General features: G+C 39.7%; 2 protein-coding genes across 3 annotated transcripts; one reads left to right on the top strand and one right to left on the bottom strand.

The window, feature by feature from the left end:
* Window positions 1-17,211: 17,211 nt before the first annotated feature.
* On the bottom strand, window positions 17,212-17,769 carry LOC138907141 (uncharacterized). The gene has a single exon (XM_070197408.1). It carries the CDS (start codon window positions 17,767-17,769, stop codon window positions 17,212-17,214), a length of 558 nt encoding a protein of 185 aa, XP_070053509.1.
* A 37,038-nt stretch (window positions 17,770-54,807) lies between these two features.
* Window positions 54,808-70,000, top strand: LOC104099658 (uncharacterized). Of its 2 annotated transcripts, none has more exons than XM_009606714.4 (17): window positions 54,808-55,097; window positions 55,271-55,313; window positions 56,600-56,721; window positions 57,274-57,381; window positions 57,567-57,711; window positions 57,791-57,882; window positions 58,660-58,753; window positions 58,867-59,401; window positions 62,236-62,378; window positions 62,583-62,914; window positions 63,751-63,918; window positions 67,363-67,653; window positions 67,750-68,166; window positions 68,261-68,305; window positions 68,390-68,475; window positions 69,309-69,399; window positions 69,612-70,000. In XM_009606714.4, exons 1-17 carry the CDS (start codon window positions 54,918-54,920, stop codon window positions 69,690-69,692), a joined length of 2,973 nt encoding a protein of 990 aa, XP_009605009.1. In that variant the 5' UTR covers window positions 54,808-54,917; the 3' UTR covers window positions 69,693-70,000. The 2 variants fall into 2 exon arrangements, with proteins under 2 accessions (XP_009605009.1, XP_070043422.1); XM_070187321.1 differs by having other exon boundaries at window positions 62,221-62,378.
* Window positions 70,001-72,089: the final 2,089 nt, after the last annotated feature.

Genomic DNA, 72,089 nt, shown 5'->3' with positions numbered 1-72,089 from the left:
TTTTTATGGATCAAAGTAGGGATGATTCATAGAAGGAGACGACTTAGCCGTGTTTTTAAGATTATGGGCGACTAATACTATATTTGCAGCGAAAAGGACAACCTTGGAGTTTCCTTGGAGTTTTTCAAAAGAAAATTTGTCTGATGTGAGTGTTTGAATAAACAGTTGTGAATTAGCACTTTCATTTCTCTCTCTCCTTTTCTTTTTTTCATTTTGGTCTAGCACTTTTATTTTCGTCTACACCCATGTGGTCCGGCCCTTCACCGGATCCCGCACATATCGAGAGATTAGTGCACCGAAATGCCTTTTCGTCTAGCACTTTCATTTCATACTTGGCATTTAGGGTACATCGATCTGTGCTGCAACGCGTTTGATTCTTGAAAGTGCTAGTCTATTCAAAATGAAAAGCCTAAATTTGCTCGTTAGCTTCTATAGTGTAAAAATACTTTAATTTTATATATTGATTATATATAAAGAATTATAAATTATTTATTCTGAAAATCGGATATAATTGAATTTGTACGTAGTTCTAAGGGTATGTGGTATAACTTGATACAAATCATAAAGAAAAACAGAAATATCCAATCTTGACTATAAAAACGAAAGAAAAAAACGATTGAAAAGAGGAAAATGAATGAATCAGATAAGATAAAGTAAGAGAGCTCAAAGAATTGATCTTTTAATATAAGAAATAGTCTTTTGTTACAATGTGTGAATGTCCTCCCACAGAAACAACAATCATTCCATTTATAGTGAAGGGATCCTACTTTAGATATAATAAAAAATACATAGTGGGGAACCCATGAGGAATTAGCTTTTCCCTAATTCCTGCCACGATTCTCTCCCTTAGTGCGGTTACAACGGCTCTTGTCTGTGAGCTCGATATTGACTCGACCTCGGTATTGACTCGAGCACTCGATCTTGACTCGAGCTCGATTCTGACACGGAGTCTGGTATTGATTCGGGATCGGTCGGTTTATGCATCTTAGGCTCGATAATTTTGCTTCGCACTGTAGTTCGATTTGGATACGAGCTCGATAATGATACCGAGCTTGTCATTGATCGGTCCTAGAACTCGAAGCTTGATGACCTGACTTCGAACCTCAACCTGAAGACGCCCTTCGATCAAAGTATTATTATTTCGACTAGTCCGTACAACGGACTGATCGGTTTTGACCGTATACAGATAGTCCCCTCGTTTCTCGGGAAGAATGTAACGAGAAACGATTAGATATATACTGACGTGTGCATCGAGTCCGATCGTGACGTACACGATAGTTGTCCCGTCGGTTCAGTTTACCGAGGTATTTAATATGTGTCAGACAGTGGTCGGCCATTACCAATATTGAACCGTCGCTGCTCAGCCTATAAATATCCCCCCCTTTTCACCATTAATCACTTTTACATCTTCTAATCAAAATTTTCTAATGATTTTCTCATACCTTCTGAATTAAGCATGAAATCTCCCTTCTGTGGTTTTTACTGCAAAATTTTTCTTTGAAACACCACGTCTTCTTAATTTCCTTCTTCTAAATTCAAAAATGGTGAAAACATCAAAATTCGTCCCTCAAAAAGAAGAGGCTTTTTCTTCATAGCCCACCGCCGATAAAACGCCGGTGAAGCCACGACCTGAGGAGTTTGTTCGCGGAATGTGTCTTCTCACCTCCGATTTCAAGGTTGATAAAGGCTCGTTGGTTCCCGGTCGGTGTGAGCTGGTATTGAGGTATTTGTGCTCGATAACAAAAAATCAACTTGCACAGTTAAAGACAAATTGCAACTGGGATAACAAGGAAGTGGTAATTTCGGCTCCCGATGAAGATATTACCACTCACGTGTAAGGGTTCCTTAGTGTGTATACTTATCCTTTTACGTTAGGACCTTTCGACCATGTTATCATCGATTTTTGTCGTCAATACCGAATAACTCTAGGTCAGATTCATCCTTCATTTTGGCAGATCATTATCCTGATCCTTTTCTTTGCAAACAAGATCGAGGGGATGCCTTTCACCCTCGATCATCTTATTAGATTGTATAGTCCCCACCTCTTTCGAGGTGGATTAATAAAATTCAACGCCGGGCTACCAAGGTACTGTTCTCGAGCATAGATGAGGATAATGATCGAGGTTAAATGAGCAGGTTCATTTGAGTGAAGACTTCGGACCTGATCCCAGCCGAAAAGATGTCATTCCCCGAAGAATGCAACATGAAACGTAAGTGTAATTCTGCTGCTTATTCCCTATCGCCTTGTCTCTTTGTTTCTTTCTTGTTGATATCTTTTTTGTGATGCAGTGGTTCCTTGGATGCCTGGTGCCGTTCCCGACCTTAAGAGCTGGGTACGGGCCCTGGCTTCGACCTTTACATATGCCGAACGTTCATGGCGTGATTTGGCAAAGGGCCGATGGGAGGCCAAAAATCATAGTAAGCCTATTTCTCATGTTTTGAGAGTTCGAATGAAATATTTTCCACATATTCAACTGATTTTCTTGTGTGTAGGCCTGGGAAGAGATGCGGTTTTGAGGCCTTTGTTAGGCGAGGAAGAAGTCTCGGCCCCGATTTCTAAACCGGCGAAGGGAAATAAGAGAAAAAGGGCCTCTACTTATGAAGATCCAAAACCGAAGGCAAGATCGGCTCGTAAATCGAGAAAGAATACCATCCCTTTGACCTTAGAATCGGTTCAGCGTCTAAGGGATGAAGATGAGGAAGAAAAAGACGATGGGTCCGTACCGATGCTCCACAGGCAGCTGAATCGATGGCGGTTTATAAGGCTCCGCCTCGAACTGAGGATATATCGAAGAAAGATTCGGGCAGAGTCCCCGAGTCGTTGGAGATCGAAGATGCTTCCCATCAAAGCCAACAGATGGGGGATATGTCCGAAAGGGCTGTCCCCAAATCTTTTCGAACCGAAGAGAGCGCCCCAAGTGACTCACTTGGGGCAGTAGCAATCGAAGACTCGCCCACCTTTCATGCTTTTTTCAAAGGGTGTGATTCGGTAAGCCCAAACTTTGGGGGCCCTCGAACTAGACAGGCCTCATGAGGTAAGCCTTAAAGTATTTTGTTGGTATTATCTCTTATGTCTGTTTTTCTTTTCTTACTTCGTTTTTTCTTTCTTCGTGGGCCGTGACAGCTCATCGAGAAGCACGTTCTCGATCCCGAGCTGAGCTGCGTCGATACGAGGCCGACCTCCAACGAGTCACGAAGGAGAGAAATGCCTTGAAACTCCTCTTAGGGCAAAGGGGAGAGGAAATCAAGGACCTTCGAGCTGAGTTGGCCAAAGCTCACCAAGATCAGACCGATCTGTCCGAGCAGGTAATGATACTATTAAAAATAAATGGGCTCGATACTGGAACGATGGCTAATCTTTCGGTCTCACAGTTGCAGCAGAAGCTTGAGATGACCGGGAAACTCCGTGAGGAGGTAGATGTGATAAAGGCGGAGTCCTTGAAATGGAAAGGAAATATGGACCGTTTCGCTGCAGAGAAAGAGGCTGCTCGAGCCCAATTATCATCGGCTGAAAGTCAACTTCAAAGTTTGAAGGAGAAAATCTTGGTTCAAGCAAGGAAAACAGAGGAGCTCGAGGCTCGGTTGGCTTCTGAACTTGCCAAGGCTGAAAAGACAAAGGCTGATGCATACGCATTTGTGGTTGTTTATCGGGCCGATGCCGAAGCCGCTCAGTCACATGCGAGAGAGGTAGCCGAGACCGCTCGAACTCGAGCACATTGGATTGCCAATTTTTCATATGCCAATCTCGGAGGGAAACCCTCGGGGTAGGGCTCGTAAGTGGGCCGGTCCCGGGCCTAAACGGGCCAAGTGGGCCGGTCCAAACGGTCCCGGTCCCGGTCCGGTCCCATATTAAACGGGCCAAACGGGCCCGAGCCTAAATCGAGCTTTTTGTAGGGACCGGCCCGGGACTGTTTGGTCCTGGGCTAAACGGTCCCGGCCCACGGGCTAAGTGGGCTAAGTGGGCCCAACATATTATTTTTTTAAAAAAAATAATTAAATAGATATTAGAAATAAAAGGATGTTAAAAAAAATATCTAAGACAATGCTTTGTAAATTTTATTATAGAATTGTGATCTAAATTTTAATATTCAATATTTAATATCGAATATATATAGTATATATATATATATATATATATATATATATATATATATATATATATATATAAGCTATATTCGATAAGCTATATATACATCTTATATACTGTCACACCTCCTTTTTCTAGGGAGAATATGGTGCCAAAGGAAAGAAAGGGAGTTTTTCCAATTAAAGTGACATTAATCAAAATGGGATTATTTATTCAATTTTCAGAGTCGCCACTTGGGATAATTATATGGTGTCCCAAGTCACCGATTTACATTAAATCCCAAATCGAGGAAATTTGATTCTGTTTTAAAGTCCGCGAAAAAAAACAACTAGAAGACCGAGTAAGGAATTCTATTAACTAGAGAGAAGGTGTTAGGCATTCCCTGGTTCCGTAGTTTTAGCACGGTCGCTTTTAATCATACCTGGCTTAGTTTGTTTGTTTAATTACGTACTTTTAGAACCTACGTGCATTTTACCTTTTATCGCTTTTAATTACTTGATTATTTGTAATTATTGAATTATCTTGAAACGAATTACGCGTACGTGTATTCGTTTTGTTTGGTGTGTCATGAATCATGTCACGCGTACGTGTACATAATTAATAACACTTTATTATTTTTAAGATTGTTTTGTCAAAGTTGCGCGAACGCTTACTTTGCCTCTAATTTGAAAAAATCGTAACTATGTCACACGAACGTGTACATAATTACCATAATTGATTAGTTAACATGCGCCTAAAGCATATTAGCGTATTCAGAGTATTCCATTTATTTATTTATTTTTAAAATATTTTATTACTATTATTATTTCTTTTACCTATTGGAACGAGTCTTGAATTAGTTCATCGCTCATCTCGTTCCTTATAAATATTGTTTACCACTCCAATTATTTATTCCTTGAAATAGCTAATTCGAATATCATTTTAACACTAATACATGAGCTTTCAAACAAATGCATAAATTAATTACCTAAGAATCTGTAACGAGACTAATGAAAATATTAGACATGCATCTTTACTTAAAAGAATAAAAGAAGAAGTAAAAGAAAAATGGGCAACCTACTATTTTGTGCAGCCAATTTATTATAAAATCTTAAGATACAACGATTTAATATATATGAATATATGTACTGATTCTAACATATTTACAAAGAAACAAGGCTAGGCAACCTGAACAATGGACTGAACCACGGAATAAACTTTTAACAATCATATTTCTTTATCCAAAACGAACCAAATTCTAAGGTGTCAAAAAGATCTAAACAATGTTAATGAGAGAGTCAGAAGCACATTTCATACGTAATAACAAAACTAAAAAAAGAATTAGAAGAGTTCCTTTTCTTAAAATATTTCAAACAATGCAGAATTCATTTAATCTCTGAATCACTTTTCAAAATGCAAAACTAGAACCTTAAAATAAGTAAAAGATGAGTAGATCATATAGAAGAGAACCTGTAGAGCAGAGCTTCTTCACTATATAAGAGAGGAGCCTCTAAAATAATTTTACAATGACGTAAATCCAAGCGACAAGCAGCAGCGAGAGGAGATAGGAATATCCCGATCAAGACTAAAATCTTAGAGCGAAAACGGAACCCGAACGATAAACCCAAAGTCGATTGAAATTTAAAATTCTATTTAAACTCCATATTTTCTCCTTAGAAAATCTTTTAAATGAAAGGATGCAATTTCTTCTTTGTTCAAGAAAAACAAAACCTGATCCCCCTTATTTTTTTCTCTCGTTCTTTTCTTTTAGATAGCAGTAAAGTTTTTTTTCCTCCTTTTTTTTTTCCTAATCTAAATGTATGCCTTATATAGAGAATGTGTAATAGCGTGTGTGTTGATGGAGAATAAGAGTGGGAAGGTGGGGGAGCATGTGTGTGTGACGGAAATGGGGATATGGGGTTGGGACGTGAGAGATGTGAGTGAAAATGGGAAAGGAAGTGACGGAGGAGTCATGGATGAGTTGCAAAAGTTTTGAAATTAAATTTGTTACAAACTCTTTTAAAACATCACGTGAGTAGTGGCTGCTTCTTCTTCTTCCTTTTTATACAAGGAAAGGTTCTATAGCTTGTTTATTAAAATTCTAATTAAAAGAAATCATATATTTTTTGTAAATTTTTATTTTCTCTTTACAAATAAAATATGTTCTATAAGTGTGTGTGTGTATATATATATATATATATATATATATATATATATATATATATATATATATATATATATAGATTAGGCCTAAAGAAAATATTTACACTAAAATAGTATATAATTTGGGTGTGGTCAAAAGTTAGTTGTTCACAGCATGCCCCTCTTTGCTTGGAAACATGAAGAGTTTTCAGGCAAAGAAATGAACAAGGTGACTGATTTTTGACCTCACTATTATTTAAAAAGGGAATATGCGACCGAGCCTTGATTTTAAGCAGCCTACATATCTCGGGTTATAAGGGAATCAGGTCACGTGTAGTTTAAGTAGAAGAAGAGCGATGGAGTATGCTTAGATGGAGAGTCGATTGAGGTTCCGTCGAGGTTCCGATTCGCGGTTCCTACTATTACATCAAAATGAAAAGAAAATTACATACGCTTGAAATCTAAGAGTTACAAAATTCCTATCTAAATGCCATCTGGAGTCTTGTCTTGATTCTTGACTTGCTTCTCCCATTGGCTTTAGACTGAAGCTTGATGCTCTCGATGCAACAGACTATAAAATATTCTCGCAAGCTTGTTTCTTGATCAGATGATGAGAAAATGGATCTTGAGACACTATGTCTTCGCATGTATTATGCCAAAGCTGGTTGTGGCTGGTATTGAAATCAAATGTTCCACTTTCTCTGGCAAGAGATGGAATCTTATTTTTGCACATCCAATCCGTGCTTTGCAGAAAAACCTACAAGTCATCATAAACAAACAAAACAAACAAAAAGTTTCTGCTCCAGTTTGCACTAGGAAATTTTTGTGAGTTATTGAAAATATATAAAACTATCTTCGCTATTGCACAATAAAGGATTGAAAAAGACACGAGTTTTTTTTATTTTTTTTGAATAATATGGGATGTCGTACCCTATGTTAACACGAAGGAAGGCGACCAGGGGATGTAGTAACCTGTGTTGACAATAAGATGAGGCTCGTGGCACTCTAGGATGCTACTAGGGAATGTCGTACCCTATGTTGGCAATAAAATGAGGCTGGGGCACTCTGAAATGCTACTAGGGAATGTCATACGCTATGTTGGCAATAAAAATGTAACCAGGGGATGTAGTACCCTGTGTTTGGCAATAAGATGAGGCTCGTGGCTCTCTGAGACGCTACTAGGAAATGTCGTACCCTATGTTGGCACTAAAATGCAACCAGGGGATGTAGTACCCTGTGTTTGGCAACAAGATGAGGCCCGTGGCTCCCTGAGATGCAACTAGGGAATGTCGTACTCTATGTTGGCAGAAAGTAATGCAGCCAGGGGATGTAGTACCATGTGTTGTCAATAAGATGAGGCTCGTGGCTCTCTGAGATGCTACTAGGGAATGGCATACCCTATGTTGGCACTAAAATGCAACCAGGGGATGTAGTACCCTGTGTTTGGCAACAAGATGAGGCCCGTGGCTCCCTGAGATGCAACTAGGGAATGTCGTACCCTATGTTGGCAGAAGGTAATGCAATCAGGGGATGTAGTACCCTGTGTTGGTGATAAGATGAGGCTCGTGGCACTCTGGAATGCTACTGGGGAATGTCGTACCCTACGTAGGCAAAACATAATGCGACCAGGGGGTGTAGTACCCTATGTTAGAAATAAAATGAGGCTCGTGGCACTCTGGTATGCTACTAAGGAATGGCGTACCCTATGTAGGCAATAAATAATGCAACCAGGGAATGTAGTACCCTGTGTTGAAGATAGGGTATTGGTTCCTTAAAATTAAACTAAAAATAACATGATTATATGTATATTGGAAGAAAAACAAGGATTTTGAGAACTTCACTTGGTGGGGTTCGTCCCTTCATGAATTGTTTCCTAAAACTGTTCAGTTCCTGTTTTGAACAAAGAAAGATTCGTTAGTTTTAAAATGATGGTCAGTTTGTGGCCTTGATTTCTTGGGTGACTTGACCTTGCGTCCATTACACTTGTTAGAAAAACTAACTCCGTCGATGGTCGTAAAAATTGCCGGGAGATTCTATCCTTACTTTCTGGAGATCTTGTTTCTCAACATAGAAACCTGACTATTTGGCGCTTATCACCATTTTTGTTTGTGGTGCAAACAACCTTGCTCCCAAAAAACTTTAACTGAGTAACTTTTGTTGATCCTTGGAACATTGTTCAGTCCTTCCAGCCTTTTGCTCGTCAAGGAAAATCACATATGGCTTTATGCCTTTGCCCATACGGTTTATGCCCAGCAATCTTTGCTTTATATAATGGGGAAACTACACCTAATTTTGTGGCTTTTTCTTTGCTTTTCTTTGACAAAATTAGACTGAAAGGGACTTAAGAAAGTAATGCGAAAGAAAACAAGAAAGTGAACTAACAAGTATAACAACTTAATCAAGAAGTGTCCCTTTCAGGGGAAAAATAAAAAATAAGAAAGGACTTATCTGGAGGAATATGCTGACTTCAATGAACATGACATGCACTTTGGACTGGATGCCCGATCCGTTTGAACCGTCTAATTCTCGAAATATGATGTAGACTTCACTTTGAAACTGAGTTCTTTGTCTTAACCATGCTTGTGCCAAGATATATGAAGACCTAAATCGATCAATGATGCCCTTTGTGGGTTTTTACCAATTGACCTCTCTCGTTTGTCTTTTTCTCAACTCACCATTGCCTTATAGTGCCCGTGAGGGTTTTCACCAATAAGACTCTCTCATTTATTTTTCTCTCTTTACAATGACTGAGGCATCACCCGTAGTATACTGACTTAGCATTCTCAAAAGTTGATCAGAAGGTCTTAGCAAGGAAAGGTAAAAAGAACTATTCAACTGAATTACAACTTTTGGAACCATTTTGATGGAACAACCATCAAAAATAAAATAAAACCATGCCCCAGTTTATTTAAATACTGGGGACATGTGGATTTTTGTTTTGGTGTGACCGAACCCCAGGGTGAGGCTGCCTACGTATCCTTTCGGAATCAGGTCAGACGTAGTTCAATTAACTTGAACTTGTTTTGATTTTTTTTTTTTTAAAAGTACATTGGTTCCAAAAGAGGAGAAAACAAATAAATATAAACAAGGCTTCAAAGGGATAACTAGGGTTGACCAGTGTTTGGGTAGCGAGAATGATAGCCTTTCGTTATCCCAACCTGAAAATGCTAAATATAAGAATGCCCCAACAGAGCCATGTCATACATAGTATCTCTTGACCGCATCTGCGTTGACGGATATATCAGTCACCTTTCCTTCTATATCTGCCAAGTGTAGAGCTCCTTTTGACAATACTTTCTTGACGAGGTAAGGACTTTACCAATTTGGGGCGAACTTTCCTTTTGCTTCTTCCTGGTGCGGAAATATACATTTCAAAACAAGTTGTCCTACCTCGAATTGTTTTGGGCGCACTTTTCTATTGTAAGCGCATGCCATTCTTTGTTGGTATAACTGACCAAAACAAACTGCCGCCAAACGCTTTTCATCAATCAAATTCAACTGTTCCAATTGGGACTTCACCCATTCAGTGTCCTCAATCTCTGCTTCAACAATGATTCGGAGAGAGGGAATCTCAATTTCAGCAGGTATGACCGCTTCAGTTCCATAAACCAATAAGTAGGGAGTTGTGCCAACTGATGTACGAACAGTTGTCCGGTATCCCAAAAGAGCAAAAGGCAGTTTCTCGTGCCATTGTCTAGACCCTTGGATCATCTTCCTAAGAATCTTCTTGATGTTCTTATTCGCAGCTTCAACAGTTCCATTAGCTTTGGGACGGTAAGGAGTAGAATTGCGATGCTCAATTTTAAATTGTTCACATACCTCCTTCATTAGATGACTATTCAAATTAGCAGCATTATCTGTAATAATGGTTTTTGGAATACCGAAACGACAGATGATGTTGGAGTGAACAAAGTCTACTACTGCTTTCTTGGTAACTGCTTTCAATGTAATAGCTTCCACCCATTTGGTGAAGTAATCAATTGCAACCAAGATGAATCTGTGCCCATTTGAAGCTTTTGGCTCGATTGGGCCAATGACGTCCATTCCCCAAGCAACAAAAGGCCAAGGAGCCGACATAGGATACAACTCTGAAGGTGGCGAGTGAATCAAATCACTGTGAATCTGACACTGGTGGCACTTGCGAACAAAACGAAAGCAATCCCGTTCCATAGTAAGCCAATAATAGCCTGCTCGAAGGATTTTCTTTGCTAGAACATATCCATTCATGTGCGGACCACAAACTCCCGAATGCACCTCATTCATAATCATTTCAGCTTCTTTGGCATCCACACATCTCAACAAATTCAAATCTAGAGTTCTTTTGTATAGGATTTCCCCACTCAAAAAGAAACCATTAGAGAGTCGCCTAATAGTTCTCTTTTGATCCCTGTTAGCATGTTCCGGATATTCTCTTGTTTTTAGAAATTGTTTAATATCACGATACCATGGTTCACCATCTGGTTCTGCTTCAATTGTATTGCAATAACCATGTTGATACCGAATTTGAATTTCTAATGGGTCAATGTGAGTATTACCCGGATATGGAAGCATTGAGGCTAGGGTGGCCAAGGCATCAACTAATTCATTGTGAAACCTGGGAATGTACCTGAATTCGATGGACTTGAACCTTTTGCTAAGATCCTCCACACATTGTCTATATGGAATGAACTTGATGTCTCGAGTCTCCCAATCACTTTGAGCCTGCCGAATAAGCAAATCTGAATCTCCCATCACCAACAATTCATACACATTTAGATTTATTGCCATGTTTAGACCCATGATGCAAGCTTTATATTCTGATGTATTGTTTGTACAGAAAAAATAAAGTCACACTGTAGCAGGGTAATGTTGCCCAGTATGTGATACCAGAATTGTCTCAATCCCTACGCCTTTGACGTTGACAGCCCCATCAAAGTATAGTTTCCAAATTTGACTGTCATCTTGGACTACTTCTTCAACTAAATTAACCTCTTCATCTGGGAAATATGTGTTCAAAGATTCATACTCATCATCAACTGGGTTTTCTGCCAGCTGATCAGCCAAAGCTTGTGCCTTCATGGCAGTGCGAGTGACATAAATAATATCAAACTCTGTGAGCAAGATTTGCCACTTTGCCAATTTTCCTGTTGGCATCGGCTTCTGAAAGATGTACTTCAGGGGATCCATTCGGGATATGAGGTAAGTTGTATAGGCCAAAAGATAATGCCTAAGCTTCTGGGCGACCCAGGTTAAGGCGCAACATGTCCTTTCCAAAAGAGTGTATTTGGCCTCATAAGTGGTGAACTTTTTGCTCAAATAATATATTGCTTGTTTCCTTTTGCCTGTGGCATCATGTTGACCCAGAACACAACCAAAGGAACTATCCATTACTGACAGATATAAAAACAGAAGCCTATCAGGTTCTGGCAGGACCAAAACAGGGGGATTTGACAAATATTCCTTGATCTTATCAAAAGCTTCTTGGCACTCATCTGTCCACTTGATAGCGGCGTTCTTTTTCAACAACTTAAAAATAGGCTCACATTTGGTTGTAAGTTGCGAGATGAACCTGCTAATGTAATTCAACCTCCCGAGTAAACTCATGACTTCTGTTTTGTTCTTCGGGGTAGGCAGCTCTCGAATGGTCTTTATCTTGGAGGGATCTAACTCAATGCCTCTTCGACTAACTATAAAACCCAAAAGCTTCCCAGAAGGAACTCCAAATGCACATTTGGCTGGATTGAGTTTGAGATTGTACCTTCGAAGCCTTTCAAAGAACTTTTTCAAGTCTTGCACATGGTAAGCTTGTTTTCTCGACTTAATGATCACATCATCAACGTACACTTCAATCTCTTTATGCATTATGTCATGGAATATAGTAGTCATGGCTTTCATGTAAGTTGCCCCTGCATTCTTCAAACCGAATGGCATGACCCTATAACAATAAGTTCCCCATGGAGTTGTGAAGGCGGTCTTTTCTGCATCTTCTTTATCCATCAGAATTTGGTGATATCCGGCATAACAATCCACAAAAGATTGGATTTTATGTTTAGCACAATTATCAACAAGGATATGAATGTTGGGTAAGGGAAAGTTGTCCTTTGGACTTGCTTTGTTTAAATCCCTATAGTCAACACAAACTCTAATTTTCCCATCCTTCTTTGGCACTGGCATAACATTTGCTAACCATGTAGTGTATCGGACGACCCTGGTCACATTTGCACTTAGTTGCTTCGTGATTTCTTCTTTAATCTTATCACTCATGTCTGTCTTAAACTTCCTTTGTTTTTGCTGGATTGGTGGAAAATTAGGATGTGTGGGAAGCTTATGGACCACTAGATCGGCACTCAAACCCGGCATGTCATCATACGACCAAGCAAATACATCTCTGTACTCGAACAAAACTTGAATTATGGCATCTCTCGTCTTTTGTTCAGTATGAATGCTTATTTTTGTTTCTCTGGTTTCTTCAGAACTTCCCAGGTTAATTGCCTCAGTTTCATTTAAGTTAGGCTTAGGCTTATTCTCAAATTGATCCAATTCCCTTTTTATTTCTCTAAAAGCCTCATCTTCATCATACTCAACTTCTTGATTCATTATTTCGAGATTAGGCAGCTTTTTAAGATTTGGGCATGAATTCCGCGTGCATGTCATGTTTTTAAAGCCAACATTATCAAAACTGAAAATGATAAGAAATTAACAAAAATTAGGGAAATAAAAAGATAGAATTTTACTACGAAAATGGAACTTCATTTCATTGAATTTGAAAGGATAGAAGGGTTAACATCACATCAAAGCAATTAAACTAAAATATCTGGATTACAACCCTTAAAATAATCCAAATACAGAAAAAACAACAAAACAGGCTACCAAGACTCCTTCCTGATGGGAAGAGGAGTCGCTTCCCAGTTGCTGAGCGAGGTATCTGGACCAATCAGTTGAACACTTGCACGGCTAGGGCCCTCCCCAATTTGAACCATATTGATCTCATAGAACATCTCCCTGAGACCCTGGTAAACTCCGTCAATGTCATCCTGAGTAGAAGGATTTTGGACTTCTTCAAATTGTGGCTTGACAAAAGAGTAGGCAATGTGAGGGATTGGTTTGGACAGATTCCAACCATTCTTTTTGCGGGCCTTGGCTCTGTCTATGTCAGCTGATGTTGGTTTAAAGCCCAAGCCAAAGGTATTTTTCTTCGAAAATGGAGCAATGGGGTTCACAATTCCTTGCAGAGAGGATCCCAATCCTTTTCCTGGTTCATAGCCGTTCCTCAATATCAGCGAAGCTACCGTCATAGATGTGGCTAAAAGGCAGGGATGCAGAATTGGTTTTCCTTCTTCCACTTGATCCACCTCAATCACCTCAAATGCTTGATATATGATGGATTCACATCCTTCCTTGGCCTCGATATATGGAATGGATGGGTCTTTATAGACGGATGAGTCATCCTCCCCATGAACAATAATTTCTTGCCCGTCACACTCGAATTTGACCATTTGATGTAGGGTGGATGGTACAGCTCTGGCCATATGGATCCACGGCCTTCCCAAAAGAAAATTATAGGAAGTTTCCATATCTAACACTTGAAAGACAATGTTAAAATCAACCGGGCCGATTGTCATGGTGAGTTCGATTTCCCCAATAGTGTCTCTTTTTGAACCATCAAAAGCTCTGATGCTGACATTACTGGTTCGAATTCTGTTAGTGTCGATGTTCAGCTGTTGTAGAGTAGAAAGAGGACACACATCTACACTTGAGCCTCCGTCAATCATGACTCCTTTTACGTAGTGCCCTTCACATTTGACCATAAGATGCAAAGCTCTATTGTGGCCAGCCCCTTCCTCAGGCAAATCATCATCGCTGAAAGTAATTCTATTTACTTCTGAGAATCTTTCAGCCATTTTTTCTAGCTGATTCACCGTTGTCTTTTCTGAGACATATGCCTCGTTCATTTTGATCAACACACGACGATGCTCTTCTGAATGCAAAAGCAGAGATAACAAAGATATCTGAGCATGAGTTTTCCTTAGTTGTTCAATGATTCAGTAGTCTTGCAATTTCATCTTCTTAAGGAATTCCTCCGCTTCTTTTTCTGCAACGAGTTCTTTCACTGGCAAGTGACTTTCCCTGGCTTGCTTAGCTTTTCTCAATTCCTCTGGTGAATAACACCTTCCAGAGCGGGTCAAGCCCCCCATTTCACCTGTTTCTTTAACTATCTCTTTTTATTTGTATGTCATGACAGTCTTGTTATATTTCCAGGGAATAGCTTTTGTGTTTGTCACTAGGAGTTGGGCAATAGGTCGGATCATGACTGGCTCTGTTATATTCCTCAAACAATTATTCGGAATGATCTTTAGAATGCCCTCGGGGATGTAAAGTTTTGGCCCACCCCAATTGAACCTCAACCTTTTTTGTGCTTCCAGGAACATAGAGAATCGTTTTTTCAGAACATGCCAAGTTCAAACTAGAACTCGCACCTTTCACCATCAACGGTGCCAATTGCGGCAGGCTCACTATCACTTTTGGTTCTGGCCCTTTGGTTCTAACAACCATATCTGTTTTTCCAGACTGCTTATAATCCCGATCATCACAAATCATCCCAATAAAATGTGTATTATCATGAGTTGGGAGCGGATTGTTTGTGATATTAGGAGTATCCTCATTGTTTGTTACCACAATTGCCTTTGCTTCAATCAAATTTTCAATGGCTTTCTTTAATGTCCAACAGTTTTCAGTACTATGCCCTTGGGTGTTAGAGTGATACTCACATCTTGAATTTGAGTCAAAACTTTTTGAATTTGGATTCACATAACGCGGCGTAATTGGTTCAATCAACTTCAACTGCATCAACTTTCGAAATAGGCTTGTATACGATTCTCCAATTGGGGTGAACTCTTTCTTTGGCTCCTGTTCTCTCACATATTCTTGTCGGGGACGAGGATTATGTGGTGCCTGAAAATTCGGCCGGAGTTGACGGGAGCCTTGTGGAATCGGTGCCCGCCATTGTTGGTGATTAGGAGGCCTAGCATAAGCCTGAGCATTAAACACTGTGTATTGTTGCAGGGGAACTGAGTATCGGGGACTTTGAGGCGGATAATAATGTTGAAGAGAATTGGATAGTCCTTGTTGGAATTGCACGTAAGAAGGAGCTATTCCTCTTTGAACTCCCCCGAACCCAGATGCCATCATAGATCCTTCTTCCTTCTTTTTTCGATTTCCGAAATTGCCTGACCCACTTTGAATTGCTTGTGTGGTCGCCTTAAGGGTTGCCTGACTCACAATTTTGCCCGACTTCATGCCATTCTCAACTATTTCACCAATCTTAATCGCCTCAGCGAATGGTTTACCAATGGCGGCCAACATGTAATGGAGGTAATCAGGATCCTGAGCTTGGAGAAAATAGTCAATCATTTCTGCCTCTTTCATTGGTGGTTTGACCCTAGCAACCTGCTCTCTCCACTTGATTGCATATTCTCTGAAGCTTTCTGTTGGTTTTTTCTTTATGTTGACGAGAGAGGAGCGGTCTGGCACTATATCAATATTGTACTGAAACTGTTGGACAAAATCTTGAGCCATGTCATTCCAAACGTGCCAGTGAGAGATGTCTTGATCTATGAATCACTCTGAAGCAATTCCTGTCAAACTTTCTCCAAAATAAGCCATGAGCAATTCTTCTTTGCCTCCCGCTCCCCTTAATTGGTTACAATACCTCTTCAAATGGGCAACGGGATCACCATGCCCATCATACTTGTCAAACTTGGGGGTCTTGAAGTCGGGTGGCAAATTAAAATGGGGAAACATGCATAGATCGTTAAGCGAAACACTTTTGTGGCCCCCCAAACCCTGTATGTTTCTCATGGTTTGTTCCAAGCTCTTCATTTTTCTGGTCATTTCCTCTTGTTCAATATTTTTTTCGTGCTTTTCGATCTCAATTGGGAACACGTTATGAGGAATATGCTTGTATGAATCTGGAACCTTTAAAGTTAGTTCTGGAGAGTAATGTTGGGCATTATGAGCATCCAGTTGTGGATCATTATTGGACTTTTGAGCAATAGCCGGTTGAGGGACAGTGAAAGTATGGACAATGGGTATAGTAGGTGGGTCATTTCTGAGAGGTGTGATTGGAGGACGTGGAATGGAGGTACTGGGGATAGTGGGAAGGTTAATGCTCGGACTGAATCCAAGTTGGTACAATGGGTTACTTGTTATGGAGATAGGCACTTGAGTGGCAACTGACACATTATGAAGATTATCCGAAGGCCCTATGGGTAGTGAGGGTGGTGCTTGTCCATTCACCCAGGCTTGGTACATCTCTGCCAATTGTTGCTTCAACACTCTTACTTCTTCAACCAGTCCTGAACCTTGTTCAACCAATTGTCCATGGACATCATCATTATCTGACTCATTCTCACTGTTGTTTGCCATTCTACTTTTTCCTTTTGATCTCGTGTTGTAAGGGTGAGTCGCCAATTTAAACCACAAACCAACCACCTCTGTTTTACTTTATCTTTTAAAAATGACAAATAACAAATGTGTTAAAGTAAGGCATTTTGCAGATATTAATCACACATTATATGTCATGCACCTAATGCCATTTTAATTTCTAAAATGATCTAGGAAGGCTTTATGTTTCATCCCGGCTTATTGATTTATTGGTTTATTTTCATCTTGAATTTAACATTTTTTTTTCATCATTTTTTTTATTTATTAATTATGGTTATGATCACATCCGATGAGGATTGCCTACATATCATGACGCCGCATGAATCAGACCATTACGTAGTTCAGGGAAAAACAATAATTGTTTTTTTTAACAAAACGAAATAATACAATAACAGAAAGGACATTACATTGAAAATGACTTACCAGACTCTGACAAGACTAAAAGACAGCGATTTTAAAGATTCAACAATAACTCAAACTAAAACATAACTACTACATGAAAAGTTCTAACAACTACGACTATAATTCAACTCCACAATCTTCTTGCTTTCAAACACTGGAACATCTGCTCATGGTGGGGCTTACCCTGGTTGACCCCCTAATGTACGATACATCCTTTCTAACTCTGCTGCAAGATGACGGGCAAAAGTAGGTGCATGCTCCAAAAACTTCTCATAATCCATCCCTTGGCAGTTCACATAACTTTGAGCGGTGTAAACAGCCAAATTATGAACTTGCTCTTTGAAGTACTGGAAATTTTGGTCTCGATCTTGTAACTGCTGCTGGCGAGTGGTGGCTATCTCCCTTATGTGGCCCTCACGATCTAAGGCTGACTCCAACTGAGCCCGAAGTCTAGCCTGCTCGAGTCTCGCCTGAGCCATCTCCCTATCAAAATCTGCATGCTGGTATTCTCTATTGTACCTTCTCATTTCTTCCAACTGTGCATGGAGCTGAGCTTCTGAACGTACCCAATGGGCCTTCTCTCTCTCGAATTGAGCCCTCTTTTCTTCAAATTGTGTTACTTGGCGATCCTTACTTGATTCGGCCTTCTCATTTAGCTGTACGATCTTTTCATTGGCTTTGTCCAATGACTTTTCAGTCTTTGCCAAGAGGGAATCATAATCTTGCACTTTTTCCATCAGATTGGCAATGGTTCTCTAGTCTTTCCAACTTCCCACTGGCACTTCAGAGGCTTTCTTCATCTGTTGAAGTTGAGCACGAAGGGCTTCATTTTTGCGGATCAGACTCTTCTTTTCCCCTTCGGCTTCTTGTTCTTGCAAGTCTTTCTCAAAATTAAGGTTTCTCAGCCTTTATTCTAAGGCATGAATAGTTGTTTTGTATCCCTTTTCCCGTTCACCCTAGGCCAACCGTTCTTGGATTTTATCATCAAAGGCTTGAACATGCGGCCTTTTTGTGGGCCTTTTGGGCTCTGGCACCTTATTCACGCGAGACCTCTTCCCAAACCATATAGCATAACCCGGATCTACCTCACCTCTCGTAGGATCTGGCACCTGAGTATCATCTTTCAAGTAGTGACAACCATTCCAAATTTGCTGGATTAAAGCTTCGGGGAGTGGGGCTTCGGGGTGTAGCTCAATCACTTGCACACTCAAATCTTCATCCTTAGGTACTACTTGGTACCTTCCTAGCTATCTTAGAACTCTGTGTGGCGCATACGGCTGGACACTTCTCAAATCCAACAACATCAAATAACTTTTTAGGGCCGACATGTGTATCACCTCTCTTACAGGGAGCCATCCCAAAGTCCACTCAATTTGACTTGCATTTAAAGATCTTAGGTGGGATATCCAGGCTTCCACCCCTTTTGGAGAGTTGTAATCTTTTACTCTTTCTTCGTAACTCTCAATGAAATTGTCCTTGCTCGGACCATAGCTCATGAACTTGGGGTGATGTCAGAGATGCTCAATCAACCACATTTGTAACAAAATATTGCACCCTTCGAAGAATTTTGCCCCGGACTTGCACAAAGTCAACGCCCGATAAATGTCTGATAGAATGATCGGGGCAAGAGTGTGATGTTCTTTGGTAGTGAGGACCTGTACAACCCTGGCTATGCGGGTATCAATTGTCCGCTCCTCGTTTGGGAAGACCATAATTCCCAGAAACGCCACTATGAAGGCGAAGCGACGATGAATCTACCATGTGTCTTTGTTCTGCTTGTTGTTAAGGCCCTTTTCATGCATTTCAAACCCATTTGGCTGCCCGAACCTAGAGTACAAGAAGTAGAAAGAACAACACCCTTCGACTACGTTGGTCTTTCTAATTTGCTTACTGATATTTAGAAGATCGAAGAATCGGTGTACAGAAAGAGCCCTTGGGAATATGAGCTCTTGGTTTCTCAAATCCCTGCCAAACCCGGAATATCCAGCTATCTCTTCTAAAGTGGGAGTTAGCTCAAAATCGGAGAAGCAAAAGACATTGTGAATGGGGTCCCAAAAAGTCACTAGTGCCTCAATCAAATCGTCCCGTGGTTTAATTTTCATAGTATCTGTAAGGGCTCCCAGGTGCTTGGTGACCCATTTCTGACCATCTTCTCCTAAATCATACCACCACATCTGAAGCTGAAGTGGAGCCTCGTGTACAACTATGAATGGTGTGTTCTGGACAGTGCTCATTTTGTACCTGTGGGTGGTTAAGGTTAGGGTTGACACTAGTCTCAAGAGACAGAACTAATGCACTCCTTTTGCAAAACAATCTTTTGTAAATAACTCAATTTTAAGAAAAAACAACGAGAAAGTGGGGCTATTTTTGCAATTGTGACCGAAGAAAGGGTGACTATTTTTGCAACTATGGCTCCTTCTTACTTTCAAGGATAGCTTTAGGGCCGGGGAAGGGCATTATGGTAAAAGTGATTCCCATTTGACAGACACGTCCGTTCTTGCGAGAACAGTCCTTCAACAATTTTGAAGATGTTCTAAGGCTATTCCGACAGGAACGATTTGGGATTAACCGAAGCTGGGTCTGCTTATTTGTTTTTTGATTAAAAAAATACTAGACACATTTCTTTTTTTTTTTTAGTTATTTTATAAAAATGGGGCCGAACCCTATGAAGGTTGCCTACGTATCTCACATACGGTGAGAATCAGACCCACGTAGTTCGTAAATATTTCAGGAATAGGATGACACTTTTTTTTTGAAAAATTCAGGCTTTTGTTTTGGGGTAAATACGGGGGGGGGGGGGTAAATACTGAGATTTTCGAAAATCGGGTAAATTTTCTCCCTCATATTTTCTTCTTTCTGGTTTTCCCTCAATATTTTTTTATTTTTATTTTTATTTTAGAAACCGGTCAACATGCACAAACCAAATCAAACATAATGCACAAGTAGCACATAAGATGCATCAGGATGGTCTTGTAATTTCGGGTACACCTGTCCTAGACGGACCCAGCCCCTGTGTTGAGTCCCCAAAGGAAAGAAAGGGAGTTTTTCCAATTAAAGTGATATTAATCGAAATGAGATTATTTATTCAATTTTCAGACTCGCCACTTGGGATAATTATATGGTATCCCAAGTCACCGGTTTACATTAAATCCCAAATCGAGGAAATTTGATTTTGTTTTAAAGTCCGCGAAAAAAAAAAAACCAGAAGACCGAGTAAGGAATTCTGTTAACCAGGGAGAAGGTGTTAGGCATTCCCTGGTTCCGTAGTTTTAGCACGGTCACTTTTAATCATACCTGGCTTAGTTTGCTTGTTAAATTACGTACTTTTAGAACCTATGTGCATTTTACCTCTTACCGCTTTTAATTACTTGATTATTTATAATTATTGAATTATCTTGAAACGAATCACGCGTACGTGTATTCGTTTTGTTTGGTGTGTCATGAATCATGTCACGTGTACGTGTAAACAATTAATAATACTTTATTATTTTTAAGGTTGTTTTGTCAAAGTTGCGCGAACGCTTACTTTGCCTTTAATTTAGGAAAATCGTAACTATGTCACACGAACGTGTACATAATTACCATAATTGATTGGTTAACACGCGCCTAAAGCATATTAGCGTATTCAGAGTATTCCATTTATTTATTTATTTTTAAAATATTTTATTACTATTATTATTTCTTTTACCTATTGGAACGAGTCTTGAATTAGTTCATCGCTCATCTCGTTCCTTATAAATATTGTTTACCACTCCAATTATTTATTCCTTGAAATAGCTAATTCGAATACCATTTTAACACTAATACATGAACTTTCAAATAAATGCATAAATTAATTACCTAAGAATCTGTAACGAGACTAATGAAAACATTAGACATGCATCTTTACTTAAAAGAATAAAAGAAGAAGTAGAAGAAAAATGGGCAACCTACTATTTTGTGCAGCCAATTCATTATAAAATCTTAAAATACAACGATTTAATATATATAAATATATGTACTGATTCTAACATATTTACAAAGAAACAAGGCTAGGCAACCTGAACAATGGACTGAACCACGGAATAAACTTTTAACAATCATATTTCTTTATCCAAAACGAACCAAATTCTAAGGTGTCAAAAAGATCTAAACAATGTTAATGAGAGAGTCAGAAGCACATTTCATACGTAATAACAAAACTAAAAAAAGAATTAGAAGAGTTCCTTCTCTTAAAATATTTCAAACAATGCAGAATTCATTCAATCTCTGAATCACTTTTCAAAATGCAAAACTAGAACATTAAAATAAGTAAAAGATGAGTAGATCATATATAAGAGAACCTGTAGAGCAGAGCTTCTTTACTATATAAGAGAGGAGCCTCCAAAATAATTTTACAATGACGTAAATCCAAGCGACAAGCAGCAGCGAGAGGAGATAGGAATATCCCGATCAAGACTAAAATCTTAGAGCGAAAACGGAACCCGAACGATAAACCCAAAGTCGATTAAAATTTAAAATTCTATTTAAACTCCATATTTTCTCCTTAGAAAATCTTTTAAATGAAAGGATGCAATTCCTTCTTTATTCAAGAATAACAAAACCTGATCCCCCTTATTTCTTTCTCTCGTTCTTTTCTTTTAGATAGCAGTAAAGTTTTTTTTCCTCCTTTTTTTTTCCTAATCTAAATGTATGCCTTATATAGAGAATGTGTAATAGTGTGTGTGTTGATGGAGAAGAAGAGTGGGAAGGTGGGGGAGCGTGTGTGTGTGTGTGACGGAAATGGAGATATGGGGTTGGGACGTGAGAGATGTGAGTGAAAATGGGAAAGGAAGTGATGGAGGAGTCATGGATTAGTTGCAAAAGTTTTGAAATTAAATTTGTTACAAACTCTTTTAAAACATCACGTGAGTAGTGGCTGCTTCTTCTTCTTCCTTTTTTTTTTAGTTTCTTTTATTAATAGAATTCAAATAAATATTAAAACAAAAAATATTAATTAACTAGCTCTTGAAAACCATATATATATATATATATATATATATATATATATATATATATATATATATATATATATATATATATATATATAAATACTTACATATACTTTAAGTAATACAAGGAAAGGTTCTATAGCTTCTTTATTAAAATTTTAATTAAAAGAAATCATATATTTTTTGTAAATTTTTATTTTCTCTTTACAAATAAAATATGTTCTATATATATATATATATTAGGCCTAAAGAAAATATTTACACTAAAATAGTATATAATTTGGGTGTGGTCAAAAATTAGTTGTTCACATATACTATATATAAGATGGATATATATATATATCGATATAATGTGTATATATATGTGTATGTGTATATATATATATATAGAGAGAGAGAGAGAGAGAGAAGAAAATTAGAGAGAGATTGTGATAGATTGATGATTTTGTAAGAAAAAATGAAAGAATGATGGGGTATTTATAGTTGAAAATAGGGAAAAAGTATAATTATAAAAAGTTTGGTATTAAAATAAAGTTGTGGGGGATAAATGGCTATTTTTAAAAGCCCAACGGCTATTTTTGACAGCCCAACGGCTATATTATTTTTTTTTTATAAAAAAAATATATATATATAAAAAATAGTCGTTGGGACCGTTTGGCCCGTTAAGGGACTGGGCCTGTCCCGGGCTCTGACGGGCTAAACGGTCCCGGGCCTGACGGGCCCAAATCATAGGCGGCCCACGAGACCGACAAAGGCCCACTAAAACCCGGCCAAACGGTCCTGGCCCGTTTAGCCCGTTTGGCCCGCGGTCCCCGGCCTGGACCGGCCCACTTGCCACCCTTACCTCGAGGAGATCCATGCTCGAGGCTTTGATCTTACTGAAGAGATAACAAAGGAAAAAGAGCTTGAAGTCGATGCTGGTGCCTTGGCCTCCGATGGTGATGATGATGATGATAACGACGACGATGACGGGAGCAAGAGCGGGTCTTAGAGTGGGGAGGAGTCCAATGGAGAAAAGACTGCTCCATAGATAATTAGGTTTATCTTATTTTGATCTTTTCGTGTAAGGTCCTGATCGGACGTTTTGTAAACATTGTCATATATATAAAGGTCTTTTCTTTTCCCAACTTGAATCTGTTTTCTTTTCTGCCCAGTGAAGATTTTGTTTTACTTGTGCCTTATGAAAATGTTCATAAGTTTGGGGATTTAGTCGAGTGAGTGATTACTCGAACTCGAAGTAATATAGCCCTTAGGATCAATAGTCGAGTGAGTGATTGCTCGAACTCGAAGTATTATAGTCCGTGGGCTTTTATGGTCGAGTGAGTAGTTGCTCGAACCCGAACTTGAAGTAATGCAGCCCGTAGGCTTTATGGTTGGGTGAGTGATTACTCGAACTCAAAGTAAGATAGCCCTTAGGCTTAATAGCCGAGTGAGTGGTTGCTCGTACTCGAACTCGAACTCGAACTCGAAGTATTGTAGCCCGTAGGCTTTTATGGTCGAGTGAGTGGTTGCTCGAACTCGAAGTAAGATAGCCCTTAGGCTTAATAGCCGAGTGAGTGGTTGCTCGAACTCGAAGTATTGTAGCCCATAGGCTTTTATAGTCGAGTGAGTGGTTGCTCGAACTTGAAGTAAGATAGCCCTTAGACTTAATAGCCGAGTGAGTGGTTGCCCAAACTCGAAGTATGATAGCCCTTAGGCTTAATAGCCGAGTGAGTGGTTGCTCGAACTCAAACTCGAAGTATTGTAGCCTGTAGGCTTTTGTGGCCGAGTGAGTGGTTTCTCGAACTCGAAGTAAGATAGCCCTTAGCCTTAATAGCCGAGTGAGTGGTTGCTCGAACTCGAATTCGAACTCGAAGTATTGTAGCCCGTAGGCTTTTATGGTCGAGTGAGTGATTGCTCGAACTCGAAGTAAGATAGCCCTTAGGCTTAATAATCGAGTGAGTTATTGCTCGAACTCGAAGTATCGTAGCCCGTAGGATTTGTGGTCGAGTTTTTCAAAATTCCTTCTATAGTGGTTGGCCCTTAAGCCTGTTTGAATCATGAAGTAGAATAAACTTTTCAAAGTATGAGATATCGGTAAAGAAGAATTTTTTCTTTATAAGTCATTATACATGTGTTCGTATTTTGCGCCATGCTCGAGCAAAACTATGCGGGCATGGTTCGTTTTGACCATTTGCCCCTTACACTTTTGTCTATCGAGACCTTGTCTGACATGAATTTGATATAAAATAACTTTCTTGTATCGAACTTGATTTATTCGATGGTAAAGCCCCCCAGTATCCGAGGTTGACTGTAAAGAGGCCTTGGATGCTGTTGAATTGTCCTCAGGTAGTACATAGTTGTTGCCTCGTTAAAAACCTCGTCGGAAAACCCCAGTTGGGATAAAAACCGATCTAAGGGAAAAAAGAGTGGAACGCGTACTTTAAAAGCTGAAGTCTCGATGTCTTTGGTCAAACTCCTGCAATGAGTTAGCGTCGAATATATATGGACGAAAGGAGGGAGAAAATCATACCTTAACAATAATATCATTTGAGAAGTGATATGTTCCAGTTGTTTGGTAATGGTTTGTCATCCATCGTTCCTAGTTTATAAAACCCTTTTTCCAACTATATCTAGGACTTGATAGTGTCCTTCCCAATTCGGGTCGAGCTTTCCTTCAGTAGGATCTCAAGTGTTGATGATGACCTTCCTTAGGACTAAGTTTCCTACCTTGAAGTGGCGGAGGTTGGTTCTTCTATTGTAGCACCTTTCGATTTGTTGCTTTTGTGAAAATATTCGAACAAGTGCCGCTTTTCATTTTTCATCCAATAATTCGAGGCTAGTATTCATAGCCTCGTGGTTTGATTCCTCTGATGTATGTCGAAACCTTAGGCTGGGTTCTCCGACTTCGACTGGAATTAAGGCCTCGGAGCCATACACTAAGAAAAACGGAGTTGCCCCCGTACTGGACTTTGATGTTGTTCGATATGCCCAACCTCGGACAGATTTCCCTTTAGCTTCGTTTAACCTTTTCTTTAGGTTTTGGATGATAGTCTTGTTCGTCGATTCGACCTGTCCGTTCCCACTAGGATGGTACGGTGTTGATAATATCCTTTTTATTTTATGATCTTCGAGAAATTGTGTCACTTTACTGCCGATAAATTCTTACCGTTGTCGCATGCTATTTCTGCGGGTATCCCAAATCGACATACGATGTGATCCCAGATGAAGTCTATAACCTCTTTTTCTCTTACTTTCTCGAACGTTTGTGCTTCAACCCATTTAGAGAAATAGTCAGTCATAAACAAAATGAACTTAGCTTTACCTGGGGCCGATGGTAGGGGGCTGATGATATCCATCCCCCATTTCATGAATGTCCATGGGGATAGTACTAAATGAAGTTTTTCTCTGGGTTGTTGGATCATCGGTGCAAACCTTTGACATTTATCACATTTCCGAACAAACTCCTTAGTGTCTTTTTCCATGCTATTCCAGTAGTATCCTGCCCTGATGATTTTGTGAATCAGTGGTTCGGGGCCGGAGTGGTTTCCACAAGTACCTTCATGAACCTCTCTTAAAACATAATCGGTGTCTCATGATCCTAAGCATACTGCCAATGGTCCATCGAACATCCTTCTGTATAGAGTTCTATCTTCAGCCAACGTGAATCGAGCAGCTTTGGTTCGTAGGGCTCTTGATTCTTTAGGGTTTGATTGAAGTTTTCTGTTCCTCAAATATTCAATATACTTATTCTTTCAATCCCAGGTTAAGCTTGCAGAATTTATCTCGGCATGCCCCTCCTCGATTACAGATCCCGAGAGTTAAACGACAGTTCCCGAGTTGATCTCATCTTCCTCGATCGATGACCCTAAATTTGCGAGTGCATCGGTTTGTTCTCGAGGCACATGTTGTAAAGTTCATTCCTTAAAACGGTGCAAAGTTACCTGTAATTTGTCCAAATACCTTTACATTCTATATTCTTGAACTTTGAAGGTCTTGTTTACTTGGTTTACCACTAGCAAAGAGACACATTTGGCTTCAATGATTTCTACACCCAAGCCTTTAGCTAGCTCGAGACCTGCAATCATGGCCTCGTACTCGGCCTCATTGTTAGTCAACCTAGAAGTTTTGATAGATTGCCTAATAATGCCACCCGTGGGGGGTTTTAACATGATGCCAAGCCCGGACCCCTTCACATTCGAAGCACTATCTGTGAAGAGGGTCCAAACCCCCAACGTTGTACCCGATTTTGACAAGAGTTCATTTTCAAAATCGGGTACGAGGGTTGGCGTGAAATTGGCCACGAAGTCTGCTAAAATTTGAGACTTGATGGTCGTACGGGGTTGATATTCGATATCGTACCCACTGAGTTCGATGGCCCATTTGGCCAATCGGCCCGATAGTTCGGGCTTGTGCAAAATATTACAAAATGGGTAAGTAGTAAAAACGCATATGGGGTAACATTGAAAGTATGGTCTTAACTTCCTAGAGGCACTTATCAGTGCAATTGTAAATTTCTCTAAGTGAGGATATCTAGTTTCTGCTTCTCCTAAGGTCCGACTTACATAATAAACAAGAAATTGCATACCTTGCTCTTCTCGAACTAGGATGCCACTTACCGTGATTTCGGATACCGCAAAGTATAAGTAAAGTTTCTTTTCTGCCTTCAGAGTGTGAAGCAGTGATGGGCTCGACAGGTATCGCTTCAATTATTTTAATGCATGTTGGCATTCCGGAGTCCAAGCGAAATCGTTCTTCTTTTTGAGTAGAGAGAAGAATTTGTGGCTTCAATCTGACGACCTCGAAATGAACCGGCCTAAGATACCTATCTGTCCGGTTAGCTTCTGCATTGCTTTTACACTATCCACGACGGTGATGTCTTTGATGGCCTTGATTTTATCGGGGTTGATCTCGATTCCCCGATTTGACACCATAAAGCCAAAGAACTTGCCCGAACCAACCCCGAAAGCACATTTCTCTGGGTTGAGATTCATGTTGTATTTCCTTAAAATCCCGAAAGCCATGGAATTCCATATTTGGTTATAAATGAGGTCTTTTCTCAGTCTTCCGGGTTCATTTGAATTTGATTGTACCTGGAATAGGCATCGAGAAAAGTAAGGATCTCGTGGGCGGCTGTGGCATCGATCATGCGATCAATGTTAGGCAGTGGAAAAGAATCTTTGGGGCACGCCTTGTTCAGATCTTTATAATCTACACACATTCTTAGTTTGTTCCCTTTTTAGGGACTAAAACTACATTGGCTAACCATTCGGGATATTTTACTTCCTGAATCGACTCTATTTTGAGAAGTTTAGTTACCTCATCCTTTACAAATGTGTGCTTTATCTCGGACTGAGGTCTTCTTTTCTGCTTTATACCGCATGTCGCCCTCGATTACGCGGAACTTGGTATTTTGGATGGTCCCAACCACATTCACTGGTAGAATAATCTCCCCTTAGTCATTTCAATGGACATATTGAAGCCATTTAAGACCCAAGCTACAGGCACAACTTGATTTTGCAGACCGAGCTGCTCCACGACCCTCGATCGGATGATGTTCGCAGAGCTAACTGGATCCACTAAAACACGCTTAACTTGAACTTTATTTAATAGGATAGAAATTACCAGAGCGTCGTTGTGGGCTAAGAAACTCCTTCTACTTTTTCGTTGTCGAATGATAAAGTGCCTTCGGGCACATAATCTCGGGTTGGTTTTACCCCCGTGGTCGGTACCTTATTGCGTTTGATTACGGGTCTTTGTGGAGTGTCGACCCCACCGATGATCATATGGATGATATGTTAAGGATCCTCTTGTTCATTTTTTCTGTTGGTGTCTTTTTCTCTAAACTAATTCTTCACTCGATCGTTGAGGAACTCTCGAAGGTGGCCCTCATTGAATAGATGGGCTACCTCCTCCCTTAATTGTCTGCAATCCTCGGTCTTGTGGCCATGCGTACCATGATATTTGCACATTGAATTTGGGTTTCTTTGTGAAGGATCAATTTTCATGGGTCCGGGTCACCTAGTATCTTTGATTCTTCCGACTGCCGATACAATGCCCGATGCATCGACACTGAAGTTATATTCCGATAATCGAGGTGCCTCTATAGGATCAGCATATTTTTTAAAACCATTCTTGCTCATATGTCCCCGAGAATTCTGCCCTCGAACACTTCTTCGATTACTCCGGGCAGAATTGCGTCCGGAACCATTGTTCCTTCGATCTGCAATGTATGGTTGATATCGGTCTCTGTTCGACCTTGGCTCTATGTTGATGTCCCTTTGGTTTTTAATAGCCGACATAGCCGACCTGTTTGGATGTACTAATCTGGGATGAGCTACTAATTGGTTGTCTGCGACCCTGATTTTTGATTGGTATCGATTGTACACATCTGCCCAAGTTATTGCTAGATACTCGATCAAACTTTGTTTCAAACGACGTGATGCTATCGAACTTCGCTCGTTCAACCCTTGGGTGAAAGCTTGAACGACCCAATCGTCTGTGACTGGTGGCAATTCCATGCGTTCCATTTGAAATCGGGACACGAACTCCCTCAGCATTTCATTATCCCTTTTCTTTACTTTGAAAAGGTCTAATTTCCTTGTTGCGACTTTTATGGCACCGGTGTGTGCCTTTACAAAAGAATCTGCTAACATGGCAAATGAGTCTATGGAATTCGGTGGTAGGTTGTGATACCAAATCATTGCTCCCTTTAAGAGGGTCTCTCATAATATTTTTAACAACACAGATTAGATTTCATCGTCTTCTAAATCGTTACCCTTGATGGCACACGTGTAAGAGGTGACGTGTTCGTTGGGGTCGGTCGTTCCGTTATATTTGGGAATTTCGAGCAGACAGAATTTTTTGGGGATCGATTTTGGGGCTGCACTCGAGGGAAAGGGCTTTTGTACGAATTTTTTGGAATCCAACCCTTTTATCATTGGTGGGTCCCACGATATATGATCGACTATCTAGTTATATGTTTCTACTTTTTTATCATTGGTTTCGACTAGCTTTGTGAGCTCCTCGAGTATTTTAGCAATTTTGGGAGTAGTCCCCGATTCTTGCTCGTTCGACCTCACTATGGCTGGTTCCGTTCTGTGGGTGATTTCTCGAAGAGGACTGGGCTCTGGCCTGTTCGGTAGCTGGGTTTGGCTCTGAACTGAGCTATCGCTACATGTTGGGCTTGCAACATTTCAAAAATCATACGCAAGTTGACGCTGTTTCCCTAAATGTTATGGGTGTCTCGAGCTGCAGATCGAATGCCACCATGAATGCTATGTTCAGAACTTTGGTTTACCTCAAGGGCCACATGCGAATTAACGTCTAGTGGTACTTCGACTCGAGTTTCAACGGCATCGACAAGCGGCATTCTGCCCCTAGGCGTCAAGTTGTTGGTTTCATCTTGAAGGCCAGCTTCGTTGTCGATAGGTAAAGCCATTAATCGGGGATTTGTCATTGCTAATCCGAAGTCAAATATACTCTCAAAAGACAAGTGTAAAACGGTGTGTGTTGCAGGTTTGTATCAAACGACCACTGTTAACCACAGTCCCACGGTGGACGCCAAACTATTTACCCTGAAAATCGGATAAAGTTAAATTTGTACGTAGTTCTAAGGGTATGGTATAACTTGATACAAATCGTAAAGAGAAATAGAAATATCCAATCTTGACTATAAGAACGAAAGATAAAAACGGTTGAAAGGAGGAAAATGAATGAACCAGATAAGATGAAGTAAGAGAGCTCAAAGGATTGATCTTTTAATATAAGAAATAGTCTTTTGTTACAATGTGTGAATGTCCTCCCACAGAAACAACAATCATCATATTTATAGTTGAGGGATCCTACTATAGATATAATAAAAAATACATAGTGGGGAACTCATGAGGAATTAGTTTTTTCCTTAATTCCTGCCATTATTCTCTCCCCTAGTGCGGTTGCAACGGCTCTTGTCTGTGAGCTCGATATTGACTCGAGCCCTCGATCTTGACTCGAACTCGATTCTGACTCGGAGTCTGGTATTGATTCGGGGTAGGTTTCGGTCGGTCTATGCATCTTAGGCTCGATAATTTTGCTTCTCATTGTAGTTTGATTTGGATATGAGCTCGATAATGATACCGAGCTTGTTATTGATCGGCCCTAGAACCCGAAACTTGATGACCTGACTTCGGACCTCAACCTGAAGACGCCATTCAATCAAAGTATTATTATTTCGACCAGTCCGTACAACGAACTGATCGGTTTTGACCGTATACATAAACTATTTGATTTTAAAAGATAGTTACATATAATGGCAACTCCTCTCGAAATTTTGTAGTTTGTGAACATGAACTAATCACATGCCAATATCAAAATTTTGTACTTGCTTAACATGACAGTTGATCATATGACATGCTTTTGGCATAGCCTCTGTATAGTGACAATATGATGCAAATTAATCTTGTCCTTGATGTTGATGGTCGGGAGGACCTTTCTTATGCTTTTGTAATTGATGAACGTGTAGAACACTTGGCGAAAGTAATAGGAAATGTTGTTCGTACTTTACTCCTCGTTAATTTGTTAGGCTAGATACTCGATTTTACGTCTCGCGATCTTTACAATTTAATTTATTTTCGAGGGTTCTTTTGATTAGCTTCCTAGAAAAAAAACTAATTTCTATTAAATCATTAGAGAAAACAAGTGTCTAATAAATGCCACAACGACATTTACTAATCTTATTTGGGAAGACTATTTACCCCAAAAAAACGGATAGCAATTGAATTTATACGTAGTTCTAAGGATACGTGGTATAACTTGGTACAAATTGGAAAAATAAGTAAATGTATATCGAAATTAACTGTAAATGAAATGAATGCAAACCCAAATTGAATGGAGAGTGATTGATAAGAGAACAATATGAATCAATATCAAAACCCCAAAAAGGATAGTATTTGCTTGATATTCTGTAAATCTTAGTGAATTTGATGCCTTCTACAAATGATCACAACCCTTAATATAGTGGAAAAATTCTATATTGGATATAATTAAAAATACATAGTGGAGATCACATGATAAATTAATTAATTAGTTTCTCCTTGATTTATGTCGTGATTTCCGCTAAGATTCTCCCCATAATAGCGGCTATAACGGATTTTTTGTTTCATCACTCGATCTCAATCTAGGCCGATATCGATCTTGATCGGTCTCTTGGCTCGATCTCGATCTTGATCGATCTCTGGGGCTGGAGCTCGACAACCTAACCTCGCACCATGGCTCGATATTACAATGATGGGCCTCGGACAATTATGTTACAATCTCGATTAATCATACGAAGGGCAAATTCGATTTTGACCGTATACAGATAGTCCCCTCGTTTCTCTGAAAGAAGATGACGAGAAACAATACGAATTTCCTAACTCCAACTTTGTGGAAGATGTGATGTCAGCGACAAGTCCGATTATGATGTATGTAACAAACGTCCCGTCGGTCTAGTTACCAAGGCATTAAATGTGCGTCAGTCGATGGTCGGCCATTACCATTTTTAAACCATCATTGTGAAAACTGATAAATAGCCCCTTCTTCATTATTTCAAGCTTTTACTTTCAAATCTTTTTCATTCCAATCTTCATAGTTCTTTGCCTTCTCCAAAGCTTCTTAACTTTAGGTTTTTGAGTTTCTTTGCTTGTTCTTCCTAAAACACCAAATACTTCAAACTTTATTCTTCTTTACCCACAAAAACTAATGGCCAAAACATTTAAAATTATTCCGCAAAAAGAGGTTGCTTCTTCATCTCGGCCAGCCGGCGAGAAACCAGTGGTGGAGCCATGCCTTGAAGAACTTATTCCCGGGGTGTGTGTCATTAATTCTGACTTTAAAATCAAGAAACCCTCATCGGTTCCTGGTCGATACGAGACGGTATCGAGATATATATGCTCAATATCCAACAGCCTCCTTGATCTGGTGAAGAAAGATTGCAATTGGGAAAACAAAGAAGTTGTGATACCGGCACCGGAGGAAGCGATCACCACCCACGTGGAAGGGTATCTGAGTGTTTACACTTATCCTTTCACGCTGGGTCCCCTCGATCTGGTCATCGTAGACTTCTGCAAGAAATACCAGGTGACCCTCGGCCAAATTCAACCTTATTTCTGGACGATCGTGATACTGCTCTATTTCTTCATGAGCAAAATCGACGGGCTTCCATTCATCTTTGACCACTTCGTAAGATTATATAGCCCTCGACTCTATCGAGGTAGGCTGATAAAGATTCAACGCCGAGACACCAAGGTGTTCACCTCGAGTATAGATGAAGACAAAGATCAGGCTTGAATGGGCCGGTTCGTTCGGGTGAAGACCACAGACCTAATCCCTGCTGAGAGCATGCCATTTCCTGAGAAATGGAATATGAAACGTAAGTATGATTCCGTCTTTAATTATTGTTTGTTGTTTTTACTTCTTCATCCTTTCTTATCAGTATTTGTTTCGATGCAGTCATTGCTTGGATGCCGGATGCGGTTCCCCACCTCGAGAACTGGCTCGGGAGCATGGTTTCGACGTCAACATATACCGAGCGCGCATAGAGCAATTTGTCAAAGGGTCGGTGGGAGGTTTGTACTCATGGTAAGCCTTCTTCCTGGCTTACCGATTTTCCTATCGTTCAATCATTTTTCTAAAATGAGTTTACTTACTTTCTCCTTTTGTAGGTCTCGAAAAGGATGCGACTATGAGACCCCCGTCCGGTGATGAAGAAGTTTTACCGCTTATCTCGAAACCGGCGAAGGTGATTAAGAGAAAAAGGGCCTCGAACTCCGAGGATCAAAACCCCAAGAAAAGAGTGGCCCGTAAACCCAAGGGGAACAGAATACCAATTACTATGAAGTAAGTCCAAAGACTAAGGAAAGAAGATGAAGAAGAAAAAGAAGAAGAAGAAGAAGAAGAAGAAGAAGAACAAGAAGAAGAAGAAGAAGAAGAAGGTGATTCTGGGCTGGTGGCCCGTGCAGGAGCTAGCACCGGGGTTCAGAAAACTTCGGAACCGGTGGGAGTTGATACTTCTCCATCTAGGCTTGATGAGGTCGAGTAGGAGTCTCCGACCCAAGTTCCCAAGCCGAGGGGAACCGAAGATGCTTTACTTCTGGGCGATGAGACCGTTGAAGAGGCGGTGGATGCCGGTGCAGAAACCAGACTTAAGGCTCCCTAAGACGGAGGTGGCGCCCCAAAAGACTTACTTGGGGAAATAGAGATAGGGGATTCCCTCTCGTTTCCTTCATTTTCTCAGTCGATGATACGCAACGCTCAGGCCGTGGAGACTTGTCACGGGGAGGGAGCCCATGGAGAGGAAGATTCTTTCTGTGGTTGTTTTGTTGGGGTAGAAGATGTCATCGGTCTGAGTGACTTAGAGGCTTCGAAGAAGAGCTCGGGCGAGGTGGGAGCGCCTTGTCTTTTCAATGAAGCCCAACAGGCTCTGAACCAGGTAAGTTCATATTTTCTTTGTAAATTTTCATACTTGTATTTTTCTTTCCTTGTGTAATTCCTTCTTTCTATTTTTGTAGCCTTCTATGCTTCATCACGAGGCTTTCTTCCGATCCCGAGGGGAGCTGAGACAGTACGAAGCCGAAATATGAAGGCTTACTTAGGATAGAGATGCCTTCAAGCTTCTCAGTGAGCAGAGAGAAGGAGAAGCAAAAGGACTTCAGGCTGAGCTAGAAGCATCCCGGAAAGAACAAGCTGATCTGGCAGAGGAGGTAAAAAGAATCTTTGAAGTTAATGATACTGACTCGGGCATGATGGATAACAGTTTGGTCCAACATGTCCAGCAAAATCTCGATGTGGTCAGGCAACTTCGTGGGGAAGTGGACGTAGTGAAAGCGAAGGTCGAGGAGTGACAGAAAAACATGGACTGCTTCGCCTCAGAAAAGAAAGATGCCCGAGCTCAATTGGCTTCGGCTGAGACCCAACTGCGAAGCTTGAAAGATAAGGCCTTGGTGCAAGCCATGAAAATCAAGGAGTTCCAGTCTCGGTTGGGTTCAGCAATTTCCGATCGAGAGAGGCTGGCCACAAAACTTGCGGCGGCCAAATCGTAGGTCGAAATAGCCAAGGCTAAAGTTGATGTAATGGTGGCCGTCTACCGGTTCGACGCTGAAGCTGCTCAGGTTCGAGCAAAGGAGGTTGCCGAGGCTGCTCAGACTTGAGCAAACGGGGTTGTCGAGCATGCTAAATACCAGTCTCGAAGGGAGACTCTCGAGGAGATCCATGCTCGTGGCTTTGATCTTATAGCCGAGATCGAGAATGCTAAGGATCTTGAAGCCGAAACCAGAGTGTTGTCCTTTCCTGATGATGATTATACCGGGAGTATGAGTGGATCTGAAAGCGAAGAAGGCCTCGAGGGAGAAGATGCTACTCCCAGAGTGGACTAAGTCCTTTAGGATTAGTATTGTTTTTGTTTCTTTTAAGACCGTTTCGGTCTATTGTAGAGAAACTTGATCGGTCCATACTGCCCTTGTAAATGACTTTTGACATTTATATAAAATTTCCTTCCTTTCCGCATTATAAAATTATGAAGTTGAATTCTAAGATCCGAGGTTTAGACAATTTGATTGAAACTGAATTAGTATAGCCCTTAGACTTTATGATCGAGTGAGTGCTTGCTCGAACTCGAAGTAAGGTAACCCTTAGGTTTTTTATTTGAGCGAGGATGGTCTCTCAAACTCAAGGAAAAAAACAGCCCTTAGGCTTTTGTAAAAAGATTGTTTATGGCTTTGTCCCATTTTCGGCTTGAAAAAGTTTTTAATCATTTGTATTTGCGAAACTTGTAATGCTTTGGCATGAAATAAGTAATTGTTCGAGAGTTCGAACAATTTTGTACTCATTAGAGTTTTCGAGGCTTGATATTATCGAAGCCTTTTATGCTTTTGTCGGGGGTAACCTTTTTAACTGGATTATGAAAGAATTCAAAGGCCTGTTTTGTTACAGAATTATGACGTCTCCAACCCGTGTTAATTCAATCGTAGCCTCTTTAGTTCGGGATTTGCCTCTTGGGCTTATTTTCCCGTTTTACTTCGAGCTTTCCCGAAGTGTTAGTCCCCCGAGTGGGGTGGTCGTGGCATATAAAATCGAGGGTTTCCTAAAAGGTCTTACGATCTCGGAGTTTATATAATTCGATCTCATTTATTTTTCGGAAGGCAATCCCCGATTGTGGGGGTGATCATCCGAACTCTGGTCATGGTCGACCCTTAAGCCTCTTTACATAATAGATCAAGAGTAGGAATTTGTAAAGTAGAAAAACTTTTCTAAGGCATGAGATATCGGAAAAGAAAATGACTTCTCTTTATAAATGATTATACATGCGTATATATTCTGTGCTACGGCTCGACCAAACTACGCGGGCATGGTTTGTTTGACCATTTGGCCCTTACAAATTTTTTCTATCGAGACCCTACTGCCATGAAGTAACTTACTCACATCAAAGTTGATATTCGAGGACAATGCCCCCCAGTATTCGATGTTGATTGTAAAGAAGCCTCGGATACAACTGAATTGTTCTAAGTTAGCACAATCAACAGTTCCTTATTAAAAACTTCGCAGGAAAACCCATTTGGGACAAAACCGGTCTAAGGGAAAAAGAGTGCAACGCATGCTTTCAGACCTAATGGTTTCGTGTTGAAGAATCCATCATTGTTTCTGGTCGAACACCTACAAGGGTTAGTTTTGAAATATAACTGAAAATGGGAGGAGTCGTACCTTAGTAGTAGTATCGTTTTAGGTGCGATACGTTCCAATTTCTCGGTAGTTGTTTGTCATTTATCATGCCGAGCTTGTAGGATACATTTTCGATGATTTCGAGAACCTGATATAGTCCTTCCCAGTTCGGACCTAGTTTAACTTTATTCGGATTTCGAGTGTTGAGGGTGACTTTTCTTAGCACCAAGTCCCCGATGTTAAAATGTCGAAGATTGGTTCTTCGATTGTAGTACCTTTCGATCCACTATTTTTGTCAGCCAATCGGACGAGAGTGGATTCGTGTCTTTCGTCCAACAATTCTAGGCTCGTATTCATGATCTCATTATTCGACTCCTCTGTTGCATATCGAAACCAGATGCTAGGTTCTCCGACCTCGACCGGGATCAGAGCTTCGGCGCCATAAACCAACAAGAATGGTGTTGCTCCGGTACTGGATTTCGATGTTGTGTTTTTGCCCATAGGACATCGGGTAGTATTTCTCTCCATTTTCCTTTGGCGTCGGTCAATTTATTCTTAAGATTTTGGATGATGGTTTTGTTGGTCAATTCGGCTTATCCGTTCCATCTGGGATGATAAGATGTTGATAGGATCCTTTTGATCTTGTGATCCTTGAGAAATTTAATTACTTTGCTGGCAATGAATTGTTTTCCATTATCACATACAATCTCGGAGGGGATCCCGAATCGACATATGATGTGGTCCCAAATGAAGTCTATGACTTCCTTTTCTCTGACTTTCTCAAAAGCATGTGCCTCAACCCATTTAGAGAAATAATCAGTCATAAACAAAATAAATTGAACCTTACCTGGGGCCGATGGGAGAGGGCCAACGATGTCCATTCCCTATTTCATGAAGGGCCATGGGTATAGGACCAAGTGGAGTAGTTCCTCGAGTTGATGAATCATGGGCGCATGCCTTTGGTATTTGCCGCATTTTCGAATGAACTCCCTTGCATCCTTGCCTATATCGGTCCAATAATACCCTACTCTAATTACTTTGTGGACCAGCGAATCGGCACCAGAATGATTTTCACAAGTGCCCTTATGAATTTCCCGTAGGATGTAGTCAGTATCTCCCGGTCCCAAACATATTGTTAATGGTCCATCGAACGTCCTTCTAAACAGTGTTTCGTCTTTGGACAAAGTGAACTGTGCTGCCTTTGTGCGTATAGCTCTCAAATAAGTTAGATCTGATGAAAACTTCTCGTTCTTTAAGTACTCTATGTATTTCTTTCTCCAATCCCAAGTTAAACTCGTGGAGTTTATCTCAGTGTGACCTTATTCGATTACCGATCTCATGAGTTGTACGACAGTCCCCGAGTTGAGTTCGTTGTCTTCGACTGATGAACCTAAGTTTGCAAGAGCATCGACCCCACTATTCTGTTCTCGAGGTACATGTTGAAAAGTCCATTCCTTAAATCGATGTAGAGTCACATGGAGTTTATCCAAGTACCTCTGCATTCGGTCTTCTCGGACTTCAAAAGTCTCGTTAAATTGGTTTACCACAATGAGGGAATCACACTTAGCCTCTATGACCTCCGCTCCCAAGCTTCTAGCTAGTTCGAGGCATGCAATCATGTCTCATACTCGGCCTCATTGTTAGTTAATTTTGTAGTTCTGATAGACTGTCTTACTACATTACATGTAGGTGATTTTAGTATGATGCCTAGTCCGGACACCTTCGCGTTCGAAGCACCATCTGTAAAGAGGGTCCAGACTCCCGAAGAAGTACCCGATTTTATTAGTAGTTCTTTTTCAATCTTGGGTACGAAGGCCGACGTAAAGTCAGCCACGAAGTACGCCAAGATTTGAGACTTGATGACGGTTCGGGGTCGATACTCAATATCGTACCCACTGATTTATACGGCCCATTTGGCCAATCGACCCGAAGCTCGGGTTTGTGCAAAATATTTCGAAGAGGATAAATTGTTACAATACATATTGGATGACATTGGAAGTATGGTTTTTGTTTCCTAGAGGCGCTTATAAAAGCAAGAGCTAATTTTTCTAAGTGTGGATATCTAGTTTCGGACTCACCTAAGGTTCGACTAACATAATAGACAAGGAATTGCGTACATTCTTCTTCTTGGACCAGGACTCCATTTACCGCTATCTCCGAGACTTCCAAGTACATGTAAAGTTGTTCGTCCTCTTTTGGGGTGTGAAGCAGCGGCGGGCTCAATAAATACCGCTTTAGTTCCTCCAAGGCATGTTGGCATTCCGGGGGTCCATGAAAAATTGCTCTTCTTCTTAAGCAACGAGAAAAATCGGTGGCTCCTATCTGAGGATCTCGAAATGAATCGTCCTAGTGCGGCTATCCGCCACGTCAGCCTCTGTACGACCTTTACATTATCCACTACCGTGATATCCTCGATAGCTTTGATTTTATCGAGGTTGATCTCTATTCCCCAATTGGATACCATGAAACCAAGAAACTTGCCCGAGCCAACCCCAAATGCACACTTTTTGAGGTTGAGCTTCATATTGTACTCCCTCAGTATATTGAAAGTCTCATGCAAATGCTTTAAATGGTCCTTTGCTCGCAGGGACTTGACTAACATGTCATCAATATAAACTTCCATTGATTTTCCTATTTGTTCTTTGAACATTCGGTTTACTAGGCGTTGATAAGTTGCACCAACATTTTTTAGACCGAATGGCATTACGTTATAACAGTAGGTACCGTACTTGGTGATAAATGAGGTCTTTTCCTGAACCTCCAAGTTCATGTATATCTGGTTGTACTCAGAGTAGGCATCGAGAAAACTAAGAGTCTCATGTCCAGCCGTGGCGTCGATCATACGATCGATATTAGGCAAAGGAAAAAAATCCTTGGGCATGCTTTATTCAGGTCTTTATAATATACACACATTCTAAGTTTGTTTCCTTTCTCAGGGACTACCACCACGTTTGCTAACCATTCGAGATACTTTACTTCTCGAATGTATCCTATATTGAGAAGTTTGGTTGCCTTGTTCTTGATGAAGGCATGTTTGACCTCGGACTCGACCTTCTTTTTTGCTTCACCGGATTGAATTTTGGGTCCAAGCTTAGTCTATGAGTGGTGATTTCCGATGCGATCCCTATCATGTCAAGATGGGACCAAGCGAAACAGACCACGTTAGCTATAAGAAATTGAATAAGCTTTTTCATGAGCTCGGAACTTAACCTCGTGCCCAGGTATACCTTTCGTTCGTGCAGATATTCGATTAGTGTGATTTGCTCCAGTTCTTCGACCGTTGATTTAATAGTGTCAGAATCATCAGGGACTACGAAGGATTGAGGGATCCCATAATCATCATCTTCGTCAGTCTTCTGCTTCTCTCATTGGGTTGAGGCTGACATATATGATTGTTATTTGGTATCCCGTTTTCCCTTCGAATTTGATACATTTGTCGATGAAAGTGATGATATCGGAATCACTTCATCGACGACAAACATTTCCTTTGCGGTTGGTTGCTCCCCATAGATTGTTTTGATTCCCTCTAGTGTTGGGAATTTTAAAACATGGTGAAGGGTCGAGGGTACTACTCTCATGTTGTGGATCCACGGCCTCCCGAACAAGGCGTTATACCTCATGTCACCCTCGATCACGTGGAACTTTGTTTATTGGATGGTCCCAGTCATGTTTACTGGCAGAGTTATCTCGCCCTTAGTAGTTTCATATGCCATGCTGAATCCGTTTAGTAGCAGGGCCGTGGGCATGACCTGGTCCTGTAGACCGAGTTGCTCTACGACCCTCGATGGAATGATGTTGGCAAAACTACCTGGATCAATTAACACACGCTTAACTTGAGTTTTATTCATAAATATAGATATTACCAGTGCATCGTTAGGGGGTTGTATGATTCCTTCTGCGTCTTCATCATTAAAGGACAAGGTTCCTTTTGGTATGTAATCTTGAGCTCGAGATCGCTTCTCTCTTACAATCGACACCTTAGTGCGTTTAAACACTGGCCCCTGGGGAACATCGATCCCTCCGACAATCATGTGAATAATGTGTTGCGGCTCTTCTTGCTCGTTTTGTCTATTGATCTCTATGTTTTGAAGTGATTCTTGGACCGATCACTTAAAAATTCTCGAAGGTTCCCTTCATTGAACAACCATGCTACTTCTTCTCTCAATTGTCTGCAATCTTCTGTTCTGTGGCCATGGGTAGCATGATACATGCACATTTGATTGGGATTTCTCTGGGCTGGAATGGTCTGTAGAGGTCGAGGCCATTTAGTATCTTTGATGTGTCATATAGACGATACGATGGCGGATGCATCAATGTTGAAGTTATACTCTGACAATCGCGGTGCTTCCTTAGGTCCGATATGCATGTCGAAACAATTCTTGTTCATCATCCCTCAAAACCCTTGCCCTCAATCACTTCTCCTTTCACCTTGTACGGAGTTGCATTCTAGTCCGCTGCCCCTACGATCTCCATTATATGGCTGGTATCGGTCCTTGTTCAACCTCGGTTCTCGGTCGATGTCTATTTTGATAACGGACCTAGAAGGGCCCCCCAACTGGTCGTCTTCGACTCTAATCTTCGATTGATATCGATTATGTACATCGGCCTAGGTAACAGCCGCGTACTCAATCAAGTTCTGCTTCAACTGCTGCGAAGCCATTGAGCTTCGTTCGTTTAGTCCTTGGGTGAAAGCTTGAACAGCCCAATCACCCGTGACCGGTGGTAGATCCATTTATTCCATTTTGAAATGAGATACAAACTCTCTTAGAGTCTCGTTATCTTTTTTCCTTACCTTGAAAAGTTTGACTTACTAGTCTCGACCTTTATGGCTCCGGCGTGTGCTTTTACAAAAGAATCTGCAAGCATGTGTAACGACCTGGACAGTCATTTTGAGTATTATAATCCCGTTCCCCCATTTACTGCTCAAGTTATGCTTTACAGTTATTTTATGGCTTACCGGGTTAGTTGGTTCGGGTCCGGAAGGATTTCAGAGTGAAATGAGACACTTAGTCTCATAATTGAAAACTTAAGTTGGAAAAGTTGACTGGATGTTGACTTATATGTAAACAACCTCGAATTTTAATTTTGATGATTCCAATAGCTCCGTATGGTGATTTTGGACTTAGGAGCGTATCCAAAAAAGTATTTGGAGGTCCGTAGAGGAATTACGCTTGAAATGGTGAAAGTTAATTTTTTGGGAAGTTTGACCGGGGGTTGACTTTTTGATATCGGGGGTCGGATTTTGATTATGGAAATTTGAATAGGTCTGTTATGTCATTTATGACTTGTGTGCAAAATTTGAGGTGAATAGGACGTGATATGATAGGTTCCGACGTCGTTTGTAGAATTTGGAAATTTTAAAATTCATTAGGCATGAATTTGAGTGTGATTCGTATTTTAGCGTTGTTGGATGTGATTTAAAGGATCGATTAAATTCGAATGATATTTTAGGACTTGTTGGTGTATTTGGTTGAAGTCGCGAGGGTCTCAGGTGAGTTTCGGATAGTTAACAGATCAAATTCGGACTTAGAGCAAAATTGGAAACCTACGGAAATGGGCTCGCAGGTGCGAGCTCACAGAAACGAGCCTAGAAAGCGCAGATGCGGGCAGGGGGCTGTGAGGCAGTGGTCACAGGTGCGAGGAAATTTCCGCACCAGCGTGATCGCAGATACGGACGGATGGGCGCAGAAGCAAATACTCCGTAGAAGCGGAGCGAGCCTCGCAAATGCGAGCCCGTAGAAGCGGTTTCTAGCTCGCACAAGCGGAGGTTGTTGAGGCCTTGGCAAACTGCAGAAGTGGCTGATTTCTCGCACCTACGAGACCGCAGAAGCGGCTTTTATGAGTCGCAGGTGCGGAACCCCTGGATAGTATACATTTTGAAGAGGTTCCGAGTTTTTCCATTATTGGACTTTCAAGCACGGTTTTTGGGGCAATGTTCAGAGAGAATTCACGGGAAACTTGAGGTAAGTCACTTGTGATCATTTCTACTCCATAATATTGAATTGTCATCTAATAATCCGACTAGATTATATGTTTTTGAGGTGTAAATTGGGGATTTGAACCTAGGGATTTAAAAATAAGATTTGAGGATTTGGAGGCCGAGTTGATGTTGGAATTTAGTAAAATTGGTATGGTTAGACTCGTGGTTGAATGGGCTTTCCAATTTTGTAACTTTTGTCGGTTCCGAGACATGGGCTCCATTTTTTGAGTTAAATTTTGGATTTTATTGAAAAATTAGTATTTTCTTATAGAATTAATTCCAATAATTCCTATTAATTGAATCGAATTATTTGTGGCTAGATTCGAGGCGTTTGGAGGCCAATTCACGAGGAAAAGGGCATAACGGAGTAAGAAATTACGCGGTTTTAAGGTAAGTAACACTTCTAAACTTGGTTATGAGGGTATGAATTCCAAAATCTGATGTTATATAAATTGTTTTGAGGTGACGCACACGATATGCGACGAGCGTGTGGACGTGCACCATAGAAGTTGTGACTTGAATAAATCCTGTGAAGTTGTAAAATTAAAGAATCGTGTTATTATTCGGATATCCTTCACGTGTTAGGAAATTGAGCTCAGGCTCGTATTAAAGATCATGATATCGCTACGAGCCAATATTTTTGGGACTCATAGGATCGTGTTGCTGTTGAATTAATTATTTTAAAATGTACATTTCATACTCAGTCATGCTCACCCTTTGTGAGGATATTTATGGGATCGGGACTGCCCGTCTGCAGCAGGCTATGTCGGCTTTATATATTATTATTATTATGGGATCGGGTTGCACGTCGCAACAAGCCTTATAGGCTTTATTGTTCTGGATCGGGGCTTCACGCCGCAACAGGCCTTATTGGCTTTATTATTATATGGATCGGGGCTGCCCGCCTACAGCAAGCCATATCGGCTTTATATCACGCTTGGGCTGAAGGAGCCCCTCCGGAGTTTGTACATACCCTAGTGAGCATAGATTATTATATATTCGGGATGGACTTCCTAGGGCATGGACTTGCCTTACTTATATTATATTGTGATGAATTTCCTTGGACATGGATCTTGTCCATATCATTTACATTTGGGGATAAATTACCCCAGGGCTGGATTAGCCTTATACGGTACTGAGTGGCTGACTGACAGTCGATGTGTATGTATATACGCGATGGAATATCCATGGGCTGTATTGGCCATAAACAGTACCGAGTGACCGAATGAATTTTGACCAGTAGTACATGATGTCTTTCCGTTGAGATGTCATATTTCTCATATCATGTAGTATTGATCTATTTTTGTTTGTACTGAGTTTAATTGTTGAACTTGAAAGCATGCCTACATTTCTGTACCATTATTTATGTACTGGATTGTACCTGCGGAACTTATCACTACTTTCAACCCAGAAGTTAGTCTTGTTACTTATTGAATTAGTTGTACTCATACTACATTATGCACCTCGTGTCCAGATCCAGGTGCTTTCGGACACGGCGACCGTTAGATTTCAGAGTGCTATCAGTTGGAGACTATCAAGGTAGCTGCCTGAAATCCACTGACCTCGACTATCTTTCTTTTAGTTATTGTATTGTTCTATACATTCAGACAATGTTTTTATCAGTCAGACTTTGTATTCATATTAGATGCCCATGCACTCGGTGACACTGGGTTTTGGGTGTGTTTATATATGTATTTATGAGATTTCTTCTGCTGAATTTAAATATTATGTTTCAAATTTAAAATATATGGTGGTTTATTGAGATCGTCGGCTTGGCTAGTATTGAGATAGGCGTCATCATGACAGATGAGATTTTGGGTCGTGACAAGTTAGTATTAGGACGTAGGTTACATAGGTTTCACGAGTCATGAACAGGTTTAGTAGAGTCTTGCGGATCGGTACGGAGACGTCTTTACTTATCTTCGAGAGGTTGTCGAACTCTTAGGAAAATTTCACCTTCTTGCATTCTGTCATGCGAATTTGTTGATTCCGAAAACTAAATTTATGTTATTCTATTCTCTCACAGATGGTGAGGACACGTACTACCGGATCTGACGGTCATCCACCAGTGCCACCAGTTAGGGTTGCGAGAGGTCGGGGTCATGGTAGAGGCCGGGGCTGAGGTAGAGCTCGAGGTATAGCTCGTGCATCAGTTAGAGCAACACTTGTAGCACCACCAGTTGCTCCAGCTCAGGAGCAGATTCCAGATATAGCTGAGCCGACAGGACCACCTCAGGCACTAGTTGTGCCTATTATGATTCCAGACCTTCAGGAGGCTCTGGCCCAAATATTGAGAGTTTGCACTGCTCTTGCTCATGTGGTTTCGGCTCAGGCCGCACCTGCCACATCTCAGGCCGGGAGAGGTACTCATACCCATGTTGCTCGTACTCCAGATCAGGTAGTGCATGGACTTTAGATACCGATGGGCACTACCAGCCCAGCCGGCTGCAGCCGTTCATGCCCCGGTAGTCCCAATTATGGCAGATGATGAACAAGGGAGACTTGAAAGATTTGGGAGGCTTCGACCTCCATCATTTAGCAGTGCTGAGTCAGAGGATGATCGAGTATTTCTGGATAAGTGCCAGCGGATGCTTCAGCCAACGGATATTCTAGAGTCAGTACTTTTTAGTTTTCTAGGGATACCTTCAGATGGTGGGAGGCTTATGAGAGGCGCAGGCCGGTCGGTACAGTACCACTTACATGGTAGGAGTTCTATATTCTCTTTTTGGAGAAGTTCGTGCTGCAGTCTCGTAGGGAGGAGCTGCGCAGGCAGTTCGAGCAACTTCGGCAAGATGGCATGTTTGTGACCCAATACGAAATGAGGTATTCTAAGTTGGCTCGTCATGCAGTTTGGTTGGTTCCCACTGATAGGGAGAGGATTATGAGGTTCATTGATGGCCTCACATACTAGTTGTGGTTGCTCATGACTAGGGAGAGAGTATCTAGTGCCACTTTTGATGAGGTTGACACTGCTCGGCAGATAGAGGTGGTTCGTAGCTAGGAGCGTGGTGAGAGAGAGGCCAAAAGGCCTCGAGGTTCAGGCGGTTATGGTGGGGCACCTTCTGGAGGGCAGTCCTACCACAATAGGGTCGTCCGTACATGCACGCTCAGAGGGGTCATCCAGTTCACTGTGGTGCATCATCCAACCATGGTTCATACAGTTCTCATCAGGGTTAGTCATCTCTCAGTGCCCTGTCAGCCTAGAGTATGCCCCGTGCTCCTTCAGTTCAGGGATCATCTGTACTAGGTTCTTCTAGTAGTTATTCTAGTTCTCGAGGTACGCCTCAGAACTCGCCACCATTTTTCGAGAGGGATTGCTATGAGTGTGGAGAGCTAGGTCGTGTGAGGAAATTTTGTCCCCGCCTTACGCGAGGTCCAGTTCAGTAGAGGAGTCAGGCTACTACTCCTGCACCAGTTGCTCCACCACCAGCCTATCTAGCTCGAGGAGGGGCTCAGTCAGCTAGGGGTCGCCCTAGAGGGGGAGGCTGATTAGGTGGCGGTTAGACCCGATTCTATGCTTTTCCTGCCAAGCTAGATGTCGTTGTTTTAGATGTAGTGATCACATGTTTTGTCTCAGTGTGCCACGGGGAAGCCTCTATATTATTTGACCTTGGTTCCACATATTCATATGTTTCATCGTATTTTACTCATTATCTGGATATGCCTTGTAAGTCCTTAGTTTCACCTGTTAGTGTATCTACGCCGGTGGGTGATACTATTATTGTGGACCGTGTGTATCGGTCGTGTGTGGTAACTATTAGGGGACTGGAGACTAGAGTTGATCTCTTACTACTTAGTGTGGTTGATTTTGATGTAATTTTGTCACGCAAAATGGTGACGTTGGCGATACCGTGATTTTCGAAGGTCGAGTGGAGAGGTTCTCCAGATTATGTTCCCAGCAGGGTAATTTCTTACTTGAAGGCTCAACGTGGGAAGGGGTGTTTGTTATATTTGGCCTTTGTGAGAGATGCTGAGGCACATACTCCTACTATTGATTCAATACCGGTAGTGTGGGGTTTTTCGGATGTATTTCCTGCAGATCTGTCGGGTATTCCACCCGATAGAGATATTGATTTTGGTATTGACTTGGTGCCGGGCACTCAGCCCATTTCTATTCCTCCTTGTTGTATGGCACCAATTGAGTTGAAAAAATTGAAAGAGCAACTTCAGAAACTCCTAGATAAAGGGTTTATCAGACCTAGTGTGTCACCTTGGGGTGAACTGGTTCTGTTTGTGAAAAAGAAAGATGGTGCTATGCGGATGTGCATCGACTACAGGCAGTTGAACAAAGTTACAATTAAGAATACGTATCATTTGCCGCGTATTGACGATTTATTTGACCAACTTCATGGAGCGAGGGTATTCTTAAAAATTGATTTGAGGTTTGGGTATCACCAGTTAAAAATTTGAGATTCGAATATTCTAAAGACGACATTCAAGACTCATTATGGTCACTATGAATTTCTCGTGATGTCTTTTGGGCTGACCAACGCCCCAACAAATATTTATGCACTTGATGAATAGTGTATTCGAGTAGTTTCTTGATTTGTTTGTTGTAGTATTTATCAGTATTTTAAAAGGCGTGAGCGTAAGGCGAAACGTTTTGCATATTCCTCAGCGGGGCATAAGCCCTGAGGCACGGGGCGTAATCCATATGAGTATTTAATTTTTAATATTTTATAAAATAATATAAATTATAAAAAATATTATTAAATAGATAAAATTTCATAAAAATTTGTAATAACCTATAAATAATTAATATATATATATATATATATATATATATCCCCACAAAAAACTAGTCAAAGCAATCCATTAATATTATACCTACTTACAACTTACAAGCACAAGTTTGCTTAAATAATTAAATATAAAATGAAAAGGATTCCATGTTTTCCTCGACAACAATCAAATTTCATATACAAAAATCAAAGTTATCCAACATACACACATTACCCACTTACCCACTTTCTCATAAATCTAATCAATATATATAGAAGCACGCATACATATTTTGAAAGAGAGCAAGAGAAGCACCAAACTTGAAAAACTAATTACGTACATATTTACAAACAAACTAACAATGTAATATAAAAAGAGAGGAAAGTAAGTTGAGTTCAAAATAATAAAGTTTTTACTTTTTATGGAGGAACAAACCTGTAATTTAAACTTTGAATTTGATGTATGGAGGAGAATGAAGTTTTTTGTTGCAAAAAATGTGAAATCGTTGCTCTTGGCAGAGGCAAACTAGCGAAAAGAATTGGGAAAGACTTCTAATTTAGGGCTTCTAGCAATATTAAAAAGTTTCACTTTTAAATTTAATGTTTTTAAATCCTTTTTAAAAAGATGTCTCTTGGGCTTATGCCCTAATACAAAATCTCGCCTCAACCAAAAAACTCGTACGGGCGTACGCCTTACGAGACTTTCGCCCCCTACCATCGCCTCGGAGAGTTTTTGGTACGCCTCGCCTCGGGGCTCGCCCCGAAAATACCTTTTAAAATACTAGTATTTATTGATGATATCCTGGTGTACTCACGTAGCCAGGGGGAGCATGCACGACACTTGGCCCTTGGGTATTGTATTACAGAGACTGAGAGAGGAGATACTTTATGCCAAATTCTCTAAGTGTGAGTTCTGGCTTAGTTCAGTGCCATTCTTGGGACACATAGTGTCCAGTGAAGGAATTAAGGTGGATCCGAAGAAAATAGAGGTAGTTCAGAGTTGGCACATGCCATCTTCAGCTACTGAGATTTGCAGTTTTCTTGGCTTGGCTGGTTATTATCGTCGCTTTGTAGAGGGCTTCTCGTCTATTGCATTGCCCTTGACCAAATTGACCCAGAACGATGCTCCATTCATGTGGTCAGATGAGTGTGAAGAGAGCTTTCAGAAGCTCAAGACTGCCTTGACCACAACTTCAGTTCTAGTTTTGCCTTCAGCTTTAGGCTCTTATACAGTGTATTGTGATGCTTCCCGGATTGGTATTGGGTGTGTCTTAATGCAGGAGGGTAGAGTGATTGCTTATGCTTCGCGCCAGTTGAAGCCACATGAAAAAAACTTCCATGTCCATCATTTAGAATTGGCAGCCATTGTTCATGCATTGAAGATTTGGAGACACTATCTCTATGGTATGTCATGTGTATTTACAGATCATCGGAGTCTTCAGCACTTACTCATATAGAAGGATCTAAACTTGAGGCAGCGGAGATGGTTGGAGCTGCTGAAGGATTATGATATTACTATTCTGTATCATCCCGGGAAGGCCAGTGTGGTGGCTGATGCCTTGAGTAGAAATGCGGTGAGTGTGGGTAGATTTGCATTCATACTTTTAGTGAAATGCCTTTTGCAGTTGATGTTCAGACCTTGGCTAATCAGTTCGTGAGGTTAGATGTTTCGGAGCCTAGTCGGGTTCTAGCATGTGTGATTTCACGGTCTTCTTTATATGACCGCACCAGAGAGTGCTGATACCCATTTGCTTGTCCTGAATTACACAGTTCAGCACGGTGATTCCAAAGGTGTTACTATTGGAGATGATGGGATGTTGAGGATGCAAGGTCATATTTGTGTGCCAAATGTAGATAGATTGCATGAGTTGATTTTTGAAAAAGCCCACAGTTCGCGGTATTCCATTCATCCAGGTGCCGCTAAGATGTACCAAGACTTGAGGCAACACTATTGGTGGAGAAAAATAAAGAAAGATATAGTTGGGTTTGTAGCTCGGTGTTTAAATTGTCAATAGGTGAAATACGAGCATCAGAGACCGGGCATATTGCTTCAAAAACTTGAAATTCATGAATGGAAGTGGGAGCGTATTACCACGGACTTTGTAGTCAGGCTCCCACGGACTTTGAGGAAGTTTGATGATGTTTAGGTGATTGTGGATCGGTTGACCAAGTTCGCACAATTTATTCCAGTTAGTACTACTTATTTTTTGGAGCGGTTGGCTAAAATTTATATCCGCGAGATTGTTCACCTACACTGTGAGTTAATGTCTATCATTTAAGATCGTGGCACGCAGTTTACATCACAGTTTTGGAGAGCGGTGCATCGAGAATTAGGTACACATATTCAGTTGAGTACTGCATTTCACCCTCAAATGGATGGACAGTCCGAGCGAACTATTCAGATATTGGAAGATATGTTACGCGCTTGTGTTATAGATTTTGGAGGGTCTTGGGATCAGTTTTTGCCACTTGCAGAGTTTGCTTACAATAACAGCTATCAATCGAGCATTCAGATGGGTCCGTATGAGGCTTTATATGGGAGACGACGTCAGTCTCCGGTGGGTTAGTTTGAACCGGGTGAGGCTAGGCTATTGGGCACTGATTTAGTCCAGGATGATGTGGAAAAGGTTAAATTGATTCAGGAATGACTTCGCACGGCGCAGTCTAGACTGAAGAGTTATGTTGACCGGAAGGTCCGTGATGTTGCTTACATGGTTGGGGAGAAGGTTTTCCTCAAGATTTCACCCACGAAGGGTGTGTTGAGGTTCAGAAAGAAGGGCAAGTCGAGCCCTCGATATATTGGGCCTTTTGAGATACATAAGAAGATTAGAAAGGTGGATTTTGAACTTGCTTTACCACCTAGTCTATCAGGTATTCATCCACTGTTCCATGTGTCCATGCTCCGAAAGTATGTCGGGGATCCGTCTCATATTTTGGATTTCAGTACAGTGCAGCTAGGGTAATTTGACTTATGATGTGCAGCCGCTGGCTATTTTAGACTGGAAGGTTCGAAAGTTGAGGTGAAAGAACATATCATCAATGAAGGTACAGTGGAAGGTCCAGCCAGTCGGAGAAGCTACCTGGGAGATTGAGCAGGAGATGCAGAGCAAATATACATACCTATTTGAGACTCTATGTATGATTCTAAACCCGTTTGAGGACGAACGTTCGTTTAAGATGGGAAGAATGTAACGACCTGGCCGACTGTTTTGGGTATTATAACCCCGTTCCCCCATTTACTGCTTAAGTTATGCTTTACAATTGTTTTATGACTTACCAAATTAGTTGGTAGGATCCGGAAAGATTTCGGAGTGAAATGAGATATTTAGTCTCATAATTAAAATCTTAAGTTGGAAAAGTTGATCAGATATTGACTTATATATAAACGACCTCGGATTTGAATTCGGATGATTCCAATAGCTCTGTATGGTGATTTTGGACTTAGGAGCGTCTCCTGAAAATTATTTGGAGGTCCGTAGTGGAATTAGGCTTGAAATGGCAAAAGTTGAATTTTTGGGAAGTTTGACCGGGGGTGACTTTTTGATATCGGGTCGGAATCTGATTCTGAAAATTTGAATAGGTATGTTATATCATTTATGACTTGTGTGCAAAATTTGAGGTCAATCAGACGTGATTTGATAAGTTCCGATGTCGTTTGTAGAATTTGGAAATTTCAAAGTTCATTAGGCTTGAATTGGGGTGTGATTCATGTTTATCGTCGTTGGATGTGATTTGAAGGCTCGACTAAGTTCGTATGATAATTTAGGACTTGTTGGTGTATCTGGTTGAAGTCCCGAGGGTCTCGAGTGAGTTTCAGATGGTTAACGAATAAAATTCAAACTTAGACCAAAATTGGAAACGTGCTGCCATCTCATGCAATCGCACTTACGGAAATGGGCTCACAGAAGCGAGCCTGGAAAGGGAATTTATGCACATGCATGATCGCAGATGCAGACGGACGGGCGCAGAAGCGGAGCGAGCCTCGCAAATGCGAGCCCGCAGAAGCGGCTTCTAGCTAGAGGAGTGGAGGCTGTGGAGGCCTTGGAAAATCGCAGAAGCAGTTGGTTTCTCGCACCTGCGAGACCGCAGAAGCGGCTAAGTGAGTCGCATGAGCGGAACCCTTGGACAATATACATTTTGAAGGGGTTCCGAGTTTTGCCATTTTTGGACGTTCAAGCACGGGTTTTGGGGCGAATTTTAGAGAGAATTCAAGGAAACTTGAGGTAAGTCACTTGTGATCATTTCTACTCCATAATATTGAATTATCGTCGAATAATCTGACTATATTACGTGTTTTGAGGTGTAAATCGGGGATTTAAACCTAAGGATTTAAAAATAATATTTGAGGATTTGGAGGTCGAGTTGATGTCGAAATTTAGTAAAATTGGTATGGTTGGACTCATGATTTAATGGACTTTCGGATTTTATAACTTTTGTCAAGTTTCGAGACGTGGGCCCCACTGGAGATTTTTGAGTTAAATTTCGGATTTTATTGGAAAATTAGTATTTTCTTATGGAATTAATTCCAATAATTCTTATTGACTGAAACGAATTATTTATGGTTAGATTCGAGGTGTTTGGAGGCCAATTCACGAGGCAAGGGCACAACGAAGCAAAAAATTATGCGATTTTGAGGTAAGTAACACTTCTAAACTTGATTCTAAGGGTATGAATTCCAGAATCTAGTATTATATAAATTGTTTGGAGGTGACGCACACGATATGTGACGAGCGTGTGGACGTGCACCATAGAAATTGTGACTTGAATAAATCCTTTGAAGTTCTAAAATTAAAGAATCATGTTATTATTCGCATATCCTTCACGTGTTAGGAAATTGAGTTGAGACTCGTATTAAAGATCATGATTTGGCTACGTGTCGATATTTTTGGGACTCATAGGGTCGTGTTGCTGTTGAATTAATTATTTTAAAATGTACATTTCATACGCAGTCATACTCACCCATTGTGAGGATATTTATGGGATCGGGGCTGCCCGTCTGCAGCAGGCTATATCGGCTTTATATATTATTATTATTATTATTATTATTATTATTATTATTATTATTATTATTATTATTATTATTATTATTATTATTATTATTATTATTGGGATCGGGCTGCATGCCGCAACAAGCCTTATATGCTTTATTGTTCTGGATCGGGGTTGCACGCCGCAACAGGCCTTATTGGCTTTATTATTATATGGATCGGGGCTGCCCACCTGCAGCAGGCCATATCGGCTTTATATCACGTTTGGGCTGAAGGAGCCCCTCCGGAGTCTGTACATACCCCGGTGAGCGTAGATCATTATATATTCGAGATGAACTTCCTAGGGCATGGACTTGCCTTACCTATTTATATTGTGATGAATTTCCCTAGACATGGATCTTGTCCATATCATTTACATTTGGAGATAAATTACCCCAAGGCTGGATTGGCCTTATGCGGTACTGAGTGACTGAGTGACAGTCGATGTGTATGTATATACGGGATGGAATATCCCTAGGCTGGATTGGCCATAAACCATACCGAGTGACCAAATGGATTGTGACCAGTAGTACATGAGGTCTTTCCGCTGAGACATCATAGTCCTCATATCATGCAGTATTGATCTATTTTTGCTTGTACTGAGTTTAACTGTTAAACTTGAAAGCATGCCTACATTTCTGTACCATTATTTATGTACTGGATTGTACCTGCAGAGCTCATCACTACTTTCAACCCAAAGGTTAGTCTTGTTACTTATTGAGTTGGTTGTACTCATACTACACTATGCACCTCGTGTCCAGATCCAGGTGCTTTCGGACACGGCGACCGTTAGATTTCAGAGTGCTATCAGTTGGAGACTATCAAGGTAGTTGCATAAAATCCGCTGACCTCGACTATCTTTCTTTTAGTTATTGTATTGTTCTATTCTTTCAGACAATGTTTTTATCAGTCAGACTTTGTATTCATATTAGATGCCCATGCACTCGGTGACACCCGGTTTTGGGTACGTTTATATCTGTATTTGTGAGATTTCTTCTGCTGAATTTAAATATTATGTTTCAAATTTAAAAGATATTGTGGTTTATTAAGATCGTCGGCTTGCCTAGTATTTAGATAGGCGCCATCACTACAAGTGAGATTTTGGGTCGTGACAGCATGACAAAAGAATCGATAGAGTTAGGTGGTAAATTATGGTACCATATCATTTCTCCCTTTAACATAGTTTCCTAGAATTTCTTTAATAATACGGATTCGATCTCGTCGTCCTCTAGATTGTTCCCTTTAATGGCACACATGTAATAGGTGACATGTTCGTTAGGGTCGGTCATTCCATTATATTTAGGAATCTCGGGCATGCGGAACATCTTGGGGATCGGTTTTGGAGCTGCGCTTGGGGGGAAGGGCTTTTGTACGAACTTTTTGGAATCCAAACCCTTTAATATTGGTGGTGCCCTTGGGATCTGATCAACTCTGGAGTTATAAGTTTCTACTTTCTCGTCGTTTGCTTCAATCCTCTTTTCTCCCGACTCTATCCGTTTTGTTAGTTCCTCGAGCATCTTTATAATTTCGGGGTTAGTCCCTGATTCTTGTTCATTTGACCTTACTACAACTGGCCCCGTTATGTGGGTGAATTCTTGGAGTGGACCAGGCTTAGGCCTGCTCGGTGCCTGGGGTTTGCTCTGCAACTGAACTATCGCTACCTTTTGAGCTTGCAATATTTCGAAAATCATACGCAGGCTGATCCCGTCCTCTCCGATTTTTTTGGGTATTTCGAACTGTAGACCGAGTTCCACTATGACTGCTGTTTTCGGGGCCAGAATGTTGTTTCGCTTCGATGGCCACGTGTGAATTAACGTCAATTGGATCCACGACCCGAGTCCCAACGGGGTCAACGGGTGGTATTTCATCCCCGAACGTCACGTTGTTATTCTCATCTTGATGGCCAGATTCGTTGTCGATAGGTATGGCCATTAACTGAGAGTTCGTCATTTTCAGCCTGAAATCAAAGATACTTCCAAGAGCAAATGTAAAATAGTGTGTGTTTTACAGAGATTTGTATAAATAATCACTATTATCCTTAGCCCCACGGTGGGCGCCAAACTCTTTACCCGAAAAAATGGATAGCAATTGAATTTATACATAGTTCTAAGGATACGTGGTATAACTTGGTACAAATTAAAAAAATAAGTACATGTATATCAAAATTAACTGTAAAAGAAATGAATGCAAACCCAAATTGAATGGGGAGTGGTTGATAAGAGAACAATATGAATCAATATCAAAGCCCCAAAAAGGATTGCTTGATGTTCTGTAAATTTCAGTGAATCTGATGCTTTCTACAAATGATCACAACCCTTAATATAGTGGAGAAATCATATTTTGAATATATTTAAAAATACACAGTGGAGATCGCATGATAGATTAACTAATTAGCTTCTCCTTGATTTGTGCTGTGATTTCCGCCGAGATTCTCCCCCTAATAGCGGCTATAATAACTTTTTTTTATTTCTTGGCTCGATCTCGGTCTAGGCCGATCTTGATCAGTCTCTGGGTCTCGACCTCGATCTTGGCCGATCTCGATCTTGATTGGTCTCTTGGCTCGATCTCGATCTTGATCAGTCTGTGGGGTTGGAGCTCGAAAACCTAACTTCGCACCATGACTCGATATTACAGTGATGGGCCTCAGACCATTATATTACAATCTCGATTAATCATACGAAGGGAAAACTCGATTTTGACCGTATACAAAGACATTCTCGCAAGAGACATAGGATTATCGAAATTACGTTTGTCAATTTTTTTTGTCATACTAACATTACTTTATACCCTTAGATCAAGGAGGATTATTTCGAAGTGTTTAATAATTTTTAATTGTACTACTATTTGGCAGTTATATATACTGAACACAAATTTTAAATGGTGCTATGTTAATACCTTTTTTCCTAAATAAATGACTTAGCTTTTCTTTCTATTCGTGCTTATATTAAGAGGGCCTAATAGTCTGTTTGGCCAAACTTCTAAAATCAGCTTATTTTGAGAAGTGCTTTTCTTAAAAGTACTTTTCAAAAAAGTGATTTGGTGAAAAACAATTTCTGTTTTTGCTAATTAATTTGAAAAATACTTTTGAGCAGTAATTAGTGTTTGACCAAGCTTTTGAAAACTACTTCTAAGTGTATTTTTCTCAAAAGTGCTTCTCAAAAAAGTATTTTTGGAGAGAAACTATTTTTTTTTACTTCTCAAAAACTACTTATGCTTCTCCTCAAAAGCACTATTTTTTCGTTTTAAAAGTTTGGCCAAACACTTTAATTTTTGGCCAAAAAAAAGCTTGGCCGAAGAGGCTATAAATAGGAGAGCCAATTGGGCCTACTCAATTGGATCTCTCAAACAGCACAGTTAAGCACAAGTCCGAGGCCCAAAGCATGTCCTGGAGGATTATTCACACCACATCAAGAATTCCCGCTCGTTTCTAAACCCGGAGAAATCCATAACTTCAAAAACACACACACCAGAAACACACTGGCTGCGTGTATACATCTCTACACACATGTAAGTGTAGTTGCAGCAGAGAAGAAGATGATGTCGACGAAGGTGTTCAATGGAGCGAATGTGTTCATGTCGCGGAATCTCGTCCCGCCGGAGCTATTCGACGCGCTTCACGACGCGCTCAAGCACAACGGAGCTAAAGTCTTTCTCTGTTGCGACCCCTCCCGAAATTCTTCCACTGATTACCACGTCATTTCTTCTCCACAGCATGTATGTATTTCTAAACCATATACTGTGTTTCAGTTGCTTCTATTCGAATGATGTTAATGTTTTTATGCCAATTATCTCATCATTTTCTAGTGAATTTTGGTTCGAAACTTATTACTCCGTATCCTGAGCCATTGGTTCTGCCATAATTTCAATTTTTATGATGCTATTTGCAGGAGAAGTTTGGGGATCTTCAAGCTAAGGGCTGCAACTTGATAGGTAGTGTTTGTTTCGATTCTACTTTACTGATTTGTCCTTGGATTTTGATTGGTGGAGGTTAGTATAGATTCAGATTGAAGATAATTTGGACAGTTTATATGGGAATTTTGTTTATTATTGTCATTATAATGTCACAATTTGATCCTATTGGATTGGCGAAGTTGATTTTTTTTGTGTCTTCATTTCTGGTGTTAGCCCTAATTTTTGGTAGTGTGGTAGTTTGCACCTTAAACTTAGGGGTTTAGTCTTCTATATATCACATTTGGTCTCATGTTCAATTTCCAAAGTGGTAATATTTTTGCAAGCATGGAGATCTCGTTCCACTATCAACTAATGGCGAATGAAATATTAAAGTAAAAAAAAGAAAAGAATATATGGTGATACACTGCTTTTGGCTAGAAACCATGTGCTATTAATTCATGATATTGAAAATAGTTATGCTTTCTTGTTTATTAAAATCCTGGATACCAAATTTTTTCTGCTTCATGATTATAACTATCTTCCCCTTTCAAACATTACGTAAACCTTAGTCCACAAGGTTCAAGAGGTGTTTACTGTTTGATGTATATAGCCAAAATACACTATTGGTTTCTTAAATGCGAAGCTAGCTCATTTCTACAAAATTTATTTTACTGTTTCGTGTTCCTATTCCTGCTTCTAGAGTTGAGTAGATCGTAGGCTTCTCTAAGAACAGTAATCATAGGCAAAGAGACAAGGCAAACTAACATCGCATTTTGGTGGAAAAAGCTTTATCTGTAGCACACAACTAAAGTTTTGTGGTAAAATTTAAGCTGTCTGTATTTACAAGTTCAAATCATATTCTCCTCTCTTATAGTGACTTCTTTATTCATGATCATGATTGAGACTCCTATTACATAAAATAATTAACTTTGGAACATAAATTTTAGCTAAGCCAATTGTCAGAACTAAAAAAGCATTTATTTACTTTGTAATATAGATTTTAGCTAAGCCAAGTGTCAGAACTATAAAAGCATGTATTACTGCCTGTCCATCTGTAGCGGTCTGGTATAATTTAATTAGTTTGATTACTTCATCTAAAAAAATAATTTTACTAGATTGATTGTAATTTTTGAACCCTAACAAAGACAAATTCAAGAAAAAAGAGGCCCAGTGCAGTCATCCTTTAAATGCTTCCAAACATCTTTCTTTTATCCTGTCGACAACCAGTTAGTATTTACTTTTGGGTTAGCAATAGGGATACTGGTCTTGATTTTTTTAATTCAACTTTTGGCATGCTGATATTGATATCCATTTCTGGTCACAAGGTCCTCAGTGCGTGCTTTCTTGTGCCAAAGAACAGAGGCCACTACCCCAGCAGGGGTTTACTTGTTGCCTTGCAATGGATGGGGTCAAGATCCTGGCATCTGGTTTTGAGATGGATGAAAAGGTACCCGTCTCTATCTTAAATCTTGATGATTTTTCTATGTGGAATTTAAATGAAGAAGGATGGGGACAATATCTTAAGGATTAACAAGCAATTATGTATAGCATTAAAAAACTCCTACTTATTCAGGTTCCATTTACTTTCATTGACAACATTTGCATGCTCAGAACTCATACATTAAGAATAATATTAGTTTCTCTGTAAATGTTTATATATATAAACATTTGTGAGAATATTGGGTAAACATGTCTTTTGTGAGGGGCGTAGTGCAATTATTTGTACTGTCACTAAAACATAAGAGCCTGTGATTTTGCTTGCCCCAATATACTGACATACACTTCGTTTCGCGTTATTCTCCTGTATGACTGTGTCTTTGCAATGCTTTTGTCTTCAAGCTAAAGGCTCAAGTACTCCTGAAAACATCATTTTAATACTGAACCATAAGAGGTGGGTTACCGCAAATTATTCTATATAGTGGTAGCAATGGTTTTCGCTTGAGCTCATTATTATATTTGATGATTTGTTCGACCCCTTGTAATTGTATATATTTTGTAGGTTGAACTTGGAAAGTTGGTGAGTGCAATGGGAGGGGTCCTGCATACCAAAGCATCATTGGATGTGAGCTTTGTTATTGTGAAGAATGTTTTGGCTGCAAAGTACAAGGTCTTTTATTATTTGATTCTCCTATTCCTCTTTTGATCGTAAGTTTAAAACAAGTTCCGCGGGCTGAATTGGAACACCCCTACACCCAAAAAAAAGAAGGAAAAGAAGTCAAAATATTTAGTGGTACTGCTAGCACTCAGTTTTCTTTTCTTTTCTTTCTCCTTATATCTTTTTCTCATGTGCAGTGGGCTGTAAACAAACTAAAGAAGCCAATTGTCACTATTAATTGGCTTCAGCAATGCTGGAAAGAACACCGTCTTGTTCCTCAGGAGTCATTCAAAGTCCTTCCTTTTTCTGGGTTGACAATTTGTGTCACCAGAATTCCTATAGGTTGACAACCTATATCTCATTATAATTCAAACTCTTTTAATATTCGTCTTTCTCTAATGCACTTGTTTTTATATCTCAGATGAGCGGAGAGAGATGGAAAAGATTATCTTGCAAAATGGCGGAAAATACTCTCCTGAGCTGACCAGAAAGTGCTCACATTTAATTTGCAATATATCCTTTTTGTAATCCTTCTGCAAAAGGAATTTGTTTTGTAGATATATGTACTTTTGTAAACTTTACCAAATTGACAAATCAGGATAAGAAAACAACAAAATGAGGACCAATGATAGGATATAGTTTTTTTTGTTTTTTTTGTTGAGAAGGGACACTGATGGGACATAGTTAAGACTTAAGACGGTGCTAATAGAATAGTGCGTGTTACCTGTGCATTTATTACCTAAGCTCAGTAAGCCAATATATGAACTTATAAATCAAGATTGAGAGAAGCTTTGTATCAAGTAATGTGCTCAAGTAAAACATACATGTGAGGTAGTACACAGATATCAGAACAGTTTCTATGTAGGTCAGGCTTTACTGATAAGCTAACAGTAAATATAGACTATCTCATGTTAAAGTGCTCATGATGGTGTCATTGGGGGTCTAAAAATGTCAGACATAGGAAAAAGGCAGAGCAAATGTAGTGTGAATGTCACACTGCATCAACCTTATCCCAGATTTTGTGACAATCAGGAAGTTGTTCTAGCCTCTTGGGGAGATGTTGTAGTCCTATGATCCAACTCCCTCCGAAATGTTTGTCTCTCTTTAGTATGTTTAAGTCTGAATTGTTCAAGCTCCACGGTCAAGGTTTATTTTCAGTTATTACACTATGTTGCTTCCTGTTGTCATGTACACCTGTATGATATTTAGAGCATTCAGAAGTCACGCATTCTTTGATCATTTGGTATTTGCACAAGCATTATTATAGTTCGTTTCCTTGACAGTTAATAAGCTCCAGAAGGTGAGAAATACAAGGTTGCCAAAAGATGGGGTCACATACATACTGTTACTAAGAGGTGGTTTGACCAATCTGTTGCAAGAAGAGGTAATATTTCTGGGGGATAGCTGCATTTTCCGGTTCCATCTGAAGTTTTCAACTCGCTAAGGAAATTTGTGGTGCAGCTTCTGACCTTTTCCCTTCTTTTTTGGGATGAATAGCATGTCTTGATGAGGAATCATATCCTGTTCAGGCTGGTTCTCCAAATACTATGACCACCTTAAGAATGCCAAATCAACATAGCCTGGAAAAGGGCATGAGAAATCTACAAGGGTTGTCCTCCTTGGCTACGCCATCAAATGCAGAACCTGTTTTGTGCAGTGGAGCGACTGATTCATATGTGGAAGCTACCCTCTCACAAGATATGCCTGATGCTCCTGTGCTTACAAAGGAGGAGGAGAATTTAGCACCTGCTGAGAACCCAAAAAGTGATTACAGTGCTCCTGTCTCTACAAAGGATGAGCAGAGTGGAGCACCTATAGAGCAGGAAAAGAATGATTGTGATGGTGGTGTTGCTGATGACTCTCAAACAGACGACAATGATTTTTATTTGGCAGATTGCAGAATACTAATCGTTGGTTTTAATGCATCTGAAATGCGAAAACTTGTCAACCTAGTCCGAAAAGGTGGTGGCTCTCGTTACATGTCTTTTGGTGAAAAGTTGACACACATAATAGCTGGAAATCCATCAGAGTTGTAAGTTTTAGTATGTTTGCAATCATTTCGTGAATGCACTACTTATACACTTTCTTAAAGTAGTGAATAGGTGGATGACCAGTGGACCATGTATTGCATGGAAATATTTTAGCAAATGATCTAATATGTGGTTAGAGCTTCAGGCCCTAAAATAGATTGATTTGAACATTATGCGGCGTGTGTTTCAGTATTTAGCTTTGAATTTGAGATAAGAGAACAAAGAAGGTCTAATACTGTTCATTGACTTGAATGATTAACTATGTAATAGAGGGGCTTCTTTTTAGGAGCCTTAGGCTACGCACCATATGGTAGGTAACCGTTCTGTATGCCTAACAAGGAAGTAATTATTCCATAATTAAATACAAAATATCCTGGGGTAACCTATAAATATTCTATAATATTTTCCTTACAAGTTCAATGAATCTAGACATGTTTGAATCCAGACGCATATTCTCTAACACTCAATATGCTCCCTCAAACTTAAAGCGGGAAAACCAATTTGAGTTTGCTTATTTTGAAAACATAGAAAGTTACCGCTGGAATCTTTGTGGAAAAACTGCTGCAAGAACAATGAGGAGAAGGATGTATGTTGTCACTTGAATGGCCGCTCTAAAGAGAGGAGAACCTTTCGGTTATTGGAAGAAAAAAGGAGTAGCACCTGCTGTGGAAAGAAAAGAGGTATGGCTCCGGTCGCTAAAGAGATGAGACTGTTAGTCTCTGAAAGAAGAGGGAGGAGCAGTGTCGGTTGCCGCAGAGAAGAGGGCGCTGATCGCCAAAGAGGTGAACGACATTGATTGCCATAGAGATGAATGGGTCAAGTCTCTGAAGAAGAGTGGGGTTGCATCGGATACCAGAAGAAAAGTAGTAGCTAGCTGTGCCAGTAGCTGAAAGAAGAGAAGAGGTCGACAATCGTCGGATAGACGAGTAACCGGTTGCCTGAAAAAGAGCGACACCAGTTTCTGAAAAAAGGAGTGGTTTTAGTTTCTAGAAAAAGTAGTGGTCGCTTGCCAAAAAAAGGGAATAGGATGAGAGAAACCAATAGCCAAGCAGGTAACATAATGTCGCGCAGTAGTCGACTAAAGCTATTTGAGTCTCTACCAAGATTGTAGAGGCTCTGATACAATGAAAAAGAAGAAGAAGATAAAATACTTCTTATTGACGTATTTGATTAACAATATACAAAAGGGGCGTCTTATATAGGAGCCTTAAGCTACATATTATATGGTAGGTAATCATTCTCTATGACCAATAGGAAACTAATTATTTTATAAGTAAATAATGAATATCCTAGCGTATCTATAGAATATTCAGGAATATTGAATATCCTAACGTCTCTATATAATATTCTGGGGAGAAGATTTTCTCTGGAAGGATAAGTGGATTGGAAAGGAGCCTTTGAAGGACTTGTTTCCAGATTTATTTTTATTGGCAGCAAAATTTCAGCTTCTTTGGAAGAAAACAGAGAGAATGGTACTGGAACATCAACTTCAGAAGGAATCTCAATGACTGAGAGGTTTACCCAGCTGCTGATATATTCTACCATTATAAGCACATTTCAACTTCTTACTAACTTGGAAGCTAGAATCAAATGGCTGCCCAACAACAAAGATTTGTTCAGTGTCCTCTTGCTACAACGATCTCACAAGAGGAGTGAACCTAGAAAGGCCTTGGCCTTGGAAACAATTCTGGAATAGTAAAGCCCCTCTAAAGGTTGCCTGTTTCACTTGGATTATGAACAACGGAGCTTGTCCTACTCATGAGAATTTAGAAAAAGAGAGCTGGTCATATGCAGTGAGTGCTTCCTATGTGGGAAGCAATCTGAGAGCATTTGTCATTTGTTTTTGCACTGCCAAGTTACATCCCAACTGTGGCGGCTCTTCATGAACATTATTGGTCTGCAGTGTATCATGCCTAGATCAACAACATAGGTGGTGGAACACGATACCGGCATGCATTTGGTGGAGGACTATTTTGACAGAAAGGAATAAAAGATGTTCTGATGACTTTGCGGATTCTATCATTAAGATAAATTCTAAAAATGTAGTTTTTTCCCACATGGTGTAGACTGGAACATGTAATGATGCTGAATCAGTCTTACAGATGCTACAAGCCCTAAAGGATAGAGTTTAGATTAGAAAAGGCATGGTTTTGCTGTTTTTGCTTCTGTAAATAGTGTACAGCTGTTACAGCACATCCTTTGTCCTTTACTTTCTATAAAATTACCTTACCTTTTCAAAAAACAAATATTCTATAACATTTCCCCTACAACTTCAATGAACCTAGACATGTTTGAATCCAAACACATATGCCCTAACATTCAGCAGAATCATATTCTACTTGCCCATCACTTAGCTATAACTGTATCAAACTTATACCTGAGTGCTCTTAACCAAAATCAGGCAAGCTAGGTTTTTTGACTATGCAATTAAATAGATGAAAAATTTCTTGTTCCATTCAGATCTACTCCTGACTTTGGACCTTCATGATCATCGGCTTAGATCCTTAGACAAGTAAACAGGGTTTACCTGACATTATAATTTATACCTTATCGAAAGTAAACCACAAACATTAAGGGGTTGAGTGAAAGAAAAAAGAAAATCTAGTGTGTATAATAATGTTAATCATCGGATGAGTCATTGTCAGTTGGTCTATACTTCTATTTGTCTTGATATGAGGTCCTTATCAGCTAAGGTGATCTGTATGTGCATCTTATGAATATCCACCAGCACGTATATTTATCTCTATGTGCAACGCCTTGCAAGTATATTCTGTTATAATTGTCATGCAGTTAAACTCTTACTCTCACTTATTGAGTAAAGACTATTATCTTGCAGTGAAATCAAAGAATTAAGAAACCTTGCGGCTTTGGGTGTCATTCATGTGGTAAAATCAGGATGGCTGCAGGATTGTGATCTTGAGAAGAAAGAAGTTCCTGTTCTAAGGAAGCATATTGCTTATGATTTACTTCTTCCGAAAGGTCTAATAACCATTTTGACTTTTCAGTTAATCAGATATTTAACATTGTACAAGTTGCTAGGCAGCTATTTGTACAGCACTAATGACCTACTTTCATCTCATACTCTTTTTTTCTTTAAAAAAAAAAGACATACACTCATCTAAATGTTACATGCTATACCTTCTTCACAAGCTTATTTCCCACTTTCTGTATTTTGGACGCTAGATCCTATTCACTGTAGTAACGGAGCTGGAACCAGCACAAGTATGAAAAGACAAGGAAAATCCTATGTGCATACTATGTCTTCAGATGAACATGCATGGAGAGGCACAGATTCTGGATGTGCAATGCCATCAGACAAAAACAAAGAACTAGAAAATATGAATGACATTAGAACTTCTTTGAGAGAGAATGGGGTTCAACATCAGCCATATTCTTCTAATAGCAAAGATGAGAAGCTAGTGAATGAATCTGGTTGTGCTGTTAATGGTAGAAAGCCATCTAGTGTGTTCGAGGGAAGGCGATTTTGCTTTTCAGCTTCATTTCCTGTTGATCGGGTGGGTTTTCTCAGATTTCTCATAATGTAGCTGACTTTAAGTCCTTGATGATATGTTTTCTTTTCCTGTTTCACATAGAATACATATCTCTGAATCCACCCAAGTTACCCTTGGTTTTCTGAATTCTCAAAAATTATTAGCTAGATTTGTGGATGTGACTATGCAGGAGCGCAAACTGCAAGCTCATTTGAAGTTCATTCCCTAAAACAAGTGATTCACTTTAGTTGGTATTTTGTTAAACCCTAAAAAAATGTGAACAAAAGAATTCTTGGGTTCTTCATCTGAAGTGCGAAAGATTATCTGATGGAAAGGCTAGTTAGCGGATAGGACTGGAAATTGCAATTCCATATAGGCTATTAAAATCTAAAGATTGTCTGGGAGCTTGACATTGTTGGAGATTTATATTTTAGTGGTAAGAAACATAACCTTCTGGATGTATTTGACAGTGGCTTTTAGCTTGTAACATGTATAAAAATGATGAACACAAATAGTTCAGTTGACAGGCTTCATGGAATTCGTAACCTTACCTCTCGATTTTAATGTCTACTCATTTATTCTGGTTCTCATACAAGGAATATAATTTCCTTGAGTACCTACTTTGCCCAGCAGTGCTTATTCTGTACTATTGTTGAATGGTTCATTCTCTGGAAATGTATGCATTTATCATCAGTTAACTAGTTAGGCGTCTAGGTTTCTTCCAAGAGTGTTTAGTTGTGTATTCTGAGATTTATGGCCTTTAACCTTTTCATCATCTCTCTAGTTCCATTTAATCTTTCATTTTATGTTATAATAAGTTATATACTAATTTAATATTACTGTTTTCATAATCTGTTCAGAGAACTGAAATTGTTGAGTGGGTTAGTCAAGGGGGAGGAGTGGTGGTGGAAGATCAGACTGAAACAAATGTGCATTTCACTGTCGAGTGTCATGGTATGTTGCGCTCCGAGAAAGATGGTGCTGTGGCTACTTTTGTATCAAGTCACTGGATTAAGTCTTGTCTGGAGGTACTTGAATGTGTGCCCCTCAAAATCTTTTCTTGTTACATTTTTTTCTTTTCCTAATGTTTTTATAAGCTTCCGCAGTTTTTGGTGTTTGTGGAATGAGAGGAATAGTAGATGTTTTGATGGAATCTCAACTCCAAATCACTCTCTCAAAGCTAGATGCCTACTTAATCTTTTTTGCTGGTCTAAGAAAATTTTTGGATTTTGTTTGTTCCCTTGTCTTAGATTGACACACTGTAAAGGGGCTACCTTTCTTTTATTTATGCATCTCAACTTTTGTATCTATGCATGTTCTTGATGCTTTTGGTAATATAACACCTTACTTCATCCAAAAAAAAAAGCTTCCGCAGTTTAGCATTTTTCACGACCAAAAGACAGTATGACCTAACAATCTGCAAACTAAATTTTTTCCCCAAGCACTCTGTTCAATTTATTGAACTTCCTATGCTCTACTTAAATGTACTAGTTATTAACCTTGGACACTAATTTACTTGCATGTATCTTCTGAATCGCGTACAAGCCTATTTTCTATATTCCTTGAGAATGGAGCTTATTAGGATGCTTTGAAGATAGATTTAGTTCTGATCAGAAGATCAAGAATTTTTGTTTCACTTTTAGTGTAAAGAAGCTCTCGTAGAAGATGGAGTCCATAGTGAACATTATTGGGGCCTTGTAAGTTGTAATTACCACAAGACTAGGTTTTTGCTCTTTTTGGGGGTCTTGTAACTTTCTGTAATCTCTTAGCTCAATCTTTGTGATAAGGGTTACTTTATCTTATATATAAGCTCCCAAATAGGCCTCCTTCCATTCTTCCATAAAACCTTGTTAATTTTAGAAGTAAAGAGCAAAATTTCAGAATTGCACACTCCTTTTGAGTTATGTGATCACAATAAGCTTGTAATGCTAAATTTTAGATGCTGCACGTTTACTGGAATCACAATAACTTGTTGATGCAATTGCATTAATGCTTTGCTCTGCACGATTTCAGTTAGGTTGGACAGAACTTGCGTAGGAGAGTCCAAATGATGAGTCGTTTGAACCACTAGAGACTAAACTTCTAGGTTTTTAATGTTCCTTCAATTTTCATGTCCAGATTCCTCATAAAGTGAGTTGTGCATCTCTGAGATTGGTCATGATTTTCTTAATAGAGTATGTGGCTTCTTTTTTTGATAATGGTAACATATATATTAATAAATAAAACAGCACTAGAGCAGTGCCAAGCCATATTTACAAGGAAACAGAAACCAACTATGACAACCTAAGATTACAGTGCACCTATCAGGTCTACTAAAGATTCTGCCTCCTCTACACAGTTTTCTTTACACCAGAAATGAAACAAAAGTAAACACTTCATCTTGATGTTCTGTAAAGAATTGCTTCTGTCTTCAAAAGTTCTTAAATTTCTCTCCTTCAAGACTGTCCACCATATGCAAGCAGGAACCAATCACCACCATTTCTTCTGTCTCACTATACCCCCATTGTAATTCCAACACTTAAACAGATCACAAGTGTTAGCTGGCATGCTCCATTTAAGGCCCACAATATTAAGAAAGAGTTGCCACAGTTGGTCAGTAAAAGGACAGTGAAGAAACAAATGGCTATTAGCTTCTATAGCTGTACCACATAATAGGCATTTAGAGCATACAATTTACCTTATCAAAAAAATAGGCATGTAGAGCATAGCTGAAAACCTCTTCTTCTCAAGTTCTCTTGGGTTAGACAAGCCTTTCTTGTACCTAACCATGAAAAGCATACCACCTTGAAAGCTGCCTTTACTTTCCAAATATTCCTCCAGTGCCATTGTTCTAACTGTTGGTTTGAAGCAGCAAGTAGAGTATACGCGGATCTGACCGTAAAATTCCCACTCCTGCAAAGATTCCAGCATAGTTTATCTTCAGTTTTTCCAAGACCTTGGAATTGTTCCAAGATATTAAAGAAATCTACAACCATCTCTAATTCCCAATCATTCAAGGCCCTTCTAAAAGTAACATTCCATCCTTGCTGACCCCAGGCAGTGTCTAAAGTGGATGTAGGTGATGTTGCAATGCTGAAAAAATCAGAAAAAAGTTCTTTGAGAGGACCATGTCCTAACCAGTTATCATTCCAGAAAAGTATTTTCCTTCCATAACCAATCTTTATGGTTGTATTATCGGCCAGAGTATTCCAGTGAAGTCTGATTGACTTCCATACCCCAACCCCATGTGAATTATTAACAAAGTTAGAGCACCATAGTCCATTTTGTCCATACTTGTCACAAATGACCTTTCTCCACAAAGCATTAGCCTCCAGATTGTACCTCCAAAGCCACTTCAAGAGTAAACTTTGATTGTGGGCTTTAAGGTTCCTAATGCCCAAACCCCCTTTGTCTTTGCTTGTGATAAGGGAATTCCAGTTAACCAAATGAATAGCTTCCTTCTCTCTGTTTCCTTGCCATATAAAGCTCTTTGTTAGTGCATCAATTCTTTTCCTCACCTTGCTTGGTAAGGGAAACAAAGACATTACATATGTAGGAAGTGCATTCAAGACACTATTAACCAATACCACCCTTCCACCCAAGGATAATTACTGGCTCTTCCAGATTGACAGCCTTTTTTCACATCTTTCAAGAACCCCATTCCATATTTCTTGAGCTTTGTTCTTGGAGCCTAGAGATAAACCCAAATATATAGTTGGTAGAGAACCCACCTCACATCCCAGTATAGCTGCTAGGGCCTGGATATCATCCACTTCTTTAACTGGGAACAACATGCTCTTCCTCCAATTTACATGGAGCCCTGAGACTGCTTCAAATATAACAAGAATGAGTCTTAAGATATTTTAGTTGATCTGCCTTTGCCTCACAAAAAACTAAAGAGTCATCAGCATATAGAAGATGGGTGATCTCCACACCATCTCCAAACATGTATGTGGAGATCTCCATACATTTTGGTGAATGGTTCTCCCTGCTTGAATAAACATATTTAAAATCGACTCATCAAGTTATGATCGACTTCCATTAGAGAATATATTGATATGCTATCTATAATTTAAAATTGCTAACAGAGAAAATGTTCTTGAATTCACATGAAATATGTGTGTTTTTATTTCTAATTTCTAAGTATTTTAATGCAATAATGATGATCTAACTGATATTTATTGTTGAATTGGTTTAACTTTATTTTTATTTATGTAGGTCTTTTTCATGATCTTGCCTGTTGCCTTTTTAAAAGTCTGTAAGTCCTTCAGATACTCCCTTGAACCCGAGGGTGGGGAGTGGTAGGATGATTGGTCCTTTTCTGGACTCATTTTCTGTTTAACTTGAGATGCTAAGTTATATGTGCGTAATTCATTGTAAAAGGTGCAGAGTGATTAATATAAACTCTGCAGTTTCTCCTCTCTTTTGTACTCGCTGTTTTCTTGCATTATTCAAACTGAGGCTAATGAAAACCGAATATTGTTTCTATGAAGGATGGATGCTTGCTGGATGTTGGTAGTCACGTCCTCTATTCTCCACTTCCATGCCGAGTTCCTTTCCCTGCATTCCAGAGTTTTCGCTTATGTGTTTCGCAGTATGATGAGAAAGAAAAACAGTTGCTGAGAAATTTGTGTTTTACAATTGGAGCCAAATTTGTTGAGAAATTGACTAAAAGGGTCACACATTTGTTGTGTAAATTTACCAGTGGCCCAAAATATGAGGCTGCATGTAAGTGGGGAATACAACCAGTCACTTGTGAGTGGATTTATGAGTGTATCAAGCAGGTTAGTGCAGTCCTTGCCTTCTAGATCTTTGTATTCCTTTCTTCTTCCCCATTCTTATAGCTTCATGGTAGCTTCTTGATGGTTGTTTTGGAGCAGAACAAAATTGTTTCTCCAGATCAGTTTTATCCTAAGGAAGTCACTGCTGAAGATCGAGAAGCTGGGGTATGCACAATGAGCCAGTTTCCCACACAAGCTGTTAGGATGATATCTAGTGATACCTCTTCCCAGCCTCAAAGCCAGCCCCAAGAACTCATAAATCTGAGAACTGAAGCTTTTGCTGGTAGAAGTATTGCAAAGGAAGAAATGAAGCATTCAAGTAGATGGAATAAGAAGGCAAGGCTCTTGGTGGTTGAAGAAACCAATTGTTCATTGACCTGCGTATCAAATGAAAATAATGCATTCTGCGGGACAAATCCCCCAGAAAAGAACATGATAGGAAGTACTAAAGAAGATTCTTCTGCAGTTCCTGATGTAGCTGCTGCTATAGAGGATTTATTGGAGCAAACAAGCAAGGTAATTTATGAGAAGCAAGTATCTTTAGTTTTTTGTGTTGGGGAAGTCTGGCTCTTGATTCTTGAATAATGTTTTCAATGGCTTCTGACATTAGATCCACGATCAAAAGTCTCCATCAAGAATAGAGTGTGATAAAGAAGTATCCTTTTTTAAAATGCTTGCTTCTTTCTTTTTATTTTACTCATGACATATGTAAAGTTTGAGTCCTTTGACTCTCAAGCAGCTTTTTACATCTGGTTGTAACACTCTTGCTCAAGGTCATGGAGATCATCATGCTACTCTTGGATTGTCTAACCACTGGACGAACAGGTGACTAATTTTCCATTTTGGTGCTGTCTCATGTCTTTGCGCTTCACTTTCTCATCTTACTGCTGCTGCAGTTGGCACTCATCACCTTTTGCTCTTCATCTGAGAATCTGACAAATTATGGAGGCTAGAAATAAGTTACACTTGGACACTCGAATTAGAAACGTCCCACATTCTTAATGTAATGTATTTGAAAAGTTGATAGCTAATACCTCCACTAACTAATGCATTTTCATTCTCTTAATATGGTTGGCTGTTTAGAAGTAGTTACACTGCTAAACAGAAATTCCTTGGTTAATGCTATTACCTACCAGGATTTCAAATACATTTACGTTGAGGCTTGAGCAATAGTGGCATCCCATCTATTGATTTCTAAGACATGGAACCTACACTATGTATGTTGGCTGACATTGCAAAATGTTGGAAGTTCAATTTGAGAACCCAATCAAGTGTATGTTGGCCTACATTACGCAATGGTAAGTCCTGTTTCAGGGCCACTAAGCTAAGCCAGCCCAAATAGTCTGGTGTTAGGGTTTACAGACTATAAGAATGGGATAAAAAAAAAAATGAAGTAGAAAGCCTGACCAGCAACATCTAGGCACTAGCAATAAAAGATGAACCATCAATCTAGGAAGTGAAGTCTGTTGGCGAACAGTTACATTTTTGTCATACGCATTCTCATCCAACAGTTAGTATAGATTTCTGAAGTATCCTTCATAATGCTCTGCCTCTGGTTCTGAATGTGCTGGTTTGGTGTAGATTTTTTTTGGATGTGCATAGCCATGTATCTATCTCTTTTTGATTGAGAGCTCAGTGCTATTACTTTTCTTCTTCAGGTTTGAGAAAAAGGATGATTCCCACGGTCATTCCGGAGATGCAACTGCAAATGTGTATGATCACTTTAGTGAAACACAGACAGACTCTCAGGTTTGAGTTTTTTGTCATTTCAAACTGTTAGAGCTGCTCTTCTTATCTGAACTCATCTCAACTGAACTTTTATTCTCTTTTAGACATTGGCGACTTTAGATCTGTGTTTTAGTTTCATATATTGTTCATTTTGTTCTTTTTATTACTATGATTTCGACTTCTTCATTTTTTTACATCATATCACAATTGTAGCTATGCGTTCTTCAATGCAGGTTGTTGGATATGCAGAAGATTTGTCTGGCAGACAAATGATTATCGATAGAGTACGAACAAGGAGTTCTGGCTTGACTTGACACGGGATTACATCGTCTTTTACTGCTTAGATCACTTCCAAGTCTTCTTTATGAGTTGATGGTGTTTCTGAGCTCTGCCCGCTATAGAAATACAGCAGTCCAATTCAGAAAGGGGTGACTGATGACTTAAAGCCGGCACAATGGTAGTCAATCTTCTCTGGCTCTAAGCTAAGCTTTTCAATCATGTAAGACAAAGGAAAAATCTTCTCTTAGCCAAACCAGGATGGTTCTTGACCTTTCCAGCTTTAGAATTCAGCTTCATGAGTACACTAAGCGAAAGTATTCTCTGCTAGACGTTAAGTTTTTTTTTTAATTTTTAAATAAAAAATGTACGTGTATTTCGTGTACGAAATCTACAAGGCAATGTAGTTTGGCAAAGTAATGATTTGAAACTTTTATTTTTCAAAATAGTGCTATCTATTTGTACTCATTGTAAAGAACCAAGAAGGAAGGTAAACGTATCTCAGAGGTTTATATATTGTTCGACATGAAATGTAGGAAGTTATAGCTACTCCCTGAAGCTTACTATAACTCTTTTCTTCTTCAGTAATATGAAATTTAATCTTTGAGATTTTATAAAAGTAAATGGTGTCAAACATTTGGCATCTCAAAATGGAAGAGGTATCATATAAAATGGAGCGGAAGAGGTGCCTGTTTAGTTATTATCTCTCATTTGAGTTTTAGTTATGTTTTTAGTATTTATTTGAATTTTTGTCTTAAACAAGTTTATAATACAATTTCATTTAAAAGAGCAATGTGCATTTATTTATTAAAAGGAGAACAAAGTGGCCAGGAATTACGCACTTTTCTATGGTCGGTGGACTGAAAAAGTAAGATGAACTCTTTCCGATTTCTTTCCCTCTTTTATTTTGCTACAAAACAAAGAGGATAAAACTGTAAACTCTTTTGGTTACCTCTACCTTTGCCTGATTTACAAAGCAATGAAGTTATCCTCTGCATGGGTGAAATAAACAGTATGCTGAATCTTGACGAATCCTCGACCAATGCATAGGCTAACTGCAAAAGCTGACCATGCAAAAATAATAATAATAAATGACACTTATTTTCACGAGTCTTTAAGCAAGGAGGTATTGGTAGTTCACTAGTTCACATCTATTGTTTCCCACATCTTGTCTAAATCGTTCCTTTGTTAATTAATATAAAGCTAAGATATTAATAGTATGTTCCAAACCCCTCCAAATTCAACTGTAATCATTCACCCAAATAATCTACAGTTACCTCAATATTAATTGTATGTTCGAAAGACTGTTTAACACACAAAAAGTCAAAATTAAGGATAAAGTTATTACATTTTCGATATTATGAGAGAAACATACGATAACAATAGCAAATTCAGTGTGTTTTCATAAGTGAGGTCTGGAAAGGGTGAAATATATATAGACCTTACCTCTGTCTTATGTGAGATAAAAAAATTATTTTCGATAAACCCTCCGATCAAGACAGGAGAAATATACCTTCATCCAAAATCAAGCCGTTAAGACATCTTTACCTTGATCTCTAGGGCAAAGGATTACCAGAATTGGAATACTCCATCCTTGTTGGAATCCCACCAAACAATTGAGGTGGCTAGTAATCATTGGTCAACACATGACATATATAAAACAAAGAAAGCCAAAAATATTTGGTCCAAAAAGTTCAACACAGCCTGTTTGTCTACTAAAAAGGGAAGAGGAAAACCTGGTCGTGGGTCCAATCCTTGTTTTCATCAAACTTGTAGTTTTGTGTTAGTCCAAGTATCCGTTGCACCACCCTAGCCTCTTTAACTACTTTACGCAATATAGATATTGTACAGTTCTTCATTAATTAGCATTGTCTTTCTTGGAAGAAATCCGTGGCCCCTGCTCCTTTTCCCCGCTCCTCTCACCGCCTATCCCACCTCCTCCCTAAACCACAATTTTCTAAAATCGCAACAGATTGAAGTTAGTATGTAATATACGGGTTCACCTGAATTCATTCAATATAGTTCTTACATATTAACTGATTTTAGGTTTTTTTTCACATATATTAAGAAATAAAATTTTAACATTAATTAATAATGAAATTGACCATGTTAATCTTAATATGTTCATTGAAAATATAATAAATACCCCTAGGCTCTTTACTCGAAAGGTAACTTTGGAAAAAAGAAGTTAATTTCTTCTTGATATCCGAAAAAATCAAGTATTATGGACCACAAAAAAAAAAAATCAATTAAAGTGCACCGGAGGGAATACTCATTTGTAATTATTTATATATATATATATATATATATATATATATATATATATATATATATATATATATATTTGACTATAAATATTATGTCAAGGTCATTATAGGAACCAACAAACTTCAAATCATAGCTCTACCTCTAAATAGATCCAATCCCAATTTGTA

This window comes from Nicotiana tomentosiformis, chromosome 1, assembly GCF_000390325.3.
Source record: "Nicotiana tomentosiformis chromosome 1, ASM39032v3, whole genome shotgun sequence".
Taxonomy (NCBI): domain Eukaryota; kingdom Viridiplantae; phylum Streptophyta; class Magnoliopsida; order Solanales; family Solanaceae; genus Nicotiana; species Nicotiana tomentosiformis.
The sequence above is the reverse complement of the archived record's forward strand: the minus strand, read 5'-3'. Positions and strand labels throughout refer to the sequence as shown.

What these genes read in the sequence shown, in the direction of transcription:
- LOC104099658 (XM_070187321.1), top strand. Translation starts at nt 54,918, where the DNA reads ATGATGTCGACGAAGGTGTTCAATGGAGCGAATGTGTTCATGTCGCGG. An exon ending in GAATAGAGTGTGATAAAGAA is followed by an intron (nt 68,306 to 68,389) that starts GTATCCTTTTTT and finishes ACTCTCAAGCAG; the next exon opens with CTTTTTACATCTGGTTGTAA. An exon ending in TCTAACCACTGGACGAACAG is followed by an intron (nt 68,476 to 69,308) that starts GTGACTAATTTT and finishes TTTCTTCTTCAG; the next exon opens with GTTTGAGAAAAAGGATGATT.
- LOC138907141 (XM_070197408.1), bottom strand. Translation starts at nt 17,769, where the DNA reads ATGGAAAAAGTGCAAGATTATGATTCCCTCTTGGCAAAGACTGAAAAG.